At 46.1% G+C, this 71,241-nt stretch overlaps 3 protein-coding genes across 3 annotated transcripts; all 3 read right to left on the minus strand.

Annotated features, from left to right (window-relative positions):
- Positions 1 to 926: 926 nt before the first annotated feature.
- Positions 927 to 17,121, minus strand: LOC308238850 (cathepsin G-like; the record flags this gene model as incomplete). Its single annotated transcript, XM_080651248.1, has 9 exons — positions 927 to 1,162; positions 1,573 to 1,827; positions 1,978 to 2,113; positions 2,575 to 2,722; positions 3,477 to 3,531; positions 14,994 to 15,251; positions 15,425 to 15,554; positions 15,999 to 16,143; positions 17,067 to 17,121. The coding sequence occupies 9 exons, from the start codon at positions 17,119 to 17,121 to the stop codon at positions 983 to 985; spliced, it is 1,362 nt and encodes a 453-aa protein (XP_080507374.1). The 3' UTR covers positions 927 to 982.
- Positions 17,122 to 21,962: 4,841 nt separating this feature from the next.
- On the minus strand, positions 21,963 to 40,146 carry LOC308251109 (granzyme B-like; the record flags this gene model as incomplete). The annotated part of the gene is made up of 6 exons (XM_080674168.1): positions 21,963 to 22,139; positions 22,753 to 23,010; positions 23,193 to 23,328; positions 23,888 to 24,032; positions 25,096 to 25,205; positions 40,064 to 40,146. The coding sequence occupies 6 exons, from the start codon at positions 40,144 to 40,146 to the stop codon at positions 21,963 to 21,965; spliced, it is 909 nt and encodes a 302-aa protein (XP_080530294.1).
- Positions 40,147 to 49,109: 8,963 nt separating this feature from the next.
- Positions 49,110 to 52,417, minus strand: LOC308251160 (granzyme B-like). The gene is made up of 5 exons (XM_080674295.1): positions 52,210 to 52,417; positions 51,033 to 51,177; positions 50,396 to 50,531; positions 49,954 to 50,211; positions 49,110 to 49,352 (listed from the first exon to the last, which is right to left on the minus strand). Exons 1-5 carry the CDS (start codon positions 52,268 to 52,270, stop codon positions 49,176 to 49,178), a joined length of 777 nt encoding a protein of 258 aa, XP_080530421.1. The 5' UTR covers positions 52,271 to 52,417; the 3' UTR covers positions 49,110 to 49,175.
- Between the last annotated feature and the right edge of the window lie 18,824 nt (positions 52,418 to 71,241).

Genomic DNA, 71,241 nt, shown 5'->3' on the forward strand with positions numbered 1-71,241 from the left:
GCTCCTTTGGGCTACACTCTCCCCACCCCCTCCCTCACCCCCCGCACATGGCTCAGGCCCCCATTCTCCCAGGTTTCCCCATGGATCCAGTTAATATTGGCAGACAGTTGCCTCTCTCTGGTCTCCTTCCTCCCCACTTTACCCCCATCTCACCTGACCTCACACCTGCTGATCACAATTCTGTTTCTCTGACCAAGGGCAGAAGGCATCTGTGCCTCAGCTTAGCCATGTGCTGGGACAGAAGCTTGGCTACTTTTGTGAGGTTGTTATTAATGAGTTTATAATTTGTTATTGCTTTTAGTGTCATGCTCACAGGAGGAAAATGCTGGGATGGAGCTACTTCTGGGGTCTGTGATGTTAGCTAGATGTGGTGCCTCTTCTTCTTGACTCAGAAACCCGAGAACTCAGAAGGGAAAAGTAGCTCCAACATTGCTGGTCGTGGCAGAGGAGGTTGCTGCCACTTTTTCCAAACAAGTCTACTTTCATTAGAGATTTGTCCCTTTTGTATCGCAATTTACGTTTTGAATTGTGTTAAAGTATACATAACATAAAAATTTACCTATTAACCATTTTTTTAGGTGTACAGTTCAGTGGCATTAAATACATTCCCATTGTTTTGCAACCATCACCAATGCCCTTATATTTCCACTGCACCCACCATTCTTCTCAGGACAGTGAGTTTTGTAGAAAAGGCAGAGGAGGAAATGTCCAGGCCTCTCTGTCCCATTTGAACACGTTCCCCAAAGCTGTGTGGGGAGGAGAGATGGGGAATGGGTGGCTGGGAAGTAGCTCATCCTGTCCACCAGGATGGATTGTGGGAGGTTCATTTGCCCTGAGGAAAAGACCCCATTTTCCTGAAGGAGCTCAGACCCAGTCCTGGATACATTTGTTTTGTACAGAATGATGCAAAGTCAGTTATTTTTGACTCTAGATATGGTCATTTATTAAGTTATGCCAACCCTGGCTGTCCCAGAGAAGAAAGTCAGTCACAGGGGGTCTTAGTTTGATTTCCCTGCTGTGTGAAGCGTCTCATTGTTCTATTTACCCAGGACAGGAAGCTGGAAACCCTGGTGAAGACTCCTGGAGGAGTCCCATTATTACTTCCATAGGAGACAATGCCCTGGGCCACATTGTTGCACACCATGGGGCCTCCGGAGTCCCCCTGTGGGTGATGAGAGGGAGGGACACTAAGCCAGGCTCCCGCACTTCATACCTCCCATGCTTGGGGCCCTAAGGTCTGGCCCTCAGAGGAGGGGGCTGGTGCAGGTGCAGAACTCAAGCTTCTGGGTCTCTCATTGGTTAGGCTTCAACCCTGGCTGTGGTGACTGTCTCTAGCTCAACCCAAGTTAAGGTACCTTGCCCTTTCCCATGAAAATGCTGCACGTGTATCCATTGTGTGTGCGTGCTCCTCCCCTTCCCTCAGAGACTGGGTTGATGAGAAACCACTCCCCACCCCCCCACTTTACTCTGGTCTGGCCCCCAGACAGGCTGTGGGGATGTAGTCTGTTCCCACGGCCCTGTTCTGCCCAGCCGCCCTGTCTCAGGTAGTGTTGCAGATGCCAGTGGCCTTACCAGGAAGGCAGACTTCCTCTCCCTCCGGTTGCCTACACAAATTTGTGTTTGGCCGTTGAAGGTATCAAAGCGACGGCTGCACTCCTCATCCCTCTGCACTCTCAGCTGCACATCCTGAAGTGTGTCTGTTCTCCTGTGCTGGCTGACCAGGCCCCAGCCAGCCACAGTGCACAAGGACCCAGGATTCAGTCTGATCTGGGACTGAGGCAGAGCCACTGGCCTCACAAATTGATTCCGTCTGGCTCTATTTTGCAGCTGGCGGGAAGAGTGCAGGCATTCAGGGAATGTCTATGCAGCCCTCACCCACCACCCCTGGGACTCTGCCCCTGCTTCCTCCTCCCTGAAGCCCCCATGCTGGGATGGAGCCAGCTCAGGTGGAGGACCAGAGGGTCAGGCAGGTGGTACCTGCAGTAACATGATGTCATTCAGGAGTCTCTGCTCACTATATCCAGGGTGGCGGATGGCTCTGAGCACAGTCATGCGCTGTTGGGTCCTTTCCTGTTTCCTGATGTTGTGGGCCCCCAGGATGACATTTATAGTTCTGCAAAGAAATGGTGGCTTAGGGGTAGGTATGAGCTGCATGTGCTAAAGTCCACCAGCTGTGCGGGGCAGGTGAGAGCCCAGGGCAGCAAAACTGCAGCTGAAGGAAGTGAGGGGACAGGAAGTCTCTGGGGTTGAGATCTCTGTGTCCTCTGCTTTTCCAAAGCCTTAAACTGGGGGTGGCAGGGGACACAGTGACTTCAAGGATAAATTGATAAATAGGATAAATTAATAAATAGCTTGAAGTCATATTTTGAGTTTTAATGCATGCTTTTTGTGTCATTTTCTCCTCCAGAATTTACACTAGCCTGTTACCTGTCCCCCAGGACTTCCCCAACCTCTTTTCACCGTCCCCCCATCCCCCGCCTCCATTGCTAGAACCTTGCTTTCAGCCATGTGTTCTCATGAACACTAATTCCTGGGCCTGCCTAATGGCCGCCGGAGAGCTCCTTAATTGCTCACCTTCCCCAGCAGTGAGCTGCTGTCATCACAAAGTCTTCTCGCACCAGGAACCCCCCACAAGTGCTCTGTCTCCCTGGAGATTGTATCAGGAGGTATGCCATGTAGGGGTGGGAATGGGGCCGGGCCTCTTGGCCTCCGATGATCTCCCCTGGAAGGAAGTATTCAGCACTTATCTCTGTGCTCGCTGAACCAGGGGTGAGGGCACTAGCATGGTGATTTCAGAAAGGCTTGATTTGAGGAGGCTACAGAGATGATGCAGGGAAAGGAAGATTAGGATTAGATATTGAGAATTGGGCTTCGCAGGGTACCACATTATGGGAGAGGCTTCAGGGTTTTACAGGAAACATTGCTGGGTCCCCATCCCAGAACTTAGCTCCCCTCCTTTCCAAAATAAGAACAACCCTTGCTCCAGGCAAGGCCAGTTCAGCCTCTCAGGTGGGGGAGAGCTTGCTGTCTGCAACCAGAGCCCTCTGGAGTGGCTTCTCCCTGAGGTTCCCTGGTATTTTTTCTTCTTGATCCTTATAAGTCCAGCTCATGACCAGCTCATGAGCAGCACGGACTGCTTTTTAGAATCTAGATATGAGCTGAGGGAACTGTTATTGCGTATCCTTGTCTCCTTGGCTTTGGCATATGGGCTGCAGAAAAATTCACAGAGCAGAGTTACAGAGCACATTCTACATGCCAGGGCAATTCCAAGAGTTCCATGTACACTAACTAATGTAACTGTCTTAGCAACTCCATGAGGTGGCATTGCTGTTATTTCCATTTATAGATGAAATACCTGGGAACTGTGAATGCAGATACTGTGCCCAGTGACACACAGTGAGGAAGTGCCTAGGCCAGTGTGGGCCCAGAGTCTATGGCATGGGATTGGGCCTCTGTGGGTTTGCACGGTCACTCACCTGCCCCAGCCCCTGTGGGTAGGAGAAAGGCCACCAGGATCAGGAGTTGCTGCATCTTCCCAGGAAGGCTGACCAGTCAGTTGCTGCTGGTGCTTCCTCCTGCCAGGCTTTTAATCCCCAAGAGAGGAAGGAAGGGTAGGGTGGGGACTTGAGGGTTCTCATTCCCATTTTTCTGTTGGTGTAATAGGTTTCATCACCCTTGGCTGGCCAGGAGGTTCGTCTACAAACCGCCAGTGACCTGGGCGAAGGCAACACTGGATCTCCCACAGCTGCTGAGTCATGTTCAGCAGAAATGGGAACCAGGGCACAAGGAGAGAAGCTTTGGGCATGGTGTCCCAGGACCCTAAACCCATCTAATTCAATAATATCCCAAGAAGGCACAGAAGCTGCTACTGCCTACTACCTCATTTCCTATCCCTCTGGGATGGAAGCCTGCCTGAACTCACCCTTTGAGCCCTGGCCACCTGCTGAAACCCTAGCTGCTCCCACCTCTTTCTAGAAGCTGTCAGGGCAGATTGAGTAGCTCTCTCTGCTGGGTGGGTGGAGGGTGCTGGCAGAGAAGGAAAATGGAAGAACAAGGCTGTGCCACTGATGGCAACTTTCTTAGGTCACTTGAGCCTGAAGGAACTCTCAGTAAAAGTTAGGATAGTTGAGGTCTTCTGTTTGCTACTTCCTCCTCAAGATAAGAACCTTTGTGTCTCAGAGGGTTCTCTGCATGCAGGCAAGGCCTGATGGGTGGATTCTGTTGAGAGCTGTCAGAACCTGGCTTGAAACTTATAAGATCCTATTTCATCCAGGATATGAGACCCATCATCCAAATCCCCATTCTCTATCCAGGGATGAGAATGATTTAGAAGGTACATCCTTGCTGTGCTCCCTATAATACATAAATCCAAAGAACTGAAGCTACTCATTCAACACTAAGAATAAGACCCAGCTGAGTATTGCAGAATAATACAGTGGGTTAAGTCGGGTTGGAGAGCAGAGAGGGCATTTTGACCAGGGGGAGACATATGGGCAATTTCTGGAATGTTACATGGTCTATTTGACATTAATTGTAGTGATTGCCTTATAATTATTCTTTAAACTGTACCTTTATGTTTTTTGCACTTTCATATCTGTATATTTTGCAATATATATATATATATTTTTAAAAGTCCATTTTTCAAAGAATGGAGATAGAGAAAATATTGGATGGAGGAGCAGTATGAGAGTAGATGGGGCAAGCAAGTTTTTAATGTTTCTGTTTTTATTTTAATAAAGTTGTAATATTTGTACTAGTAAGACTGTGATATGCTTCACAACACCCATAGCTGGTTACACCTATTTTGGACTAATTCATTACATTTCTGTCAGTTACAATTTTTTTCTCCTCTGGGATGTTGGGACATTAACATAGGCCGTTTCCCACCTCCTCCCTGGGGCTCACATGCCACCAACAATGCAGCTCTTCTGGGAAAGCAGTTGCCAGTTGATGCTGGGTCACTTCCCCTTTGATGCTGCTCTAGTCAACCACCATGTAGCTGCCCTTGGCTCAGTGGGAGACCGTGTACTTCTGAGGGATCCTGGGCATCCTCAGAGCTGCCTTAATATCATTCTTTGAAGGACATTTTGGAAGCTCTGGATAGTCATATTTTTTGAGTGTGCTCTTTCTACCTTTAAAAAAAGTTTGCTATAAAACTGTATGCATGTTAGGCCCGCAGCCTTATACATCTCACATGTACCACGACTCTTGACTGCATGTTTTTTCTGGTGCTTTATTCAGTCTTGTGTTTTGTGAGGTGTGTGGTGGGCAAGGTTTGTGTAAGTGCATCTATGATCACAAAATCTCAGAATGTATCCCCATCGTTGAGTGACATATGACTGTATACTGATGTCTAACCTGCTTTTGCCTTAAATATACCTGGTGAACATTCTTCCCTATGACAAAATGTAATTTATGTCATAACTTTATAGTTTCCATAGTGTTTGGTCATATGTAATTTAAAAAAGGTTTTTATTGATTTTTAGAGAGAGGAAGGGAGAGGGATAGAGAGAAAGAAACATCAATGATGAAAGGGAATCATCCATTGGCTGCCTCCTGCACACCCCCTACTGGGGATCGAGCCAGCAACCTGGGCATGTGCCCTGACTGGGAATCGAACTGTGGCCTCCTGGTTCATGGGTTGACACTCAACCACTGAGCAACACCAGCTGGGTTCATATGTAACTTTTTAAGCGAATCCCCAAATTAGTGCTAGACATTGGCATTGTTTCTAAGATTCGATTTTTAAACAAATCTATAAGAAATAATCTTGTCCAAATTTCTTGGTGTGGTTGATAGTTAGGTAAAAGACTCCTTTTATACTTTTTTAAAAAAGGAGATTAATGTACAAGGTATGAAAATGCCATTTTCTCAATGTCCAACTGAATTTGAGTGTAATTACTTTTGTAAATTCTTCCTAATTAGAAAAGTAAAAAATTATTACTATTTTAATTTGCTTTGATTAGTTGGTATGCTTTGACTTTTCCAATGTTTATTTAGTTTTTCTTTAGTTAATATTCTTAGCCTAGTTTTATTTCTTTTTAAAATTTCCTTAGCCTAGTTCTCTAGAGCAGTGGATATACAGCTGTGAATGGCTTGCATAATCCTATCTAATAAAGAGGGAATATGCTAATTAACTGCCCCACCCTCAAAGGTGGTGGTGCCCATAGCCAAGAAGGAGAGAATATGCTAATTGACTGCCCCGCCCTCAAAGATGGCAGCACCCACAGCCACAAGATGGCAGCACCCAGTCCCCTCAGACGCTCTGGGCGCCTGCCTCTGGAGTCCCCCAATCCCCTCAGCTCCCCAGCTGCCCAGGGCCAGCCCGAGGCACAGGCAAGCCTTGGATGGCCACTGCCCAGCTGACGCCTGAGGTGCAAGCAAGCCTTGATGGCAGCTGCCCAGCTGCCCAGGGCCAGCCCAAGACTCAGGTAACCAGGGCTGGCTGAGGCTTGCGCTGCTGGCAGTGGCAGCAGCAGAAGTGTGATGGGGCGTTGCCTTCCCCTGATGGCCGGGTTACCTCCCACCCCTGAGGGCTCCAGGACTGTGAGAGGGGGCAGGCCGGGCTGAGGGACCCCCCCCTCCAGTGCATGCATTTTCATGCACCAGGCCTCTAGTACATACATAATATGATGTGCCATATTTTACCAGTTCCCTATATTGATTCCAATTTGGAGTCTATTATTAAATAACTAGAGGCCTGGTGCATGAAATTCATGCATGGGTGGGGTCCTGAGATGGGTGGGGAGGCTGGGACACGATCGGCCCTCTGGGCAGGTGGTGGGATGCCCTTGCAGGCTTGGGATCTGGATCCATCCTGCTGACATTTGCGCGGGTTGTTGGGAGCCACCTGGCAGCCGCTTTTATATCCTTTCTTCCTTGCAGAGCATCTAAGGAGGGGAAGTGGCCATGGTGTCCGAGGCCGACTTCCAGGAGGCTGGTGGCACTGCTGTTGGGATCGTGCTGGTGGCGCTGGTCCATAGGTGCCTGGCCTGTTTTCCGGAGATTGGACCTGCAGGATTACTGAGGGAATGGCTGCCACCAGGCCTGTGGACTGCTGGGATGGGTCTGTCAGCTGAGTGGCACTCCTGCTATGGGAGCGCAGTGACCACCAGGGGGCAGCTCCTGCATTAAGCGTCTGCCCCCTGGGAGTCAGTGCGCATCACAGTGACCGGTCATTCCGGTGGTTCTGGTTGTTCTGGTTGTTTGGTTGCTTAGGCTTTTATATATATATATAGAGATCATGTGGTAAGTACCTTTATGAATAACTCCCTCCATATGCACGCGTGCACACACACACACACACACACACACACACACACTTTAGATCTTCCATAGAATAAGGGTTCTAGAAATAAAAATCATTACATCAAACTGGGAGGAATAAATTGAAACATACTTAGAAATCATTTTAAGGAAACATGTACTGTCAAGAGCAGCCCTGTTCTCATGATGCTCAGTCATTATAATAGTGTTTCTTCCTAATGTACATCATCCTGTGTCAAGTACTCTCATCAGGTGTCAGGGGAAAGCAGACCCACCAGGTGCTGTCCTTCAAGGCACACACCTTGCCCTTGGGGTTGGATACCCATGGACTCTCTGCTGCTGGCTCTGCCTTACACCTGGGGCCCCAGGGAGCTCCTCATGGCTGACTGTCTGGGGGCTCCATTTCTTTTGTGTGATGGTTCCTCCTGGGGGTCATGTTTGACTGAAGAGGCCCCTTAGCTCCTGCACCATCTACCCTTCACCTGCTCATCTCACAGGTGCACTCAGCTCTTCTCTCACCTGTGCTTCTGCCAGGGATGGGAGCCCCAGGGAACACATGGCACATGGATGTAGGGATGGTCTAGTGTAAAAAATGAGCTTTTATTTGCTTTCCAGCTTACACTTAAATGTGCTGGGTTTTGTTCCTCATATCCTTGTGGTTCTTTTGCTATTCTTTTTAAGGAAGTTGTTTTTCCTTTCAGTGTGGGTCCCACTTGACTCCTTGTTTGTGCAGCTGTTGTGAATTTGTTGTGTTCTGCCACACCAGCCATCGGTGGTGCTGTTTGGAGGATACAGGACTCTGAAATAGGGTCATCTGGGTCACAATGAACTGCCTTGCACTTGAAATGTGGCATTTTGTGGGTTTGCGGGCTAAGTCTAATGCCCTCTACATGTTGTGTAAGTAAAGATAAGGCTGCCTGGCTGCCTCCTCCCTCAGCGCCTGACATGGACTCCACTGAGTAGATTGGAAAACTCAGGACACGTAGGTGTCCATTTCACACTGTCATTCTGGAATCAAACACAACCAGGCATGTGAAATAGTATGTGCAATAAAGAAAAAACACTGCGAGTTTAATTATTTTCAAGACAAAATTTCCTGTGGATTTCAAGTACAGACCTATCTCTGCTAAACCTATCTGCCTGGTGGAGGAGAGGAACCAGGAAAATTTAAAGGAAATTTCTCATCATGGCAAGTGTCCCAATGGCAGGGACAGAGCCTGTTTGTTCCTGCCACAAAGATAGAAGGACATTTGATCTATTATTGGATGGCAAAGTGGTCCTTGGCAACCCTGCAGCTTCTCTGGCTCACAAAGGTGCCATAACCCAGGTTGCCAGCAGGGGGAAGCAGGACCTGTGGCCAGGCCAGGCTGAAAGGGCTGAGCTCTTGGGGGATGCTGGGCTGGAAGGCACTGAGCTGGTCCTGCCCAGGTGGGAAGTAGATTCTGGCTCTTCTGATAGGTATCAGGTGGGCTGGCAGTTCAGGTCTGGTGAGGAAGCAATAGAGGAGAATTCACGCTGGATATTCAGAACTGTGTTAGGTAGGTGTGAGAGAGGCTGGCTCAAAATAGGTGGTCTGGGTGGGGGGTGGTGGTGGGGGAAGAATCTGGTGTCCGGGCACTCAGATGGAAAACAGGGCTGGGAAGGTCAGCCAGGGAGGAAGGAGGCTGAATGAGCTCAGTGCTGTCCCAGGGCCGGGCAGGGAAATGGGACCTGAGTAGGCTGAGGGCAATCATAGGAGCATCTGAGCCTCCTGAGAATCCTGCTCCCACTGGAGAGAGAGGCCCCGGAAACAGGAAACAGTGCCCATGGCATGGCCTTCTGGCCTCTAGGTCCTGGAGTTATTCTCCTTCAGCCAACTTGTTGGTGTGTGTGTGTGTGTGTGTGTGTGTGTGTGTGTGTGTTAAAGATAGTATTTGGCTTAAAGAAGATTAAGAAATTTCTGAGGCCCAAAGAGGACCATTTCTTGGGAGAGAACTTTTTTTTTTTTTTTTTAAACAATGGAGCTTAGAATCAAGCCTTCCAGAGGGTTAAGCACCAGAGAGGTGTGCTTGCAAAGTGGATGAGAAACTATACTGCGTGGGGTTTAGGGAGGATGGAGGCTGTGGGGAGAAAGGAGGAAGCAAGCCCAGAATTGCCAGCAGAGGGCGCGTGGAGCAGTGTGTTGCCTATTGAAAGGGGTTCACTGAGTAAGACTTCTGTGGTATTGGCTCTAGAGATGTGTTTATTATGGCCCTGTACTCCACACTGCCCGCCCCATGGGATTCTTGCCTCTGCCCCCAGACGGATGGTCAAGCCAAGAGGAAGGCCAGTCTCACTGCTGTTAGAGGCTCTTCATTGTTCTCTGTATCCAGGGGAGGAAGTCTGAGATGTTCATGAAGACTCCTGGAGGTTTCTTTTCTCCACAGGAGAAAATACCCTGGGCCTGTTGTTACACGTGAGGGGACTCCGGAGTCTCCCTGTGAGCCGAAAGAGTCTCCCTCTGGACTCCTTGGGGTCCTGACCTCCAGCCGTGCAGGGGCGGGTGGTCTGTGTTTGGGGCTGTGGGGGGATCTGGGCCAGGGCAGGCCTTGTTGCCTCCTTTGGTCCTGGGGCTCCAACTTGACTTTGACTGTTCTTTCCAGCTTGACCCATGCCAAGATTTTCTCTCCAATACCAAGGGACACTCTGGGGATAACACTGCTGTGGGGTGACTGAGCCTTCCTCACCTCCACCCCTGATCCACTCAGGGGAAAACACCAAAGACCGGGCTGTCCAAACTCTCAGGATGAGGCGTGAAGAGATGGCTACTCCTTAAGTTCCATCTCCTGGGACCTGTCAAGGTAAATCCTGGAAACCTGATACCGAAGCCAGTCTTTCTCTTCTCTGGATGTCCTTCCCAAATCTGGTGACCCTGCTGTAGTATCTGGGGAAGCATGACATTCATTGCCCATCACTGTGTATGGTCACTTCCACCTTCTGCAGAGTGGTTGGTAGAATGCCATTTCTATGGACGCTCAGCTGGCCACAGTGCCCTTCTGTCCTGGCCTCACCCATCCTCTCCCCTGAGCAGGCTGAAGGGCTTCACAGACAGTGGGCTCTGGGCCGGGACACCGAGGGATACCTGAATCACTGGGACTGGTTTGGTGGCCAGGATGGAAAGGAAGGAAGGGAAGTGCTTCATTTAGTTGAGGGGAAACAATATGGACTCATAAGAGTAAGAGCAGCAGGAGTTTTTGTCCCCTTTAGTAACATGATGTCATTGGAGAAGTTCTTAGGATTATAGTGAGGGTGGAGGATGGCTCTTTTCACCAGGATGACCTGCTGGGTCTTCCCCTGCTCCTTGATGGTGTGGGCCCCTAGGGAGACACTGATTGACCTGCACAGAGAGCAGAGTTGTGAGCGGGGCAGGAGGGAGTCATAGGAGATATAGCCCCAGAGTCATGAAGGCAGGTGACAGCTGAGGGAGGGCTGCGGCTGGGGGAAATGGAGGCCGCAGGAAGACAGTGGCTGAGCATCTCAGCTTCTCAACGACACTGAGGTTAGGGAGCTGGGAGCTCACTCTCATGCACTTAGGAAATATCACAAAATTGCTTGAGTTTGCATTTTGACCTGAATGCATGCATCCCTGGTTCACCGTTGCTTTATTTGCCCAGTGTGGTCCCTCCCTCTCTTCTTAACTATGACACTTTGCTGTCACCTCTGAGCTCAAATCTTACCTGTCTATTTCCCAGCCTCTCATTGTCCCAGTCATGATCTCAGAGGGCTTCTCTGATGAGCTCTCATTGGCTTGAGTTACCAGGAGCCTGGGGGGATGCCCTGGGCTGCAGCCTGTGAGGAAAGGATAGGGTCCCTGTAGTGGTCTCAGGAGTGACCAGCTGTCAGGACCAAGTTCACTCACACAAGGATACACCACATCTGGTCTCCTTCTCATCTTGAATGTGAATGAAGGCCATGTAGGAATGGGAGTGGGGCTTGGCTTCATGTCCCCCAATGATCTCCCCTGAAGGTTAAGGCTTGAAGGTAGGTGACTGGCAGTGTCTGTGGTCAGGAGGGAAGGCTTAGGAAGGAGATGATTGAAGTGGGTGGTCTAGGTACCCTAAAGACAATGGAGGGAAGGTCTCTTAGATCCTCGTTTAGCCCAGGAACTTTCTCTGAACTTCAGGCCTCAGAACCGCCCTCCCCCACTCTAAGAATGGGGGTACAGTGCTTCTCTCCAAGTCCTCCTCAGACACAAGGCCTATCTTGCAGATGGTGGAGCCCCAAGGGGTGGAACAGGATGCAGTTTCCCTGATGCTGTGAGCCTGTGTTGACACCTGATTTGTGCTGTTTCTAACAGTCTACCCATGAGCTCATGGAGTTGTTCTAATGCCACTTCTTCAAAATATACTCGCCCAGGCCGAAAACTGACTTCTGCGTATGGGCCATGAAGTTTCAATTGCACTGTACATGTGCGCCTGCTTGTGGTATTTTGTGGAAGAGCCACACTCAAGGGGCCAAAGAGCCGCATGTGGCTCACGAGCCGTGGTTTGCTGACCACTGCCCTAGCCAGTTTGGCTCAGTGGATAGATAGAGCGTCAGCCCGTGGTCTGAAGGGTCCCGGATTTAATTCCGGTCAAGTGCACTTATCTTGGTTGCAGGCTCCATCCCTGGCCCTGGTCAGGCACATGCAGGAGACAACCAATCGATGTGTCTCTTTCACATCAATGTTTTTCTCTCTCTGCTTCTCCCTCTCCCTTCCACTCTTTCTAAAAAAATCAATGGAAAAATATCCTCAGGTGAGGATTAACAAAAAAGAATCCTCAAAACAAAACAAAAACAAAAAAAGGAAAACTTGTCTTTTGTAGCTTCACATCTTTTGCCAAATGCCTTTCTCTGGAAAACTCATTTTCTAGGTGATAAGAGAGCGGCTAACAACTGCTAGACCTTTTAGTGCACACCTTCCTCATGGCCATCCTTGTTGAGTGTCTATCCAGCATCAGACTTGTTAGTCTGTGGGATGGGACCAGGCATTCAGGAAGTTCCTGGGTGCAAATGGAGGAAAAGTCCCTGCCTGTGCTGGGCAGAAGGGACATAAGGACAGGGGATTTGTTGGGGGTGGGGGTGGGGGTTCAGGCCTCTGGAATGGGGATGATCACTTACCAGTCCTACCTAGGAGGCAGGAGGGGACCAGAAGAAAGACAAACAAGAACAGGAGTGGCTGCATCTTCCCCAAAGGCCTGCCCAGGTCAGAGCTGCTGGTGTTTCTTGTGTCTCTAGACACAAACCCCTGAGGGGAGCAGGGGAGTGTGGCTCAGTGACTTCCCGCACCTCCTGGACCGCACCCCTCTAGTTTTGCTGGGTGTCATCACACCAGGTGTTTGTGGAAGTTCTCAGGTGTGGTTTGGTGACAATGGCACTGCCACCACATTTGCACTCCCACTGCTAAGCCACAAGGTGCAAGAAGGAGTAAGAATGTGAGGGCCTTGGCTGTAGCCAGCAGGGGGCTGGAACCTCAGAAGTCCCTCAGAAGTGACTAGACCAAGCCTGTTTCCATGTCTGGGCTCCTGGCTCTTTTCCATGCTGATGAAATCATGAATAATCATTTAACAGGCCAGGTCCAGGCATATGAGAGACGTGGTTCCTGCCCTTGAGAAGCTGACATCGGCTGAAGTCCACTGAGAATCTGTGGCTGGGGTGTGAGAAGGGAAGGGCTATGGGGAGGGGTTTGCTCGGTGGTGTGAGGTAGATGGTGGACTCGTCTGAGGACCAGGTGGCCTGCACACACCTAAATATCCCAAACGGTAGTTCCCTTTTCTCTTTTACCACCACTCCAAACTTTTATATTAGGAATATTTAGCATCTCCTTTGTAAATGTAAATATTGTATGAAATAAGGGGCTTTTATTACTGCACAGTTTTGAACAGAAGTCCTGGACTTTTGTTCATTGGCTCCAGTGTCCAGAGAACCCTGTCTCTGATGTCCCTGGACTAGCAGTTACATACATTTGCAAACACATTATCCCAACACTCTCACCAGTGTGACCACAGAAGGAAGAGCAATGGAAAGGGAGGCACTAGGAGTTCTCAACAGCCCAAACCCAGTTCTGTGCAAGGAGCAGCACCGAATGAGCACATAGAGGAACTTGCTGAAGGATCAGTGATGATGATTTCTGCGTGGTGGAGGTCTTGATAATTTTCATTTTCTTATCTACATGTTCTACTTTTCTGTGATGAATATGTAATACTTTTTTTTTATACCCAAAAGACATTTTCCCAAAGCTGAAGCACACCTATCGATGGCAGATGTTTAGCAAAGTACTTCTTTTTAGCCTGCCCTTCTGAAGTTGTATGTTTTAACATGAGATTCCTGGTCTTAATCTAGTTATATAATAAAGATTTGGGTTTCCTTTCGATACTGAGAGACCGACAGACAGACACACGCACTAACAATGGGAGGTGGAGAGAGGCTGGCTGAGACCGAGATGAAAGAGCACCCTCAAAGTCAGTGTTGGCTGCAGGTGGATGGGCTGCCAGGACACCAGGGGCTGCACTGGGCTCTGGGCTCAAGACAGGGCTGTGGCAGGCACTCGAGCTGGGCCTGAGAGTAATGAAAGGCCTCCTGACCTTCTCAATCTGCTCTGATTGGTGGGGGGAGGGCTGCATGGGGTGAGCTATACCTTTCCATAATCTTCCCACCAATTGCTTTTTGGGTGGAGAAGTGGCCCCTTACCCTAGAGCTTCTTACAGGACCCTCCATCTAATTTCCAGATTCTTTTATGCTGCATATTGGCATTGGGGCTGCATGGGGTAAGGTGTAAGTGCGGCTTGAAGTAGGAGGGCAATGTGAATGAGATAAGAGGGTCCTCTAGAAGAGGGCCACTTTTGTGGGGGCAAATGTCTCCTCTTTCCTGATGGAGCTTACATTAGGCCTGGCAGGGGAGCTGGCACTGGGAGGAGTATTGGGAAGGAGCTGGGTAGTGGGGCAGCATGAATTTTATTCTAGAGGTGGAAGGTGCAGTTCCATGAAGGGGGAAGCTCTAACTGTTGAACAGATGGGAAATGTGAACAGATGGTTGCCGCACACACAGCAGGTAACCAACACATGTTTTGGTGAATACAGGAGGACTCAGTGACTTCCACTCTAGAGAATGCAAGTTTATTACGTGTCTGGCAGCCTCCCCTCAACCCCTCTGCACAGTGCAGTTCTGGACTGTGCCCCAGAGGAGATGAATAGATCAATTCCGGGGTGCCTCAGTCTCGTCTCTGCAGTTGGAAACGTCTCATTGTTCTTTCTATCCAGGGCAGAAAGCTGGAAATCTTAGTTTCAACACGAGGAGGTTTCCCATTTTTTTTCCCAAAGGCGACAATGCCCTGGGCCATGTTGTCACACACGAGGGGGCCCCCAGAGTCACCCTGTGGGCAGAGAGAGGAAACACTGAGATGGGCCTTCTCCTGGCCCTCTCCTCCTCGCTGCCCAGGAGTGTGTGGTCCCTGTTAGGAGCTGCATGGGATATCAGGGTCAGGGCAGGCCTTGTCCCCTCCCTAGATCTGGGGTTTTCCATTTGACTCTGCAGGTCTTTTTTTCCCCTCTAGGAAGCCTTTCCCACCCATGGCTGTGGGACAGCCTCTCTGCTCCCCAGAGAGACAGGACCAGAGATTGGACGGTGGAAAGGCAGAGGACATAGGGCTATGGCTAGTTCCCACTGCCTCAGGTTGCCTGCAAGCTTGATTGTGCCCAGGACTGGGCATGGACAATGCTGGAGATCTCACCTTAAAAGTAGACTGATTCTTTTCTGGGTCCCCCACACAGATCTCTGTGGCTCTGTTGTAACGGCGTCTGTAGCAAGAGACACACTGCTCGTCCTCTTGGATTTCCAGCTCTACCTCGTGCAGTGTGGCTGTGGTGGTGTTCAGATCGAGTCGCCCCCAGCCGGCCACTCTGCACACCATTCCTGGCTTCACCTGCTCTCCTCTCCTGGGCAGCCTGAGGAGGCTCACAGCGGCAGTCAGGGTGGCCTTCCTCTGCAGCTGAAGGCAGAGGACAGGAATTCTCATTGAGCAAGGGCCCAGGACTCCAGGACAGTCATAGCTCTGGGACAAGGAAAGGGGTCACACTGGGAGGGATGACAGGAAGGAGGTCACAGGAGATGAGAAACCCCAGGCTTAAGGTGTGCAAGAGCCAGTGGGGCAATGAGCCCTACCTGTAGCAACATGATGTCATTGACTTTGGGATGATAGTTTGGGTGGCGGATGGCTGTTTTCACCGGGATGACCTGCTGGGTCCTTTCACGCTTCCTGATGTTGTGGGCGCCCAGGATGACTGTGATGGACCTGCACAGAGACAGCCAGGGACATGGAGGCACAGCGGATACAGCCCAGGGGCCAGGAAGGAAAGAGGGCAGCTGGGGTCAGTGCAGGATTGGAGTGTAGAGGAATTCTAGGGGATGGGGCGGGGGACTGAGCATGCCTGTGCCCTGTGCTTGTTGGCAGCTCAGGCTAGGTGTCATTTCCTGGTGCAGAGCTTGGGTGCTCAGTCAAACCATGAATTTCTCACGTTTGTACCCTGGTCTTCAGGGCACAACCTTGGCCTCCTTCCTAAGCCCCTTTGATCAGTCCCTCCAGTCTTCAACAGGCCACTTGCATTGACCCGTCCCTCTCCCCAAAGCTGACCTGTCCTCTGAAGTGCCCCTCTGTGCCCCTAGGTCTGCAGCCCCTGAGAGGAGGGTTCCCTGTGAAGTATCTGCAGAAGGGTGGGGCCCGGGCTGCGCTCCTCACCTGCCCCAGCAGTGAGCTGCTGTCAGCACAAAGTCCTCACGCACAAGGAAACCCCCACATCTTTTTCTGTCTGAAATCCTGATCCGAAGAAATGCCATGTAGGGACGAGAGTGAGGCTTGACCTCATGACCCCCGATGATTTTCACTGCAAGAAAAATTCTACTCTGCCTGCTGTGCCATGGAGCCAGAGGCTGGAGATGGGGAGACTGGGATAGACAGGGGCTGGCGGGGAGTACTTGGGTGGCAGATAGTGATGTCTGTAGTCATCAGCCATAACCAAGAAGATGTCCTGCAGGTTTCTTGGGCAACATTCCTGGCTTGCTACGTGACCCGACCCACAACTGAGATACTCCCTCTGACAAAGAGAAGAGCAATCCTTCCTTCATTCCTGTTGCAGCTGTGCACGTGGGCAATGGGATTTGTGTCTGGAACAAGCAGTTTAGTGTCTGTAGATCCTGGAAAAATTTTCCTGCCATGCTCCTTGGGCCTCTCTCTCTTCTTTTTCCCAAATTCAGAGCCATTGCTGGTTTGTACTATTCAGAACATTGGGACTGAAAAATTACCAGAGAGAATTTAAGATCAAACCAGCCTCAGGGGACCAGGATGCCACCAACTCTGGGATCAACTGGATCCCCAGCTTCTTTACAAAGCTTGGACAAGGGGGTGAAGATTGAGGATAGATTTTAAGACATTGAGTTAGAATGTTAGTGGGCCTTGCTTCGATTATGGAAGCCTGTCCCTTCGCCAAGCTGTGGTTTATTGTGGAATTAATTCTCATTTCAAGCGTCCAACCTTCTTTCAAATGTCTTTGAAAAGGAGCCCACTTTCCAGATGGCAAGGGACGGGGAGAGCACCCATGGGCCCTCCTCAGGAGCAGCCCTCTGCCCTTCTTTTCCTGCTGAATTTTCATTCAGCATTAGTCTTGCTGGTCTTTGAGGGAGGTGGGATCTAGAGTTGAGAAAGTGCCTGGGGATGGACCAGGGCCAGGATGTGTCTGAGTGTAGCATGTGAGCAGGGTGGTGCCAGTGCCATGTGCCATTGGGCTTCTGGTGGGAGTCAGTCACTTACCTGCCTGCGCCTTGGGGGCCAGAAGAAAGGCCATCAGGAGCAGAAGTGGCTGCATCTCCTCAGGACGCTGCCCAGGTCAGAGCTTCTGGTGCTTCCTCCTGGTCTTCTGAGCCCAGGGTTCTCTGGTGTTGTGGCCTTTATCACACACGGCTCTCTCAGTAACCACATAAGCACTGGCAGCCATTGACTCAGTGGTGACTATGCCAGCTGAAAACAGGAACCACAGGCTATAGTTAGGGCGGTTCTGCATCAGCCAGTAGCAGGTGCCCGAGCCCCAGGAACCCAAATCTCATAACACATGCAAGGACCCCTCCTTTCCTTGGCTCTCTCTTGACAGTTCAGGTGATTGTTTATTGAGGTCCCCTTTTTGTGAGAGTCAGCAGTATTGTAGATGAGATTTCTTGCTTCTGCTGGAGGAGACAAAAGCATCAGTGATCAGATAATGATGGTGAGGGCTGTGGGTGGAGGGATGGACAGAATGGTGTGGCAGCGATGCCGAAGAGGGCTTGTTCTAGTGACAGAAGATCTGATGGTTTAACAAAACTAACAAAAATATTTATTTTGCTCAGGAATCTGCATTTGGGATGGGTTTAGTGTGGATATCTCCCCTCAGTTCCCCTTGATGGCAGAGGAGACTTGAAGCCTGGAGCCCGCCCAGTGGTTGGTGCCAGATGTCTGTGGGCATGCCTATTCCTCTCTGTGAGGGTCTGTCATGTAGTCTCTGCATAGGATTGTTCAGTCTTCTTTGCAGCATGATGGTGGCTTCCTCAGAGTGAGCCTCTCTTCCAAATCGACCCTGGCAGACGTATTCTTTTTCTTTCCTAGGCTTTGTAGTCCTATGGTATCCTTTCTACCTTATTCTACTCCTTGAGGACAATCAAAAGACCTCACCCAGATTTAAAAAGGAAAGACCATTGCAGTCATGTAATAGAGCCTGTGGGATGGGAGATACATGGTGGCAGTCAAAGCAGCACACAATCTGCCCCCTGCTGAGGTACCGGTAGAGTCAGTGAGAGGAGCTGAAACCACGGACCCCTGTAAGCCTCGGTCACAGCCTTTGGAGAGTTGGGTTCTGCTCTGTCCAAACCATGTGTATGAGAATGAAAGAGGGTTGACTCTCCCAACAGTTACTCTTTTCTTAAGTGGGAATGAATACCAGGAAGCCAAATAGTATTTTCCCAGCACTGTCCAGAGGACTATTACATTTCAGATATCTTTATACCAAGCTAATATATGCATTTAATTTGATTCCAATAAAAATACCATTTTTTCTTCCAGTGTTACACAAGTTCTAGACAATTTCTAAAATATATGTGGAAAATAAACATGCTAGAATAGCTCTGAGAATTTTGACAAAAGAAAAAAAGACAGTAAGGGAGAGGGGAAGCCTTATCAGATATTAAAAACATTATGTAAAACTTCTTTCCTGATTCATGAGTAGACAGAGGCCCATTAAACAGAATAGAAAACCTAGAAACATTCCCAAGTACATAAAGATATGTAATTTATAATAAGGTGACATTTCAAATCATTGGGAAAAAGATAGACTTCTAATAAATGATATTGGAAAAACTAGAAAATATTTTTTTTTTGTTTTATTTTCCAATCAGAGTTGACAAAGTCACTTTTAAAAGATATTAAGTTGGAGTCATATTTCATATAAACCACCAGAATGAAATGCAAAGAGATCAGACACTTATATATTCTATATAATGAAGAGCTAATATGCTAATTAGACCGAACAGCAAACAACCATCCGGAGGACATTCTGGATGAAGCTGGGGCTGCGAGGGCTGGCTGAGGCAGCTGAGGCTGTGACGGCTGAGCTCCTTGCATGAATTTTGTGCTTCGGGCCTCTAGTACAAAATAAAACCATATATGCACAACGAATAAACATGGATGAATTTCTTTATAAAAGTAGAAGGGGTAAAGCCTTTCTAGCAATGACTCTAAATACAAAAACTTTAAAAGAAGTGATTGATAAATACATTTTGATATGTAAAAAATAATTTTTACAAGTCTCCACTTTCCTGACCATGTGAACCTCCCTAATTTGAATTGGATTGTGCACAGGCAGGAGCTTTTGGTAACGATAGGGACCATGTAATCATCTGTCCAATTGGAAGGGTGTTCAGAGGCAGATTCTAACTGCCATTAGCAAATACATTGTAGGATTGTCCTACCATTTGATTCTGTACAATTGTTAATTGGTGAAAAGGGGGTGTCCAGTGGTGGAAGTGGGGGATTCCTTTCCCAACTGGGTGCTGGGGATAGGGTTCTTATGATAGCTTTAGAAAAGGAATTTTCTAAGACTTGCATGGGCGAATGAGTGAATTTTATTTGCATGGAGTTATATCCCTCAGTTGCAAAGTTCTCATTTCCTTTAAACTGGACCTGGAAAAGGTGCAGCTGGGGATTCAGCAGAGCTAGAAGCAAAGCCAGTGCCCAGAGGTTGCATTCCACGGTGGAGTTAAGTCCTGCAGAGCATCAGGCTAGTTGTAATCCATGAGTTCACTGTGTGTGGGCCATGCAGGCCATGTAGGGGAGCAGGCCCTCTGCCGCAAGAGAGCCAGGAGCGCACGAGGGCGAGAGAGGAAACTCTGTTTTTCCAGGAGCTTATGTAGGTCAGATTTGGTGCCATTGCAGGGGCCATGTCTATTCTGGCCAATGACCTGCTCCCAGGTGTGACTGACAAGTAACAACCTTTCCTATGGCATTCAGACCTTACTGGGCATGCTTCTATTCTTTCTTTGTCCAGTCCCTTCCCTGAGGATCTGTGGGGAACAGACCTGGAGAGTGTGAAACTGCAGCTTTCTGGCACATGTGGCATGCCTATATTGTCAGGCCTTGCCTTTGCTCCATCCCTGTCAATTAATTAACAACTGGAATAATTATAACAGTATCATAATGACATTCATGCCTGCTACTTTTACTGTAATTTAAATTTTATTTTCCAATTACAGTCCACTTTCAATATTATTTTGTATTAGTTTCAGGTGTACAGCATAGTGATTAGATAAGTTATATACTGTACAAAGTGTTCCTCCCGATATTTCCAGTATCCACCTGGTACCATACATAGTTATGACAATATTATTGACTGTATTCCCTATGCTGTACTTTGCATCCTCATCACTATTTTCTAACTACTTCTTAATCTTTTCACCTTGTTTTTTTTGCCCAGGCCCCCAAGCCCCTTCCCCTCTGGCAACCATCAGTCTGTTCTTTTTATTTATGAGTCTGTTCCAATTTTGTTTGCTCATTAACTTGTTCTTTAGATTCTACATATAAGTGAAATCATATGGTATTGGTCTTTCTCAGTCTGACTTATTTCCCTGAGCATAATACCCCTAGGTCCATCCATGCTGTCACCAATTATATCTGCTACTTTTATGGCTCAGGGAAACGAGGCTGCCATCCTGCCTGCTCCCCACCTGCTGCCCTCTCCCTGAGGTGAAGAGGATGCGCCAGTGAACAGTTTGGGGGCTGCACGTCTAGAAACGAAAGAAATAAAGTCATTTCCAAACCCCACATGCTGCTGTTCTAGAGCCTCAAGTGCTTAAAACAATTACAACAGAGTGTAATGAGCAATAAAAATAAAATACAAATACTCCTGTGGGATCTGGGCTCTGTGGGTTCATGTGAAGGAGGGAGAGGAAATTCCATTCAGATAAAAGTCAACACTGTCAGTTTCACTTGTGTTCAGGTGTCAGAACCTGTATTATGTTCACTGCAAATTCCCAATGCCTGGCACTTAGTAGGTGCACAATCAGCATTTGTTCATTGATTGATGGAAAAACTGTGCTTTCCAGTCCTACTGCAGAGAGCAGCCCTTTCTGACTCAAAAGGCAGGTAGAGCCCATGTGGCCTCCCACCCCACAGCCTGAGCCTTGAGGCCAGCAGTGAGGAACAGGCTGCAGGGAACTAAGGCTCCTGAGTGACCAGCAGTCAGTGGACTCTGAGCACATGGTGGGGACACTGAGCTGGATGTGAGGGTGGAGCTGGCTCTGCCCAGTGAGAGATGGGGCCAGGTGTTCTGCAGACACCCTGCCGCCCTGTCCTCCAGGGCCCTGCATGGGGCCAGCACAGGCCTGGTCCCCCAGTCACCCTGTGCCAGGCATAAGCTGGGTGGCAACTCAGTGACCAGGCCCTGCTGGAACCTGGGCACTCTGGGTGTCCTAGGTGGGAGGGATATGCAGAAGTGGGAGCTCAGACCAGTGTGGTCTGTGGGGCGCAGGGGTTTGTGGACTCTGAGGATGCTCAGTGGTCAGCAGGGATGAGAAAAAGGGGCACCCAGGAGACTGGAGGCCAAGCTGGATCTCAGAGGAGGGCAGAAAAGGGCAGGGAGAGAAATTGAGCCCAGGAGGGAATGAGGAACTTCTCAGGAATTCCCTTCATCCTCCACCCCCGCATCTCTCCTCACCAGCCCCCAGGCCCCGAAAACCTGCCACTCCCTGGTTGCTGGAGAACAATGTCCTGCTCAGGAAGGCCCTCCTCTCCCCAGTGTGGTGGGGCCTCCTGAGCTGCAGCCCAGGCTGTGCCTGCTTGGTGCCCAGCATGCACGGTGCTAGCCCTTCACACTGAGCCCAGGACCTGAGAGATTCATGTTTTCTCCTAATGGTGCTCCTCTCTGCCCTGGCAGAAGGGTGGGCCCTGCAGGTGCAGGTGTGGCCAAGAAGGAGCTGGTAACAGCTCAGCATGGGTTTGGGGATGTGATTGGGAAAGGGGAAGAGGAGGAAGTAGAACAGAGAAGAATTGTGCTATTGGCCTTCTGAGCACAGAGTTGGTGCCTGTGAATGAGGGTCAAAGAATAAACAGAAAACCAGCTCTTCTCATCAGCTGAGAGACATTTATTCAGTTGCTGGCACCGCCTCCCTCCCGCAGTTTGATCCTGGATTAGCTCCAGAGAAGATAGTCTGGGTCCTGCAGTTGGAGGCTTTTCATGGTTTCTCTTATCCAGGGAAGGTAGCTGGCGACTTTGGTGTAGGCTCGTGGTGGTGTCCCATCCTTGCGTCCATAGGAGACAATGCCTTGGATCTCATTTTCACACAGGAGAGGTCCCCCGGAGTCCCCCTGTGGACAGAGAGAGGGAAGGACTGAGCCAGTTCTCCTGGCCCTGCCCTCCTTGCCACCCCAAGCCCCTCTCAGAGAAGGCTGCCTTGCATGGTTTCCACCTTGGAGATAAGCAGGCAGGCAGGTCCCCAGTGGTCCCCTCAGCCTAGACATTGTCACTGCTTCACTTCACCCCAGGTAGTGGCTCCCTCTGCTCTCCCAGGTCCCAGATCCTCTGGCTATGAAGGTGCTTCAGGACTGTGGCTGCAGTCTACTGAGAGCAGGCAGGTGGGGCTGACACCATTAACCAGCTCTGAGGAGCCACCAGGTATAACTTCTGCACACCCAGGGAGTAGTTATCTAATTGCATTGCCCCAGCTTTGCCAGAGTATTGCAAATCCCGCCCCGCACCTCCCCTTAGGGGAGAATCATGTTTGGAGTGACCAGAGGCCCTTGTATGCTCTTGGAGACCCTATTTCTCCCTGCTCTGGTGGCTCCCCTCTTTTCTTTCCAGGGAGAAAGATCACAACCTAGAGGGTGAAGGATTCCACCGCCCTGCCTGGGTCCCCAGGTCCTACTCTCTACCCAAACACCCTTCTCCCCAGAACCAAGCTAGGCAGATGTTCAGTATCACCTTAAAGGAAGTCTTATTTTCTCTTGGGTTCCCCACACACAGTTGAATGTTCTTGTTGTAATGGTTAAAGCGCCTTTTATACTTCAAATCGTCCTGCACGGTCAGCTCTACCTCCTGCAGAGTGCATGAGCAAGGGCCCCTCCTTGTGACCCGCCCCCAGCCGGCCACAGTGCACTTATGTCCTGGACTCGGCAGGTCCTTGCCCCTGGGCAGTCGGAGGGGCTTCACAGCATCACTTTGCTTGATGTTTCTCTCCAGCTGATGGGGAAGAGGCAAGGGAGCCCAGGTCAGCTAGTGGTCTCTGAGCCTGGACACTGAGGGACCCTTGAGTCACTAGGACTAGTCAGGTAGCCAGAATGGGAGGAAAGGAAGGGGCAGTTCACAGTGAGAGGAGATACAATGAGATCCCAGAATTGCAAGAACAGCAGGAGGTTTCCCACCTGCAGTAACATGATGTCATTGGAGATTTCCCTCTTATTATAGTCTGGGTGCGGGATGGCTCTTTTCACCAGGATGACCTGTTGCGTCTTCTCCTGCTTTTTGATGTTGTGGGCCCCCAGGGTGACACTGATTGACCTGTAAATAGAGCAGAGTGGATGAGTGTGTGTGTGTGTGTGTGTCAGGGGGGGGGGGGGTGGTGGTAGGTAAAGTCACAGCAGATACATCCCAGGAGCCATGAAGGGCAAGTGACAGCTGGGGCAGAGCAGGGCTATAGACTAGGGATATCAGTTCATAGGGTCCAGGGGCTGAGTGACTCTGGTTCCCACTGACACGGAGTGCAGGGCTTGTGGGAGCTCTCTCTTGCCTTCAGGAAATATCATGAAATTGCTTGCATTTCCATTTTGACCCTAATGCATGTGTTCATGATCCACGCTGCTTTATTTGCAGAGTGTGGTACTTCTCTTCTCCACGGTGTTACTTGCTGTCACTTCTGACTCTCAGGGCCCAAAGCTTACCTGTTCTATTTCTCAGGCTCTCATTGCTCTGTCATGATCTCTGATGGCTCCTCTGATGAGTTCTTATGGGCTTGAGTTACCAGGAAACTGGGGAGCTGCCCTGAACTGCAGCTCCTGGGATGAAGGTCAGGGTCCCCTGTAGGGGTCTCAGGAGGTGTAGCCTGGCTGCAGCCTCTCACCTTCCATGGCAGTGAGCAGCTGTCAGAACAAAGTTGTCTCCCACAAGGACACCGCCACACGTGGACGACTCCTCATCTTTAATGTGAAGGTAGGCCATGTAGGGTCGGGAGTGGGGCTTGGCTTCCTGTCCCCCGATGATCACCCCTGAAGGAAAATCCTGTTGTGGTTGTGTGCTTCCATGAGTCCATCAGGTAAGCATCGGCTTGATGCTCATGCGGCTGGGCACTTGGGAGCAAGGGCCTCTGGTCACTCCAAACATAAATGCATTGAGCTGGGAGGGAGTCCGGGGAGGGGGGGGGGGACTCAACTTTCTCTTCTGGAAAAGGGAAGAATAACAGGCTGGGTCTGTGACATGGCCTGCCACATAGTTGCAGGTGAGAATATGGTCTTAGTGATAGAGAAGACCTGGAGGTTCCTGAAAATTCCTCTCCTGACTTCGCTTGGTATTGGGTGAGCTTCTGAAGTCCCTGAGGTGCTGTGATGTCCAGGGCAGTGCACTTTGCATGTCCAAGGCTTAGGTTTAGGGATCTAGATGTTGCAGAGCTGTCCCAGGGTCTGACAGGTGGGGAGTTGCCAGTGTTTGTTGACTGCCTGAAAGGATGGCTCCCAATGGGCCTCTAGAGGAGGATTGGTAAGGCCAGTGCTGTGGGTTCTGGAAAACAGAGAAGTTTGGGGCTGCCAACCTCACTAGCTCATCCTTTAAGGAGAGGAACTGCTAAAGGCCTGGGAAGAAAAGCAGAGTTTGACAAAGGGACTGAGGGGCGTTGAGATGGAGCAGAGGAAGCAGCAGTCTTCTGGGGATGGTGACCCCACCAATTGTGGGGTGCTGAGCTCTGGGCTTCTCTCCTAAGCAGACCCTGAGGACAGCACCTGTCTCATCACAGGTGATGAAAAACCAGGACTGCTCTGCCCTCTGCAGTTTCCCAGCCTCTGCCATGCACTTCTAGGACAGTTCCACTATCCACATGGCACAGGTAGGGCCTGGGGAGGGCATTGTGCCCGCTGGCTTTTCTTGAGAATAGGCTTCTGCCCTGTCATTTCTGCCTGTGGCTCATCCAGCATCATGTGTGGGGGTCTGAGATGGGATGGGAGCTGGGGTTCAGAGCATTCCTGGTGGAGAGCTGGATCAGGGATGTGCAGAAGGACCAGCAGGTCTGTGCCCACTGTGGGATGGGTTGGGCCTGTGAGGGTGGGGATGATCACTCACCTGCCTTCGCCCCGGGGAGTAGGAAAAAGGCCAGCAGGAGCACGAGCAGGGGTGGCTGCATCTTCCCAGGAAGGCTGCTCAGGTCAGAGCTGCTGGTGTTTCTCTGTGCTCTCCGTTAGCCCCAGAAGAGGAAGGAGGTGTGGGTGGGCTCTGTGACCTGAGTCCCCCTCTGGTTTTGCAGTGCTTCATCCCAGAAGGCTTTCTATGAAGCATCCCCACTCCCCACACCTCCTGCCTGATGACGGTCTCTGTCTGGGTGGTTGTGTGAGAAGTATGCAGTGACCACATCAGCACCCACAGCTGATGACTCAGAGCAGATATTAGAGCAGACTCCAGCCCTAAGCAGGAGCCCAAGGATACAAGGTGGGGCCTGTGGCATGTGGTATTGATCAGTGGAGGTACTGGAGCCCAGAAAACTGAGTATCCAATGAGAGAACCCCCAGTGCCTCATCTCCATGCAACTAAGTCCATCAGGATAATTTCTTTTGCTTGTGTCTGTGTAGGTCCTTCTCTGTCCTATGGACAAACACAGTGGAGATGTGTCTCCTGTTTTTAGAGCAGTGATTTTCAAGCTTTTTCTTCTCATGGCACACAAACTACTAAAATTCTGTGGCACACTAAAAAATATATATTTTGTATATCTTACAAAAAATAGGTATACTTTTGATTATTTTGCAAAAAAAAAAAAGTGATTAACTACCCTTTTTGCTCCAAAGTGACTTAAAAAAAATCAGGTGCCTCTACTTGTATATAAGAACTTCTGGTACCAAAAATTAAACAATCAGACACAACTATATTACACACTGTGACCAATAAAATGCAATTCTATTATATGACCTATATATTTATGGTTCCACAAAGGGCATTCACACCAGATGACTATAGTTGTGTTGGCTGTTGTAATTTTTCAAAATATAATTTTTATTGATTTCAGAGAGGAAAGAAGACACAGCGAGAAATGAAACATTAATGATGAGAAAGAATCCTTGATTGGCTGCCTCCTGCATGCTCCACACTGGGGATCGAGCCTGATACTTAGGTATGTGCCCTGACCAGGAATTGAACTGTGGTCTCTTGGTTCATAGGTCTATGCTCAGTCACTGAGCCACACCAGCTGGGCTGTTGTCATTTTTAATTTGATGATCTAAGGGAAAATAGGTTAGTGCTCCTGACTAAATAGTCTGGTATTGCATGTTTTAAAAGTTCTTGCGGGACATTAGTTGAATATTGTTGCTTTAGAGAGAGCTGACCATCTGGCGGGGGCGGGGGGTAGGGGGGGATAGAAACATCAGGGAGCAGAGTACTGAGTGGGAAGGGCTATGGTAGAGTGATGCACAGGGGAGGAACAGAGCATCACCACCATCTACTAAACCGACATAGCAACCCATTCATCATCACAGTGTCCTCCCGAGGGGTTTTATTTACAAACTAGAGGCCTGGTGCATGAAATTCGTGCATGGGGGGGGGGCGGATTTCCCTCAGCCCAGCCTGCGCCCTCTCCAATCCGGGACCCCTTGGGGGATGTCCGACTGCCAGTTTAGGCCCAATCCCAGGGATCGGGCCTAAACCAGCAGCCGGACATCCCTTTCACAATCCTGGACCGCTGGCTCTTAATCACTCTCCTTGCTGGCCTGGTCATTCCTAAATGCCCCCCCACAGGTCTGGTCACCCCTTACTGCCCCCCCCTGCTGGCCTGGTCACTCCCAACTGCCCCCCTCTGCAGGCCTGGTCACCCCTAACTGTCCCCCACTGCCAGACTGAGTGCCCCCAACTGCCCCCTCCCCAGCCTAGTTGCCCCTCACTACCACCCCTGCCAGCCTAATTGCCCCAACTGTCTCCCCTGCTGGCCTGGTCGCCCCCAACTGCACCTCCCCCCACCATCCTGGTCACCCCTAACTGCACCCCCTGCCGGCCTGGTTGCCCCCAACTGCCCCCCCACCCCTGCTGGCCTGGTCGCCCCATGCAACCTGTGAGTTCAGTTGTTTGGTTGTCCCTCACTAACCCCCCTGCCAGCCTGGTCGCCCCACGCAGCCTGCTTGTTCAGTCGTTTTGTTGTCCCTCACTAACCTCCCCTGCCAGCCTGGTAGCCCCATGCAGCCTGCTTGTTCAGTCATTTGGTCATCCCTCACTAATCCCCCTGCTGGCCTGGTCACCCCTAACTGCCCTCCCCTGCTGGCCTGGTCACCCCTAACTGCCCTCCCCTGCTGGCCTGGTCACCCCCAACTACCCTCCCCTGCTGGCCATCTTGTGGTGGCCATCTTTGACCACATGGGGGTGGCCATCTTGTGCAAGGGTAATTTGCATATTACCTCTTTATTACATAGGACTAGAGGCCCGATGCACAAAATTTGTGCAAGAGGCTCAGCCCTTGCAGCCGTGGTGGCTGCCTTGGCCTTCGCAGCCCTGGCTTCATCCAGAAGGTCCTCCAGGTCATTGGGCTGTCTGGTCTAATTAGAATATTATGCTTTTATTATTATAGATTGATGTTCATATAATATAAAATTACTAATTTTATAAAGCAGTACTTTGATTTAAAAAACAAGGAAAATTTGGAAAGTAAAAAAGAAAAATGTCACTCATTTGCCCAACCCCATCTCCCTCATAGAGTGTTACCATAGGATGTGCATTTTAAGTACTTGGGATCATGTTATATATAAACTGTTATATTTATGTTATATATACAATACCACTTTCTTTTATCTTAACTTAACCCTATGATGTAAGAATTTTCCCCATGTTTTTAAAAATCTATTATTCAATTCCACTGTAGCTTCTGCTTCCCAGTTATTAAAAATTTTAACATGCAGTTAACTTTTGAATTTATTGGAAAAATTTAAAAACAATTTAATCATAGGGAAAACAATCAAAATGATCTGATTTCAGATTCTTCATTGATAATCATCTTTACTGTATTGAGTTATGAACTAACATACTAGTATTTTACTCTCATGTATATCTGCATTTTTAAAAACTAAAAGAGGATTATGTTAAACATAATATTATGTTTATTAAATATTGAGGTGAACTTCACATAACATAAAATTAACTATTTGAAAGTGTACAATTCAGTGGCATTTAAACGTGCAACCACCACCTCTCTCTAGTGTCAAAGCTTTCTCATGACCCCAGCAGAACATTTTATTTATACCCATTAAGTTGTATGTACCCACAAATTAATTGGTACTTAATCACTTTCCATTCTCCCTCTACCAGCAACACCCCACCCTGACCTCTGGCAACTACTAGTCTCATTCCTATCTCTGATGGATTTGCACATTCTGGATATTTCATATGAAAGGAATCATGTAATATGTGAGCTGTTGTTTTTGGCTTCTTTCACTTAGCATGATGGTTTTGAGGTTCATCCAAGTTGTAGCACATATTAGTATTATTTTATGGCTAAATAATATTCCTTGTGTTTGTGAGTATATATCCCAATTTATCCCTTTATCTTCAATAGATATTTGGTTGTTACCACCTTTTGGCTGTAGTGACTAATGCTGCTATAAATATTTGTGTAAAAACTTCAGTGTTGAGGATGTTTTCATTTCTCTTGGCTATATACCTAGGAGTGGAATTGCTGAGTCATATGGTAATCCTAGGTTTAAGTATTCGAGGAATCACTAAACTGTTTATTGCAGTGGTTGCACCATTTTACATTCCCACCAGCAACATATAAATATTTTCAGTTCTTTACTTCCCACCAACACTGGTTATTATTATTATTATTATTATTTATTATAGCCATCTTAGTGGGTATGGAATGGTATCTCATTCCATAGTTTCGGTTTACATATTTTTAATAACTAATGAGGTTTAGCATCTTCCCTGTGTTTGCTGAGCATCTATGTATCTCCTTTGCATCTTTCTCACCATTCTCATTCCTGCCTCCCTAACTATTTGGCTTGGTTTTTCAAGAGTTGGTCTGGGATCTTGAACATAGCCACCTTGACATGCTATGCTGATTAGGCTGAAAATGAAAGGGCAGCCTTTTCTTTTAACTGCAATGGCTAGCAAATGACCAAGGCCAAGTAGGAAAGTTCTCTCAAGTCCAGAAATAGAAATATGAATTAAGGGAGGGGAACGCTTACTGAGGTGGCAGACATGTGGAAAAGAGTGTGAAACAGGTACCTTCCTAAGAAAGAACCCCACCTGGGGAAAGCCTCACTGGAGATACTAAACTTATTTCTAGATATGATCAAAGTTGAATTAAACTAAGAGATAGTGAAATTCATCTGTGACTTGTAATTTTAAGAATGTGTGTCTAAGTATAAATTAATAATAAACATATCTGGAAAATAAGATATGATTAGTCAGATAAAATGATATGATTACTGTAAATGAGAAGATAATATCTAACATCTTAATGCTGGCTAGTATTTATTGATCTCTGACCATAGATCCTAACTGCACTCTTTGAGTTAGCTATTGATATTTCTTACATTTCACAAATGAGAAATTTAAGGCCCTGAGGAGGTAGGGGGCCTGCTCTATATCACTCAGCTTATAAGAGGGGAAAAGGGGAGATAGTGCAGAGATGTGGTTTCATAGTCTGTGGTCTTATCCACAGCTCTACAAACACCACCATTTATTATATTGTCCCAAGAATCTGGGGGGAAATTAAAGAGGTGTTGAAGAATACAAGTTTCTGTCTATATGTTTAATCTGGGACTCTTGTTCTCTTAGAAGAGGAAGGTATCTCAGAGACTACCATATTATGATGGAAAAGTTCATTTGGATCATGTATTCCCTTTCCTCTCATCCTTTATTCCCTGATGTTCTTCCCCAACATGCAGCAGAATGTCATGCCTAGCCCATGATGGGCAATCGATCCCCTTGGGCCTTTGCCTCTCACCTAATTACATCTAGTGCTCATTGCAAGTGGGCAGGGCCATTCCTTGTAGGCAATGACAATGGCACAATGATATGACATTCCCATACTCACACATGGCATTTGAGGCTCCTGCTATAAACCAGTTTCTCTGAGCCTGATCATTCTCAAGTTATGCCACAATTAGAACCTACAGGTATAATGGGCCAGAACGTGGCTGATCTGATCTGTCCATGAGACTCCTCTGTGTTGTTGAGAAGAGATTCCTCCCTCAGTTAGGAGTTACCTCTACATTCCTATTAGGAGAGTGGAGTGTCATTCAGAATTTCTTGAGTGTTTACATGACATCAAAAACAGTTTTGAGGGAGAGACCAGTCAGTGAAGGAGAACCTGGGTTATGTGTTAGTGTGGGGAAGATTGTGCTTCCATCTGGTCTCTGTAGTAGTAAGGATGGGGAGAGAGGGCAGGGATGGGGAGAGAAAAATGTCTACAGGACAGATGCACATCTATGAGATTTCCAGACTTTTGGCATCCACTAGAACACTCTTTAATCTTTCCTATGGCCCAGCCAGCAACAAAGAGCAAGGCTTGGATGTTGGGTTGGGGATAATTCAGTAAAACTCTGGAGTGAGCAAATGTCTGGGGTGATGAGTAGAGAGGTCTACAGAGAAAATGGGAGGAGCAGTGAGCTTGGGTGAAGACAGTGTGCTCATCCTCACCAAACTGGAGTGAGTATAACAATAGAGAGCCCTCCCCCCAAATCAATTGTTGCTGACTGTTTTTCTGGGCGGGAGAGAGTTGGAATGGAGCCATGTTCTGAGTTGTGATGTTGCCTTTGATGTGACCTTGGATGGTAACACCTACCCCCTCCAACCCCATGCCCCACCTGAGGACCTTTATGTCCCCAGGAACTTTGCCCACCAAGGCCATTTCTTTTCCCCAAAGCATTTAGTTCCCTCAAGGCTTGAAGGTCATACCTCACCCTTCTGGAGTGAATGGGTTCTTTGTCTTCCCACCTCACTCAGGGTGTGCACTTTCTTACCATGTCTATATGTGATGTGGCCAATGGTTTGGTTCAGGATAGGGAAGAGGGATGCTACTGAGTCATTTACCAGAACCTCTAATATATGACTAAAAACCTGGTGGGTCTTTCTTTCTCTCTGTTTCTCAGTTCAGGGCAGATGTAACAAAGTGTCGTGTTTGGAAAATCTAATTCACACCTAAGGATGCTTGTGTCACATCCCCATCTGTCCCCGAGTCTTGGTATGACATCTCCTAGTTGTAGATATTCCGCTGCTGTTAAGTTCCTCTGTTTCTGACCAAATACCAGGAAGCAACACTGGAGCCATATGTGAACAAAGCAGAAGATCTGGAGCATCTCAGCCAGCCCTTCAGAGTCCGCCCAGAACTCAGGTATTGCAGTAACCCGCTGGGCCTCTGAGAGCCGTTTACCAGTAGAACTGTAGCAGGAGGATTTACTGTGCTAGCAATGAAGTAGGAGGAAGAAATAATAAGAGGCAGAAGAAGTTAATGAAACAAGTAAACATACAACAGAGAGTTTTAATAAAGCAAAGATTATTTGAAAAGGCTAATAAAATTGACAAACATCTGGAGAATGTAATCAAGAAAAAAAGAGAGAAGGTGCAAATATTTATTATGAGGAACTAATAAGGGAATATTTTAAAAAAAATACTGTAGGCCATAAAAAACGTATACAAATACATTTAAATTTAGTAAAAACAGAAACATCACTGACTAACACCTACACAGGAAAAATTTGCAAACTTAGGTAACACTAAAACCATCAATGAAATTGCATCAGCAATCCATAATTTTCCACATAAAGAACTGACCTTGAAGGCTTTACTGTTAATTTCTACTGAAATTCAAGAAAGGAAAACTTTTCAGCTACAACATCTTGCAGAAAAGAGAAAAAGAAGGAACACTATCTCATTTTATAATGGTATAACCTTGATTCAAACAACAGAATAAGAAAGGAAAATTACAGCCCAATCTCATCACAATTTATAATCACAAACAGCCTACACAAAGTATCAATTGTCAAAATTAGCCCATCCTATATAATAAAGAGCTAATATGCAAATGGTCATCACACCCTCCCGTCATCATACCCTCACACCATCACGCCTTAACTACGAAGACACTCAACACTGGGGAGAGAGGAATAGGGACCAGCCAGGCACAAATGAGCTCTGGAGAAAGGAATGGGGACCAGCCAGGCTGCAGCCCGGGAGAGGGACAAGCTGCCCGCCCTGTGGTCCCGGGCGCCAGCGGCTGGGGCTGCGGCCCGGGAGAGGGACAAGCCACACGCCCGCAGTCCCTGCGGTCCTGGGTGCCAGCGGCTGCACCTGAAGCCCAGGAGAGGGACAAGCCACATTCCCCATGGTCCCGGATGCCAGCAGCTAGGGCTGTGGCCCGGGAGAGGGACAAACTGCCCACCCCACGGTCCCGGGCACCAGCAGCTGGGGCTGCGGCCCAGGAGAGGGACAAGCCGCCCGCCCTGCGGGCTGTGACACCTGCAGCTGCGGCCCAGGCAAAGCTGCCCACCCATGGTCCCCTGTGGCTGTGGAAGGCCCAAGGGAAGCTGGCCTGGGTCCTGAGTGTCTGTGGTCAGCCAGAGGGAGGGAAGATCGGGTCCCAGATGCCTGCAACTGGCCGGAGGAGGGAATCCTCAGTCCCGGGTGCGGGGTGAGGCAGAGGTGGTTAGGGGCGATCAGGCCAGCAGGGGAGCAGTTAGGGGCAATCAGGCTGGTAGGGGAACAGTTAGGGGCGATCAGGCAGGCTGGCAGAGGTGGTTGGGGCGATCAGGCAGTCGGACATCCCCCAAGGGGTCCCAGATTGGAGAGGGTGCAGGCAGGCTGAGGGACACCCCCCACCCATGCACAGTTTTCGTGCACCAGGCCTCTAGTCAACATATAAAAAGTTAATACAATATGAACAAGTTAGGTTTATGCTAAGGATGTAGATATCATTTGACCTTAGAAGGGTCAAGTAACATTATTTGCTACACAAATTGGAGAAAAGTCTTATTATCTAAATAAGAGGAATATAAGAGAGAAAATTTATCTCAATAAACATTTGATTAAATTCAACATTCACTGGAGGGATAGGGACACATATGTAATACCTTAATCAATAAAGAAAAAAAATTCAACATTCACACATGATAACCAACATAACCTTTTGGCAGATCAAAAGGGGAAGAAATGTCCTTAATATAATAAACATTATCTATATAACCCTGGCAGGGTTGCTCAGTTGGTTAGAGCGTTGACTCATACATCAAAGGGTGGTGGGTTCCATTCCCGGTCAGGACCCAAACTTAGGTTGGGGGTTCCATCTTCCCGACACATCACAGAGGGAACTGATAGGTGTTTCTCTCTCTCTCTCCCCTCACCCCATTCATCTCTCTCTAAAACCATTAACATACTAGTGGCCCGGTGCACGAAATTCATGCACAGAGCGGGCGTGTCCCTCAGCCTGGTCTACACCCTCTCCAATCTAGGACCACTTGGACATCCCTCTCACAATCCGGGACTGCTGGCTCCTAACCGCTTGCCTGCCTGCCTGATTGCCCCCTAACTGCTTCCTTGCCAGCCTGACTGACACCTAACTGCTCCTCTGCCAGCCTGATTGCCCCCAACTACCCTCCCCTGCTGGCCTGATCACCCCCAAGGCTTTTATTAGTATAGATATGACCCTTCACAGAAAACTTCACTAACCCTGCTTTACAATAAGGGCTTGAAGATTGAATCATTGGGGCCAGACACCAAGATTTCCTTTCTTTGAATAGCGGAGGGAATAATGATCTTGTCTTTAAGTTGCCCTGAAATACAAATGAGATGATGACTTAGAAAAGTATAAAAACAGCATATAAAGACAACTGTCTTTTTCATGTACTGAAAAGACAATACAGTGGTAAAATGAAAAACACTATTTTTATTCTCCCCCTTCCTTCCTTTATAGCCTTTATTTAAACTTTGAAATTTATAAAAATTTCACTGCAATTTTCATTTCTTTATATTCAATATTATTTTGTATTGGTTTCAGGTTTTATACTAGTTACAGAATAGTGGTTAGACAATCATATACTTTACAAAGTGTTCCCCGATATTTCCAGTACCCACCTGGCATCATACCGTCATTACAACACTATTGGCTATATTCCCTATTTAAGTGCAATGGGTTTACAGGTTCCTTCCAATCTTTCTTTTGTGTTGCTCGCCCTTCCTTTTCTTTCTCACTTCTTCACTTATTTTCTTTATATAGTATTTCAATTGGTCCTCAAAGCTTAGCAAAGGCACTGGGACACACTTAATCCATTTTACAGACCAGGAAACTGCGGCCAGTTCCAGTTGGCTGAGGAACTTGACTCAGCGCACAGGGAGCCCTCAGAGCCATGCTCTCTGCCCTTCCTAAGGGGCAGCAGCTGGGCAAACAGAACAAACCTTCCCGTCAGGCTTCCGAGCCTCTTTCTCAAGCACCTCTTCATCGTGGACGCTCCACATTCTTTCCTCTCCCTGGTCCCCCGCCCCCATTCTTTACTGCCCCCCCTTCTCCGGAGCAGGTGGTAGGTGTGCACTTGCTTTTGGGCCCAGGCGGGAGCAGGAGTCGCAGCCTCTGAAGTGCAAAGGCCGCCTGGGCGAGGCCGGTTAGCGGGTTAGCGCCAGGAACTTCTCTGAATCACGTCAGTCAGTCAGGTACCCTGCAGTTGCGGCACCCCTCCACTGAGGTGGCGTCACCCCTCAACCCCCGCCTCAGGGCTGCGGGTCCTTGCCCCTCTGCCTGGGTGTCCTTGCATGCCCCTTGATCCTCCGCATGTTGGGGCCACTGCAGAACCTCTCTCTCTGCAGGCGAGACAGATCCCTGCCCGCCGGCTCCCTGCCTCGGCCAGAGCCCCCTCCTGTGCACCCTGCCTCGCCAGGTTTTTGCCTTTGATCTATGGCAGTGGTAGGCAAACTGAGGCTCGCGAGCCGCGGTTTGCCGCTCTGTTGAATAATGAGTTTGCCGACCACTGCGTAAGGCATTACCCTTACCCAGAAGTTTTGACTTCAGGTTAAAGACATTAGTACATTATTAAAATGTTTTTTAAGTGTTTTTCCCTAAGGCAGTGGTCGGCAAACTCATTAGTCAACAGAGCGGCAAACCGCGGCTCGCGAGCCGCAGTTTGCCGACCACTGATCTATGGCATTGGTGACAGCACACTCCTAGCAAGCGTGGTACCCAGAGGGGCACAGGGTCAGTTCTTTGCCCAGAATGTTGGAGGTTGCAGTAGCATTTGCAGATGTCGCCCAGAGCCTGCTGGTGAAGGCAGCACCTGTGTGGGGTGTCCTGAGACCTGTGTGGGGCTGCTCTGCGACCCTTGGAACTCCCGCCTCCTGGCCGGCCACTTCGCCAAAGCCTTGGTGCTGGCCCTGGCGCTGCCCCTCAGTCGGGCCTCGTGCCTCTGCTAGGTCTCCACCCTCACCTGGGTCATCTCCTTTCTTCCACGTTTGGCCTTCATCCATCCCTCTCTCCTGCAGTGCTTGCGCTCCAGGCCCGAAAGAAAGGGACCAAGACCAAGAAGGACAAAGCCCAAAGGAAGTGAGTCTTGAACCCCACATCCCATTCTCTGGATTTCCTCCTGCACCTCCTCTCTATGTCACATCTTGAACTGGCACCCTGAGGCCCAGCCACATGGCCTCCAGGCAGCCTGGTAGAGTCGGTCTCTGTGAAGCTGTGGATCTGTGTCCAGAGGCCCAGCCTGGGTCTCAGAAACCCCATAGCCTGTGATGGTCCTGGGACCCTGTGGGCAGCGCTTGGCACCACCGCCTTCGCCTCCCCGGGCAGCGATGGTCCTGGGAGGCTGCGGGCTTGGCGCCCATCCCCTGGCCGCTTGGCACCTGCGTATACAAATTAACCTGCCATCTTCGTTGGGTTAATTTGCATACTCACTCCTGATTGGCTGGTGGGCATCGTGGAGGTATGGTCAATTTGTATCTTTCTCTTTTATTAGTGTAGATTCTCAGGTGAGGATTAAAAAAAAAAAAAAGACTGCATTAGCTACAAAAATGATTTAATGAAGCCCTCATCTAGAAAGAAAACCAACCAAGGTTTCCATGTTTTCCAGGATAATGTTAGAAATCCCTTCTCTCTAGGTGCCTTACCCACGAAGTGTGTGATACAGATAGTCTTCTCCCAGCCCTTCTCCTTGGGAGGCTTCTGTTTAGAAATAATCCGAGATGGGATCCTTTCAGGGACGTCTACACAGATAAAAGGGGGAGGTGATGAGGAGTAGATCCAAGGGGAAACCCAGGGCTGGGCAGAGATGGAGAGGGTGGGGAGGTCTATGGGCACTTTTCTACCTTTAATCCCAGGTCCCTGGACAAGGTACTCTAACTCTGATGTCTGCCCTGTGTTTGGGGCCCTAGGGTTCTCTGGTCCAGGGGAGATCATCAGGGCACAGAGGCCAAGCTGCAGTTTTGCTCTGATAGGCACTCCTGCAAATTGCTGTTCTGTGGTGGGTCCAGGTGTGAGAGAAGTTGTTGTGAGGACCCCTCACTGAGCTGGACAGTGAAAAAGATTCATTTTCTTCCCATGTTTTGGACAACCAGAATCAGAAATTTATGGGGCCAGCATGGGGATAGCTGTTTGGGCTCAAAGGATCTATTTATTTTTTAAGAAAAACTGAAAAGGAAGATGCTATTCTGGGATGTTACCTGTAGATAATTTCTTCTTGGTTCTCTCACTAGGAAAAGTTTGTGCCGTATCCTTACTGTGCATAGCCAGGTTCTCCAGGTCACCCCTCCAATGCCCCCCCCCCTTTTTTTTGGTTAATCCTCATCCGAGGATATTTTTGTATTGATTTTCAGAGAGAGTGGAAGGGAAGGAGGGAGGAAGTGAGAGAGAGAGAGAGAGAGAGAGAGAGAGAGAGAGAGAGAGAGAGAGAGAGAGAGAGAGAAAGGAGCGAGGAGAGAAATATTGATGTGAAAGAGACACATTGATTGGTTACCTCTTGCACCCATGCTGACAAGAAATGGGGATTGAACCTGCAACTCAAATACTGTCCTTACCTGCTCTTGATTGGGAATTGAACCCATGACCCTTTGGTGCAGTGCGGACTCACTAACCACTCAGCACACAGGTCAGAGCTACATGTCCCTTTTGAAAGTCCTCAAGGATATATTTAGTGATTTGAGAGAGAAAGAGGAATAAGGAGGGAAGGAGGGAGGGAAGAAGGGAGAGAGGGAGAGAGAGAGAGAGAAAGAGAGAGAGAGAGAGAGAGAGAGAGAGAGAGAGAGTTAGAGAGAGAGAGAGAGAAACATCGATCGATTGCCTCCCTTACATGCCCCTACTGGGGATTGAACCAACAACTTACATATGTCCCCTGACCAGGAATCTAACCCACAAACATTTTGGTGTACCAGGCGACACTCCAACCAACTGAGCCACCTGCCGGGGCTCCAAATCCCTTTTTTATGAATAAAACAAGTTGGGCTACTTCTCTCTCTCTCTCTCTCTCTCTCTCTCTCTCTCTCTCTCTCTCTCTCCCTCTCTCTCTCTCTTCTCTCTCCCCCCCCCCCCTCTTCCCCAGCTATTCTAGTTGCCCCTTCATTGGCGGATAAGATGACAGCAGCCAAACAGCTATGATTTCCCATAATCCCACAGCTAAAATTCAGCCAATCCCCAAATATTCCCACTTCTAAAACTCCATGAAATTCTGGATTTCCCATTTCCCAGATCCTATATAAGACTAGCTTTTGCTGGGTTCAGAGACACTCTTCTTCACAAGTACAACTCTCTCCTACTTAGCAAGCAATACATTCAGATTTTTGTCTCAGACACCGAATGCTCTCCCCTTCCTGTGACACTCCTCACAATGGCTCTGGAGAAGTTGCATATGCTGAGTGACCAAGCTTGCTGAGCCACTTGCCTTGTCTCTTAGCAACTTGCTATGAAGTAGTGGCCAGCTGGGGTAATATCACTATCTTATCCACCGCATCTGACCTTGACCCATTCTCTGTTCTCCCTGTCACTGCCTGGGCTTGCACCTCCTAAATAAATCATTGCCACTGCAATCCTTGCTTCAGGCTCTGTTTCTATAGGGGTAAGAACAGGTCAGAGCAGGGAAGTAGGATTTTGGATATTTTTCTCCTTGTATCTCAGGCTAGAAGTTATGCTCAGAGAGTCTTCTCAGAAATTACAAACAAGATAACCTTCCTGGATATCTGTCCATTGAAATATTTTCTTCTCATATTATTCCCTCCTGGCCACCTTTAGATATTTCTCTCCTTGGTTTAATCAAGGTTTATGATGTCTTTCCTTCTTGCTCTTTACAATGACTTTCTGGGGGACTGACCAGGAATTTCACCTAAATACTTTCTGTTGGTAAAGCTGGCATGGCAGCCTTATAAAGAGCACTCTGAGATTCTCAGCCCCACTGAGGGTAGGAGGCTTATCCTGTGCTTCTAAAGGCAAAGCATCTCATGGGGAAAATGAGATGTGCACAGGGCAAATACTTTAGTAACAAAGGAAGAGCTGGGGCTCAGTTCTACAAAGTCCCCAGGAAAAACTGCTGGCCTCACTCTTCCACATACATCATTCTTCCTGTTTTACAGTTGTGTGGTGATCTAACCAGACAGTGACACAGCCAAAGAAGAATTGAATGTGCACTATCGTGTGCTCAATGACAGCTTTGGGGACAATGTGCACACAAACCTTCATTTAATACTGTTAGGGAGTGATGGGGATGATAAGACATGGTGCAAAATAGAGAAAGTTTGGCCTTTAGGGCAAGAACGAACATGGAGGTATAAGGAGAGCCGTGAGATATGATAGCTCATAAATCCTTTAGTAGATTGGAGACTGTTGAAGAATCAAGGATAGAAAAGAGAATGGCTTTTCAGGAGCTTCTTGGGATCCCCAGGGAATGGGGTTTGGAGGAATTTTTTAGAACTGATCAGTTTTCACCAAGTACATTTTTGTCAATCCAATGAAAAGCTTTATCTCTTCCTTTTTCTGTCTCTGTATTTAATTTCTGGCCTTTGATCTCATCCCCTTTGCCATTTAAAAATCACTTTTAAGTGCTGTTATGTGCAGCCCTCTTCCTGCATATCACTACCTTCCCCCTATTAAGTAAACTTTCTAGGAACATGACATTCTAAAAGTGGACAACAAATGAATATTTCCAGTGTTGCCTTTTCATACGAAGAATGAATTTTATCTTTAGGAATCTCATTAGAGGGGGGTGTCCCTCAGCCCGGCCTGCATCCTCTCCAATCTGGGACCCCTTGGGGGATGTCTGACTGCTGGTTTAGGCCCAACAGGAGGGAATACTAAAGCTTCTATTTAACCCTGTGGGATCGGGCCTAAACTGGCAGTCGGATATCCCTCTCGCAATCTGGGACCGCTGGCTCCTAACCGCTCACCTGCCTGCTTGTCTGATCACCCCTAACCACTCTGCCTGCCAGCTTGCTTGCCCCCAACTGCCCCCCCCCCCGCCAGCCTGATTATCCCCAACTACCCCCCCACCGGCCTGATCGCCACCAACTGCACCCCCCTGCTGGCCTGCCTACTGCCCCCCCTGCTGGCCTGCTGCCCCCTACTGCCCCCCTGCCAGCCTACTCAGTCCCAACTGCCCCCACTACTGGCTTGTTCCCCCCCAATGGCCCCTTCTGAATGCCTGCTTGCCCCCTAATGCCCCCCTGCCAGCCTGCTTGGCCCCAACTGCCCCCCCTGCCGGCCTGCTCACCCCCTACTCCCCCCCCCCCCCGCTGGCCTACTTGGCCCCATGCTTGGCCCAAACTGACACCCCCTGCTGGCCTGCTCACCCCCAACTTCCCCTACCACCAGCCTAATCACCCCCAACTGCCTTCCCCTCCTGGCCTGATTGCCCCTAACCTTCTCTGCCTCATCCCTGCCACTATGGCTTTGTCTGGGTGGTGGCTACAGAGCTGGTTGGGGTGACCAAGGAAGCCAAGTCTCCTGCCCGCTCTGGCTGGCTCCATGGCTCCGGCCAGCGCTTCCATCTTTGTCGTGCCCATTTACATGGCTGTGGGCGCCTCCATCTTTATTGTGAAGTGATAGTTAATTTGCATATTACTCTTTTATTAGATAGGATGATAGTGAATCACATACCTGATGCTGCACACCAATATTATCATCTGACATCTCACCTCCAACCTAAACAGCAGCCAGACTGAGAGGAGGAGGGTACACATGATGTACTCAGGGAAAACTGGGACAGGCGAACAATGGGAGCACTAGGGGTGGATCCAATGTGATAACCCTGTGCCATGGCTTCCTGATGGAAAGTAGACATTCCAACTTGACTTAGTCACAGTATAACCTTGACAGTCCTTTGATTGCCCTAAATTGAATAAAAATGAAATAGCCTGTCATAGAAAAAGGAAGCAAAATGCTTGGGGGATGAGTTAAGGCTGAGAACTCATTTTGATTAGTCAATAACTGCAGCCTTGCAATTAACTGCTGTCACCACAAACCAACTTTCCATGGTTCACTGTTTCTCAAGAACAGTTGACTCCTTAGTCATTTTAGCAACGTGAGAACCTCATTGAGAGATGACTGTGCAAATGAGATCAAAGTCATAAATGTTATTTTCTGCAAACTCTGAAACTCTTCATTGTTTGAACTGACATGAGGAGCCAAATCATAGGAACACTAGAGAAAGAGCCCCCAAGGGAAGGATTTTTACATAATACAGATGGAGATGGAATGTCCATGCCTGGGCAATTGTTTCATTCAGAAAGTATGTATTAAGTACTTTCTCTGTGTGTGGCATTCTACCAAATAAGTGGTGAGCAATAACAGATTTAGTTTCTGATCTTGAGGTGTGAGACATACATTAGCCAAATAAGCACACGTACATGATTATGAATGGTATCACGTATGCTGTAGGAAAAAAAATTATGAGAGGATGTGACCAGTTAACCTGACCTTTTATAGGGTTTGGGGAAGACTTTTCTGAGGAGGCAACACTTGCCAGTCATGCAAACATACAGGTGAAGATGGAAATGTTCCCTGATATGTTCTTAAGGTAATCACATACCTGGAGGTTCTGGAGTTCCTGAGCATTATGAGAAATAATGAGAAATTTTGCCTACAATTAGTTTCTTCTACTTTTCAGAAAATATGTAGAATTCCAAGACAATAGGCAGAAATTAGTAATTAGGAGTCTTTGAAAATTTAAAGCTTCTATTTAACCAAAGGCCTCATAACAGTAATGCAAAAAATGTGGATTAGTAGATGCTATTTACAATAACCTGCTGAAAAATTGGCATCTAAAATATATAAAGAAGTCTTTGAAAATCTTAAGGAAAATAAATCAAATGTAAATGTACAAGGAATGTGGCACATATTCTCAGAAGAGCAATCTCAAATGGTTAATAAGTATCTGAAAAGATAAAGGACCTCACCAGTAGTTAGGGAAATGGTAATAAAAAGCACTATGATTTATCACTTCACACCAAGTAGACTGACAAAAATTATTAAGCTTTACAATACTAAGTATTGTTGGGAGTATGTTGGAAGCTGCTCATTGTCCTCATTAGCAGAGAGGTGTGGACAAGGAACCCGGAAGGCTGGTTAACCTTGAAGCTCTGAAAGGTCAGAGCCAACCACCCACTGTCTAGTTGAGACAAAAGGAGCTAAAGCAACTTCCATTTTTAGTTCTATGTAAATCTTTGCTGATTGGCTATTATTGGAATTGCCTGCCTAAAGGGTATGGGTATATCCCATAGTCTTAATAAAAGGGATAGTAAGGCCAGAGCAGGGTAGAGTCCTTCCCCTTGAGTTGGGCTCCCACCCCAATATTTTCAAATTAATATTTTCTAGTCTCTTTCATTTGTGTGCGGTCTCCTCCAGAGCCCGAAGCCTGAACCTGAACCCTGAAGCACGTGGGTCATCGGGGGGCCACTCGCAACTGGAAGCCCAATGTGGGGCACTCGCAATTGGCAGCCCAAGGTAGCGTACTCACAACTGGCAGCCCAACGTGGGGCACTTGCAATTGGCAGCCCAATGTAGGGTATTCACAACTGGCGCCTTTGATGTGGGACCTCTGGAGGGATAATATTTCGCCTAGAATGAAGAAAGGAAGATTTCACCGAAATGGTGGGGGAAGATTACACCGAAAAGGTGGGGAAAAGATCACCATATAGGTGAGGGAAATTCACCGCATGCAAAGCCCACGATCAGCTACAGAAGTTGTGATCTGTAAGTAGGGTAAGAACATCTTTTTCAGCCAGGCTAATGGGGCAGAATTAGGTTATAAAGTAAATTTATTATAGACTTTTGGTTTGCATGCTTACGTAATGTGGTTCCTTTTTCAAATTAAAATCTTAACTTGTATTTGGAATCTAAAATCTGTAATACAAAATGAAACTCCGCTGCTGAAACTGCCTCTGGTGCAGAGAAATTCAAAGGTGGCAGGAGAAGGCAGGGCTATTTGCTCTCCCACAATGAGATTACTTAAAGTTTTGTTTAAAAATTATAGAAGAACTTGCAGGGAAATGCAAAATTTGGCCAAATTGGGTGCTAGTAATTACTTTGGAAAGCAAAAAAGAAAGAAAAAATTTAAGATCTGTCTTTATCTATTAAGCATGAAAAGGTACACAGCCAGATCTGTTACTGAAAACTTCCCCTAGAGCAAACAGGATGTGGGGGAAGGGAGACACGTGGCAATCCAATATGGAAGGCCACTCTCCCAGTATGCTAATTTAAAGTCTCCTTTCTTGCCATGAAAAAGTCTCCTCACCTTAAAAAATTTTAGAAATGTGTCTGGGATTTCTGTACTCATGGGGAGAGAAGCCTGGCTTGAAACAAATGTGCGCAGCTGTCCAATTTTTGGACATATTAGATAGAGTTTTAAGCTGGAATCTCTTTACAGGGGCTACAGAAATGAAAACCCAAGACTGGTATTTTCCCTGACAAAAATGGCGGATTTGACCAAAAGGAAAGAACACGGGCTAGTTCCAGCAGCAGATTGGCATTTCCATAATGAAGGGTGGTTTTAAAAATGCTAACGAAGGGTGTTAAAAAGCTAACTTTAAGGCCTTCAAGAAAATCAGTGAATTGTGTTACAAAAGAATTTATCCAAAGTAAATGCCTCAAAATAATTAGAATTGGATTTGAATCTCAAAAATTGTGGAAAAATATATTATAAAAATCTAAATAGCCCAGGTAAAGGTTGGCTACACCCTTTGAAAATGGAGGAAGGGGTAGACGCCCTTCCCCCAACAGACAGGTAAATCAGCTTCCCGTGGCGGCAAACTCTTAAAGAAAAAAAAATGTGACTCCTTTGAAATCAGTTTCCCACCAGCAGCCATCTTTAAAGAATGTGACAATTTTTGCATTTGAATACCTGCAGGCTTGCTACTCAATTTCCCCGGGCAGAGAAAAAACATGGTCAGTTTAAAGTCAATTGATTAAGCCCTTGTGGAACCTATTTTGCCATCCAGAAATGTGGGTTATGGCAGCTTAAAATTTTAGAAGTTTGCTTCCTTATGAAAAAAACCTAGAGGACAGAATTGAATCTATTAATTGATTATGTCTTGTGTTTTTGAAATTTATTCTTAAAAATATAAGTGTTATTAATCTAAAGAAATGCTAAATATTTGACTTGCCAGCTCTAAAAGTTTAAAGTTCAAATTAAATTGGGAGAAATTATATAGTTGTGGTAATTAAATGCCTAAAGTATAGAAATTTAAAATGTGTTTTCTCTAATAATTAGGAATTCAAAATATGTTGCTTACTGGTCTAATTAAATAAGAAGGATTAATTCTCTGATCCCAACCAAATTTTGAATATAATAACCAATTTAAATTTAATTTATATCTTAAGATAATTATAAAAAGTAATATAATCTTTAAATTATATATAGATATTTTTTTGGTGGTTTTTTCCATGTTAAATTTCAAGGCTTTAACCGAGAGATGATTCTTGGAGAGCTCCAAGGGCTGGAGTAATTCAAGAAATTTGTACTCTCTTCTTAAAGGAAATATTTTGAATTTAACTGATCTAATATACTTGAAATTTCATGGAAAGCTTTATCAAATAAAAATTAATAACTATATTTTACTTATAAATGTTAGGAAAGTTTTGGCCTCTAAGGAGGGCAAAATCTTTCTTAAAATCCAACAGTGGAAAGTTAAAATGACAAAAAGCCCATAGCTGCCTGCATTTTTAATTAGGCTAGCGGTGGGTCAATGTTTGTGCCTTGTGAATCAGATGTAAACATTTACTAAATTTGCTTTGCTTTGCTTTTTAATTAAAGATACCTACTTAAATTACTTAAATAAATTAGCTTTTTAAAATATAATTAAGGTTTCATATAATTTCAGCTAAATGAAAAGCCAATATTTTTTATAAATTATTAAATTCTAATAAACAGCTAGTGAGGTTTCTGTTTGTCTGCAGTGTAGTTTTGGCTTTAACAGTTTAGACAGTCACCATTTTTGGACTGCCTGACTTGGCAGCCGCCATGTTGGCCTCATGGCTTGCAGCTCCCCTGGGGGCCGCCATCTTGAAACAGCAAAGGCCACCCCCTCTCTTTGAATAAAGTTACTGAGACCTCCCATGATCCCTCTGTATATACAAATTAGCCAAAGGGGATACTCTTTACAAATAAAATTCTAGCTTAATAAAAAGGAGAAATTTGAAAAGTTTGAAATCTCTTTCACTGATATTTACAGGGTAAACTAAGATTGTTGTTAGAGTATTAAATCTGACAGTAAAATAGTAGTCAAGTTTACTGTAATGAGATTTCTTATGACATGGCTATTCGAATGCATGAGTAAATATTAGGCAGCAGCCTTGTAGGTTGCATGTTGTAAAAAGAAAGACAAAGATTCTTAAGTGAAACTCTCTGTAGCCTGAAAGTTATTTTGGAAGGAAATAAAGAGGTTTTCTTCAAACATCTGAAGAACTGTAATTAAAAGTCAATAAATTTGGCCTCATAAACTGAAGTAAATAACTTGTGTCTTTATTTCCCTGACAAAGTTTATATTAAGTTACTTAAAGATTAATTGCAGAAGTCCAATTAATGTCATTTATTGTCCATAACCTAGGACAAGCTAAGTTAAAAAATAAACCTTATTTCAGATTAATTTAAATTGGCTAATTGAAATAAGTGAATATTAATAAAAACTTAATTGTACTGGACAAAAAACCTGTTCCTGAAGTATTAACTAAAATTTTTTATTGATAGTTCATCTCATAGTAAAATTGCCTAACATGCAATGAATCTGAAGCAGTCATATTTTTATGCAAAAAATTAAATTTATAGCTATTAAGACTGCATTATAAAATTTCCAAAAGCCTCCTAATATTTAAATAAAAAAAGGGGGATAGTGGAAAAATATGATATGTGGAGAAATATCCTGTAAGTAAATTACATCAAAAATTTTTTTACTTTGGAAAATTAATTTTCATTTGTAATGCTAATAGCAGGACACCCATGAAAAATCACATGGTGTCAAAATAAGCAAAAGGAAAATTGTTTGGGCAAAAAATGAAAAAGGATCTCAAGTCAAAATTATAGAAAAAAATTCTTTATTAACCTTTGGTTGAGAATATGTTTGTATATTTCCAGAAAACAACTCCAAGACCATGTGGATTCCTGCAACAATGGAACCCAGAGAGTAACTGACAGGACTGCTCCAGCCCCCAAGAACAGAGGAGAAACAGTCCAGAAAAGAAGACGCTGAAGACGCTTTGCCATACTAGCAGTCAGCAGCTGTGCATCGCTGCAGGTTGCCCAGCACCAAGCCAGAGAAGGTTGGACCTGCATTGCCACCGTTCGCCCACCATCCAGAACTAGCATATCATTGCTGACATGTACACATAAGGAATTGTTGGACATTGAAATTGGGACTCAAAACTGTTGGACATTGAAATTGGGACTCAAAAACTGTTGGACATTGAAATTGGGACTCAAAAACTGTTGGCCCGAAAAGAAACTTACTACAGACTGATTCATTTGCCTCTCAGCATAACCATTATTACTTGTCCCACTTTTGTTCTTTTATGTTTATTTCTAGTCTGCAGATGCAAGATTTTTTAAGAAAAAAAAAAACAACAAAAAACGGGGGAGATGTTGGAAGCTGCCCATTGTCCTCACTAGCAGAGAGGTGTGGACAAGGAACCCGGAAGGCTGGTCAACCTTGAAGCTCTGAAAGGTCAGAGCCAACCACCCACTGTCTAGTTGAGACAAAGGGAGCTAAAGCAACTTCTACTTTTAGTTTTTTGTTGTTTTTTTTTTTTTTTCCACTTTTAGTTTTATGTAAATCTTTGCTGATTGGCTATTATTGGAATTGCCTGCCTAAAGGGTATGGGTGTATCCCATAGTCTTAATAAAAGGGATAGCAAGGCCAGAGCAGGGTAGAGTCCTTCCCCTTGAGTTGGGCTCCTGCCTGGCCCCCAATATTTCCAAATTAATATTTTCTAGTCTCTTTCATTTGTGTGCGGCCTCCTCCAGAGCCCGAACCCTGAACCTAAACCCTGAAGTACGCGGGTCATGGGGGGGGGGGCACTTGCAACTGGCAGCCCAATGTAGGGTACTCGCAGGAGTATTAATTGGAACAATAACTTTCTGAAGCAATTAGACAATACCAAAGACAACTGAAGGCACGTATATTCTATAACCTGGCCATTCCACTTTAAGGATATACCAACCAACATTCCTGTACAAGTAAACATAGAAGCATGATAAAGAATGCTCACTAGAATTGTTTTTTATTATAAAAAATGGGGAACAGCCTAAATTTCCTGAGAATGGATAAATTGTATTATTTGCGTACATTGGGATATTGTGTACCCATTAAAATGCATGAACTACCACTGTACTTACATGTATTAACATAGATAAATTTCAAAAGTATATCATTGATTTGTTTCTTCCAGGGAGGGAAACAGGATGATTAGGAGTCAGAATTGAAAGGAGTATTTTTGTTTTTTTATGCTTTTGGAACCTAAATTTTGCATCAAGTAAACATATTAAAAAACACAATTTTTAAAATGGTGAATAATAAATGGTGAATAATAAAAATGTCGCAGAGGGCTGGTATAGAATTTTTTATAAGTTTTAATGCAGACCAGATAAAAAGCTACTACATCACTACTGCTCCCATCATCGTTTATACCACCAGACTCTCCTAGTTTAACTCAGAGTCCAGACTCCTCCCATGGCTTCTCAGCCTGGCCACTGCACTGCCTGGGAAACAAAGCTCTTGGTTTCTCCCATTATTTGCTTCTGACAACAAAGACCACAGGGGAAGAATAATATAGAAACGAACAGTGAGATAACAGAACTTACACAGCTGGGAGAGCTGTGGGCACTGAGGTCTCACTCTCCTTCCACCTCTGGGGCTAAACCCGCATGTGCAGAGCAGCTCCTGCCCTGGGCAGCCTTCTTGGGAAGACCAGCTTCTCTCGCTGATCTTGTCAGCTGTTCTTCCTTCATCAAAATAGTTTTCTTCCTTCTGTCAGAAAATTATCACACTGTGTGGGTTAAGTTAGATCAAGGTACTTTGCTGAGATCTGTTGTGTACATTGTCAGAATAAAAACTTGGCTGATGTCTACAGTGTGACCCGCTCAGATCTTTAAGTCCTGGTGACTCTGAGTGCAGCTCTCTGATGTGGGAGAGCTGACCCTTCCCTTGTTCCCCTTCAGCTGGATGCTAAGGACTAAGCTTTAACGCTCAGTTGACAGAGTCTCAGATCACAAGCTCAATCTCTTCTCTATTTAGTAAGTCCCTCTACTTTGCCTCCTACTAGCCTAGATTTTCCCTTTCTTTGGAGACTGAAGCAACCTTCAAACTTCTTAGAGAAGCTGACAGAGAAGAAAATTGTTCTTTTCTTAACTCACTGAAAGCCTGTTGGATGTCTTGACCTTCTGCTGGTATTTGTTGATACGTAAGGCCTCCCAGGTCAGACAGGTGAATATTGTTCTTAGGTTCCCCTCGCCTACTCATAGTTCTTCCTGCTCAGGAACTTGTTCTTGCTTCTATAAAGGTCTATGGGCTGATGTTTATGTTTTCTGAGAGTCTGAGTGATTTTGATGCCAATACAGAGAAGGACTAATGTCTGAGGAAGGAGATATCCCAAACTCAACTCTTCAGGTGACTTTTTAACTCAAAAGGCAGGTAGAGCCCATGTGGCCTCCCTCCCCGCAGCCTGAGCCTTGAGGCCAGCAGTGAGGAACAGGCTGCAGGGGACTAAGGCTCCTGAGTGACCAGCAGTCAGTGAACTCTGAGCACATGGTGGGGACACTGGGCTGGATGTGAGGGTGGAGCTGGTTCTGCCCAGTGAGAGATGGGGCCAGGTGTTCTGCAGACACCCTGCCGCCCTGTCCTCCAGGGCCCTGCATGGGGCCAGCACAGTTCTGGTCCCCCGGTCACCCTGTGCCAGGCATAAGCTGGGTGGCAACTCAGTGACCAGGCCCTGCTGGAACCTGGGCACTCTGGGTGTCCTAGGTGGGAGGGATATGCAGAAGTGGGAGCTCAGACCAGTGTGGTCTGTGGGGCGCAGGGGTTTGTGGACTCTGAGGATGCTCAGTGGTCAGCAGGGATGAGAAAAAGGGGCACCCAGGAGACTGGAGGCCAAGCTGGATCTCAGAGGAGGGCAGAAAAGGGCAGGGAGAGAAATTCAGCCCAGGAGGGAATGAGGAGCTTCTCAGGAATTCCCTCCATCCTCCACCCCTGTCTCTCCTCACCAGCCTCCAGGCCCCCCAAAACCTGTCACTCCCTGGTTTCTGGAGAACAATGTCCTGCTCAGGAAGGCCCTCCTCTCCCCAGTGTGGTGGGGCCTCCTGAGCTGCAGCCCAGGCTGTGCCTGCTTGGTGCCCAGCACCCACGGTACTAGTCCTTTCCTCTCAGCACGTAATCGAGGAAGAAGTAAGACCTTCACACTGAGCCCAGGACCTGAGAGATTCATGTTTTCTCCTAATGGTGCTCCTCTCTACCCTGGCAGAAGGGCAGGCCCTGCAGTTGCAGAGGTGGCCAAGAAGGAGCTGGTAACAGCTTTGCATGGGGTTTGGTGGGGGTGGGAGGAAGGTGGGGGTTGGGGAAGAGGAGGAAGAAGAACAGAGAAGAATTGTGATATTGGTCTTCTGAGCACAGAGCTGCTGCCTGTGAATGAGGGTCAAAGAATAAACAAAAAACCAGCTCTTCCCATCAGCTAAGAGACATTTATTCAGTTGCTGGCACCACCACCCGTCCTGCAGTTTTATCTTGGATTAGCTCCAGAGAAGATAGTCTGGGTCCTGCAGTTGGAGGTTTTTCATGGTTTTCTTTATCCAGGGAAGGAAACTGGCGACTTTGGTGTAGACTCGTGGTGGTTTCCCACAAGGGCTTCCATAGGAGACAATGCCCTGGATCTCATTTTTACACAGAAGTGGTCCCCCGGAGTCCCCCTGTGGACAGAGAGAGGGAAGAACTGAGTCACTTCTCCTGGCCCTGTCCTTGACCCCTCATCCCCAATCCCCTCTCAGAGAAGGCTGCCTTGCATGGTTTCCACCTTGGAGATAAGGACACAGGCAGGTCACTGTGGTCCCCTGATCCTGACATTGTCACTGCTTCACTTCACCTCAGGTGGCAGCTCCCTCTGCTCCCCCAGATCCCTGAGTTTTTGGCTATGAAGGTGCTGCGGGGCTGTGACTGCAGTCTACTGTGTAAGGACCTAAGAGCAGGCAGTTGGGCTGACACTTAGCATGGAGAAGGAGCCACCAGGTATAACTACTGCACACCCAGGGAATAGTTATCTAACTGCTGTGTCCCTGCGTGGGCCAGCATTGCAAATTCACTGTCTGGAGAAGCACCATGTTTAGAGTGACCATAGGCCCTTGTAGCCTTTCAGAGGGCCTATTCCTCCCAGCTCTGGTGGCTCCCCTCTTTTCCTCTTGGGGAGAAAGATCATAGCCTAGAGGGTGAAGGATTTCCCTCCTTCCTCAGGTCCCAGTCTGTATCCAAACATCCCTCTTCCCATAGCCAAGCTAGGCAGATGTTCAGTATCACCTTAAAGGAAGCCTTATTTTCTCTTGGGTTCCCCACACACAGTTGAATGTTCTTGTTGTAATGGTTGAAGAGATATTCACATTCCAAATCATCCTGCACGGTCAGCTCTACCTCCTGCAGAGTGCGTGAGCAAGGGCCCCTCCTTGTGACCCGCCCCCAGCCGGCCACGGTGCACTTATGTCCTGGACTTGGCAGGTCCTTGCCCCTGGGCAGTCGGAGGGGCTTCACAGCATCAGTTTGCTTGATGTTTCTCTCCAGCTGATGGGGAAAAGGCAAGGGAGCCCAGGTCAGCCAGTGCATCTGGGCCTGGAGACCATGATGGGACACCTGAGTTACTGGGACTAGTCAGGTGACTGGAATGGGAGGAATGGAAAGGACAGGTCACAGTCAGAAGAGAAATAATGAGATCTCAGAACTGCAGGAGCAGCAGGAGGTTTCCTACCTGTAGTAACATGATGTCATTGGAGATTTCTCTCTCATTATAGTCTGGGTGTGGGATGGCTCTTTTCACTGGGATGTTCTGCTGGGTCTTCTCCTGATTTTTGATGTCGTGGGCCCCCAGAGTGACATTGATTGACCTTCACAGAGAACAGACTGGGTGAGTTTGGGGGGAGGTAGAGTCACAGGAGATACATCCCAGGGACTATGAATGGCAGGTGACAGCTGGTGCAGGGCATAGTGGCTAGGGACTCAGTGATTCTGCTTCTCAACCACACTGAGGTCAGGGATCTGGGAGCTCTCTATTGCCCTCAGGAAATGTCATGAAATTACTTGCATTTGCATTTTGACCCTAATGCATGTGTTCATAGACCACAGCTGCTTTTTTTTGGCCAGTGTGGTTGTTCTCTTCTCAGTTGTGTTCCTTGCTTTCATCTCTGACCCTCTGAGCCCAAAGCTTACCTGTCCTATTTCTCAGGCTCTCATTGCTCTGTCATGATCTCTGATGGCTCCTCTGATGAGGTCTCATGGGCTTAAGTTACCAGGAGCCTGAGGATCTGCCCTGAACTGCAGCTCCTGGGATGAAGGACGGGGTCCCCTGTAGGGGTCTCAGGAGGTGTAGCCTGGCTGCAGCCTCTCACCTTCCATTGCAGTGAGCAGCTGTCAGAACAAAGTTGTCTCCCACAAGGACACCGCCACACCTGGATTCCTTCTCATTTTTAATGTGAAGGTAGGCCATGTAGGGTCGGGAGTGGGGCTTGGCTTCATGTCCCCCGATGATCTCATCTATAGGAAAATCCTGTTGTACTTTTGTGGCTCCCCTCCCCCACCTCACCACCCCGAGAGTGCACCAGGCTGGCATCGGCTTGACAACTCATGTGGCTGGGCACTTGGGAGCCTAGGGTGGCGTAGAGCTGGGAGTAGGTAGTGAGGGGCCTCAACTTTCTCTTTTGGAAAAGGGAACAGCAACAAGCTGAGTCTGTGACTTTGCCTGCCACATAGTTGCAGGTGAGAATACAGGTCTTAGGAACAGGGAAGGCCTGGAGGCTCCTGAAAATTCCTTTCCTGACTTTGCTTGGTGTTGGATGAGCTTCTGAGGCCCCTGTGGTGCTGTGATGTCCAGGGCAGTGCACTTTGCAGTGTCCAGGACTTAATTTTAGGGATCTAGATGCTGACACGTGGGGACGTGCCATGTAAGTGTTTGTTGGCTGCTTGAAGGGATGGCTCCCAATGGGCCTCTGGAGGAGAGTTGGTAAGGCCAGTGCTATGGGATTCTGGAAAGCAGAGAAGTTTGGGGTTTCCAATCTCACTGGCTCATCCTTTAAGGAATGGACCTGCTAAAGGCCTGGGAATAAAAGCCAAGCTGGAGAAAGAGACTGAGATGGAGCAGAGGAAGCAGCAGTCTTCTGGGGATGGTGACTCCACCAACTGTGGGGACTGCTGAGCTCTGGGCTTCTCTCCTAAGCAGTCTCTGAGGACACCACCTGTCTCATCACAGGCATGGAAGCCAGGACTGCTCTGCCCTCTGCAGTTTCCCAGCCTCTGCCATGCACTTCTAGGAAGTTCCACTCTCCACATGGCACAGGTAGGGCCTGGGGAGGGCATTGTGCACACTGGCTTTTCTTGAGAATAGGCTTCTGTCCTGTCTTTTCTGCCTGTGGCTCATCCAGCATCATGTGTGGGGGTCTGAGATGGGATGGGAGCTGGGGTTCAGAGCATTCCTGGTGGAGAGCTGGATTAGGGATGTGCAGAAGGGACAGGAGGTCTGTGCCCACTGTGGGATGGGTTGGGCCTGTGAGGATGGGGATGATCACTCACCTGCCTCCGCCCAGGGGAGTAGGAAAAAGGCCAGCAGGAGCACGAGCAGGGGTGGCTGCATCTTCCCAGGAAGGCTGCTCAGGTCGGAGCTGCTGGTGTTTCTCTGTGCTCTCCGTTAGCCCCAGAAGAAGAAGGAAGTGTGGGTGGGCTCTGTGACCTGAGTCCCCCTCTGGTTTTGCAGTGCTTCATCCCAGAAGGCTTTTTATTAAGCATCTCCGCCCCCACACCTCCTGCCTGATGACGGTCTCTGTCTGGGTGGTTGTGTGAGAAGTATGCAGTGACCACATCAGCACCCACAGCTGATGACTCAGAGCAGATATTAGAGCAGACTCCAGCCCTGAGCAGGAACCCAAGGGTACAAGGTGGGGCCTGTGGCATGTGGTATGGACTAACAGAGGTACTGGAGCCCAGAAAACTGAGTCCCTAGTGAGAGGACTCCCAGTGCCTCATCTCCATGCAACTAAGTCCATCAGGGTAATTTCTTTTGCTTGTGTCTGTTTAGGTCCTTCTCTGTCCAATGGCCAGATGTGTCTCCTTCCTTTATAGCAGCGATTTTCAACTTTTTTCATCTCATAGCACATGAACTAATTACTAAAATCCTGTGGCTCACTAAATATATATTTTTCGCTGATCTCACACAAAATAGTTATACTTTTGATTGATTTATAAAAAGTAATTAAGTACCCTTTTTGCTCCAAAGTGACTTAAAAAATATCAGGTGCCTATCCTTGTATATAAGAATTTCTGGTACCAAAAATTAACTAATCACACACAACCATATTATGCAATGTGACCAATAAAATGCAACTCTATTATATGACCCATATGTTTATAGAGCAAGACATGGCATTCATACCAGATAACTTTTGTGTTGGCTGTTGTCATTTTAAAAAATATATATTTTTTATTGATTTCGGAGAGGAAGGAAAAGGGAGAGAGAAATGAAACATCAACGAAGAGAGAGAATCACTGATCAGCTACCTCTTGCAGGCCCCACTCTAGGGATTGAGCTTGCAACCTGGGCATGTGCCCTGACCAGGAATTGAGCCATGACCACCTGGTTCATAGGTGGGCACTCAACCACTGAGCCACGCCAGCTAGGCTGTTGGCATCTTTTTATTTGCAGACCTAAGGGAAAATAGGTTAGTGACCCTGACTAAATAGTCTGGTATTGATGTTTTAAAAGTTCTTGGGGGCACTGGTTGAAAATTGCTGCTTTAGAAAGAGCTGACCATCTGATGGGGGAGACAGAAACATCAGGGAGCAGAGTACTGAGTGGGAAGGGCTATGGTAGAGTGATGCACAGGGGAGGAACAGAGCATCACCACCATCTACTAAACTGACATAGCAACCCATTCATCATCACAGTTTCTATCACTGAGCATTTGTTTTTATTTACAAATGCTCAGTGATAGAATCCATCTGTCTTGTCAACATTTTTAACCAAAGTACTGTCCTTGACATGCATTGGCCTAGAGCAGTGGTCGGCAAACCGCAGCTCGTGAGCCACATGCGGCTCTTTGGTCCCTTGAGTGTGGCTCTTCCACAAAATACCACGGCCAGGGTGTCTATTTTGAAGAAGTGGCATTAGAAGAAGTTTAAGTTTAAAAAATTTGGCTCTCAAAAGAAATTTCAATCATTGTAGTGTTGATATTTGGCTCTGTTGACTCATGAGTTTGCCGACCACTGGCCTACAGTGAGGAATCATTGTGGCCCTTGTAGTTGAACCCACTGATTGGCTTAGCCTAGGTCATCCTTATTTTGGGTTGGCTGGGTTCAGTCCCACCCAAACCACATGAACTAGGACTGGAAAGAGCAGTTTCCCCAAAGGAAGTTCAGGTTACTAAATTGTTGATATCGAGCAAAGTGAGAAAGCATGCTCACTTCAACCAAAGACCAATAATTGTCCTTTCATATTCTCTGTGCTCTGTGCAGAGCCACACTTCTGCTAGAGCAGGCTTGGCACATAATAGGCTCACACCTGCTAAGCAAATTATGCTGATAAGCTCACTACACTGTGAAGGACTGTTGCTTCTAAATGGCCTTTGCCCAATTCTGTTCAAAGATTGACTAAGCTTCTCTGAGTGGTTAGAGTCTGGTAATTTAAAACCTTCACGTTTTCTGTTTTTTACAATTTTTTATGAGGAATATTATGTATCAAAATACATAATTTCAGTGTAAACATCTTCCTTGTCATACCACCTTACACTCCAAACCTCTCCTTGTTTAAGTCAGCCTGGCTTGTAGTAGGCATTTACAAAATAAAGAACCTTTCTGATGGCAGTGGTAATATGCTCATTAAGAAAGTTGGCCTTTCGTCCTGCAGAGAGCGCAGGTGTCTATTAAGGCAGCTTTGGCAGCAGCCTCTGGTCATGTCCTTGTTTCTTCTTTTGTCCAGCTCCCGTTTTGGCATTTTTCTGCTGAGCCTGAATCATCTGCTTCTACTGCCTCAGACCTTAGGTGAAAACCTGAAGCTGCTTTTCTAAAAAACCGTTAATCAGCAAACATACAGGGGCTGCAGGATCACTCATTTTATGCTGTGATCTTTTGGGCTTCATGCAAAGACAGTTCTGTGTAAATGTACAGTTGACTCTAATTTGAAAATCTGAAAATCAGTCCATTCTTGTTATAATTTTTTTTACAATTATAATTATATTATGGGCCTGGTGCACAAAATTCATGCACTGGGAGAGGGGGGCGGGTTCCCTCAGCCCAGCCTGCCTCCTCTCACAGACTGGGATCCCTCAGGGGATGTTCCACTGACGGCTTAGGCCCGCTCCCCCGGAGCTGCAGTCTGGCCTCCCTCTGCAGGAAGCGACTGGGCTGATCAGGGGAAGGCGCTAGCCCCATCACCCTGCTGCTGCAGCCACTGTGAGCCACTGCAGCCACCAAGGTGTTTTCATCAACACGAACTCCAGTCCCTTCACCATGAAAAAATGACAACTTTCTTTAGGCATTTTCAAGATATGTCTTTCATAGGATATGACCTCTCTCTCTCTCTCTCTCTCTCTCTCTCTCTCTCTCTCTCTCTCTCTCTTCTTTTCCTCACCTGAGGATATGTTTCCATTGATTTTTAGAGAGTGTAGAAGAGAGAGGGAGAGACAGAGAGAAACATCAATGTGAGAGGGACACTTTGATTGGTTGCCTCCTGCATGAGCCCTGACCTGGGCCCCGGCCAGGGAGGAGCCTGTAACCTAGGTTCATGCCCTTGATCAGAATCGAACTTGGACCCTGCGTTCAGCAGGTTGAGGCTCTATCCACTGAGCCAAACTGACTAGGGCAGGATATGACATTTCTTAGCCCCTCTAGCAGCGGACCTTTGTTTTTTCCTCCAGGAGTGTGGTGGAAAAACCCTAGATCACCTTCTTGGATTCTTATAACCCAAGTTACCAAGAATACTGCAAGTGGTGGTGTACAGGGAGCTTAGCCAATGAGCTGTCAGAAAAGGTGTTTATGCTTGAACTGGTTTGGCTCAGTGGATAGAGTGTTGGCCTGCAGGCTGAAGGGTCCCAGGTTTGATTCCTGTTAAGGGCATATACCTTGGTTGGGGGCACATCCCCAGTGGGGAGTGTGCAGGAGGCAGCTGATCAATGTTTCTCTCTCATCGATGTTTCTGACTGTCTATCTCTCTCCCCTCTTCACTGTAAAAAAATAAATGAAATATATTTTAAAAAAAGAAAAGTGTTTCCTCTGCAGCTCATGTGCAGAGGACCCCATGCGTTGTGTCCACTGGGCTAGGGGCGTGTCCCCGCCTTCTGGGGGGGCATGCCTCCAAGGCCGGCAGCCAGCCCCACGTTGTGGGTGCCGGGCTGGGGTGTGTGTGGACCCAGCCGCATGGCAGCCGCCACACCTGGGGGCACACCTCCCAGACTGGCAGCCCCGTGTTGTGGGCGCTGGGCTGGGGGGCATGGAACCGGGCCACTGCTTGGTGCCGGCGCATGAGCAAGCAGCCACAGGGTGGGAATATCTGCTTGGTGCCTGCACCCATAGGCCCAGAGTGGCTGGGGGCATTCTGGGACCCCGGCTGCTCAAGGCCTATGCACGGGCCTACAGGCTAGGAGCGGCCTGGGTCCCAAGGATGTTCCCGGGACCCAGGCTGCTTGGCGCCAGCGTATTCAAATTAACTCACCATCTTTGTCAGGTTAATTTGCATACTAACTCCTGATTGGCTGATGAGTGTAGTAGAGGTATGGTCAATTTACATGTTTCTCTTTTATTATATAGGATTGATGTTCATATTGTATAAAATGACTCATTTAATAAAGCGATACTTTGATTTAAAAAAAGGGAAGATTTGGAAAATAGAAAAATGTCCAATTTGCCCAAACCCCCAACACAATGTTACCATAAGAAGTGCATTTTAAGTACTTGGGATCATGCTATATATACAACATGTATATATACAATGTTATATATATTTTATATACAATACCACTTTTTTTTTAAATCTTCACTTAACACTATGATGTAAGAATTTCCCTGTGTTCTTAAAAATCTTATTCAATGCAGCTGTAGCCTCTGTTCCTAGTTATTAAAACTTTTAACATGCAGTTATGTTTTGAAATTAATGGAAAATTTTAAAAACAATTTAATCATAGAGGAAACAATTAAAATGACCTGATTTCAGATTGTTCATTGATAATCATCTTTACTGTATTGAGGTATGAACTAACATATTTTACTCTCATGTATATTAGCATTTTTAAAAAATAAAAAGAATTATATTAAATATACGATTATGTTATAACATTTATTAAATATTGAGGTGAAATTCACATAACATAACATTATTTTAAAATGTACAATTCAGTGGCATTTAGTGTATTCAAAATGTTGTGTAATCACCTCCTTTCTGTAATTTCAAAGCTTTCTCATGACCCCAGCAGAACATTTTATTTATACCCATTAAGTTGTGTGTAACCACAATTAATGGGTACTTAATCACTTTCCATTCTCCCTCTCCCACCAATACCCGACCCTGGCTTTTGGCAACTACTAGTCTCATTCCTGTCTCTGATAGATTTGCATATTCTGGATATTTCATATGAAAGGAATCATGGAATATGTGAGCTGTTGTGTTTGGCTTCTTTTGCTTAGCATAATGATTTTGAAGTTCATCCAAGTTGTAGCACATATCAATATTTTTTTGTGGCTAAATACTATTGTGTGTGTGTGTGTGTGTGTGTGTGTGTGTGTGTGTGTGTGGTGTGTGCCTGTCCTAATTTATTTCTATATCTTTTTTTAAAAATAAATCTTTATTGTTCAGATTATTACATATGTTCCTCTTTCCCTCCCCCCATAGCTCCCCTCCACCTGATTCCCCACCCCACCCTATGCCCTTACCCCCCACCACTGTCTTCATCCATAGGTGTAAGATTTTTGTTCAATCTCTTCCCGCACCCCTCACACCCCTTTTCCCCCAAGAATTGTCAGTCCACTCCCTTTCTATGCCCCTGATTTTATTATATTCATCAGTTTATTCTGTTCATCAGATTTTTTATTCACTTGTTTTTTAGATTCACTTGTTGATAGGTATGTATTTGTTGTCATTTTGTTGTTCATAATTTTTATCTTTACCTTTTTCTTCTTCTTCCTCTTCTTCTTAAAGAATACCCTTCAGCATTTCATATAATCCTGGTTTGGTGGTGTGAACTTCTTTAGCTTTTTCTTGTCTGTGAAGCTCTTTATCTGACCTTCAATTCTAAATGATAGCTTTGCTGGGTAGAGTAATCTTGGTTGTAGGTTCTTGCTGTTCATCACTTTGAATATTTCTTGCCACTCCCTTCTAGCCTGCATAGTTTCTGTTGAGAAATCAGCTGACAGTCATATGGGTACTCCCTTGTAGGTAACTTACTGTTTTTCTCTTGCTGCTTTCAAGATTCTCTCTTTGTCTTTTGTTCTTGGCATTTTAATTATGATGTGTCTTGGTGTGCTCCTCTTCGGATTCCTCTTCTTTGGGGTTCTCTGTGCTTCCTGGACTTGTAAGTCTATTTCTTTCACCAGGTAGGAAAAGTTTTCTGTCATTATTTCTTCTAATAGGTTTTCAATATTTTGCTCTCTCTCTTCTTCTGGCACCCCTATAATTTGGATGTTGGTACGCTTAAAGTTGTCCCAGAGGTTCTTTTTTCTTTTTGTTTTTCTGGTTGGGTGTTTTTTGTTTCCTCATATTTCAAATCTTTGGTTTGATTCTTGGGGTCCTTTGATCTACTGTTGAATTTCTGTATATTCTTTATTTCAGACAGTGTATGCTTAATTTCTGACTGGTCCTTTTCCATTTTTTTTGGTATTCTCATTAAGATCTTTAAAGGTCTCACTAAGTTCCTCAGAGGTTTTTAGCAGATTCTTGAGTAACCTTATAAATGTGGTTTTGAACTCTATGTCCAGTAGTTTGCTTTCCTTCATTTCTTTCATTTGTGACATGTTTCTTTGTCTCTGCATTTTGGCTGCTTCCCTGTGTTGATGGAGTGGCTTTATGTGGTAGGTGACCTATAGAGCCCAGTGGTTCAGCCTCCCTGAGGTGGATACTCTTGGTGCACCCCTTTGTAGGCTGAGTGCACAGTCTTGTAGTTAAGCCTTGATTGCTGTTGGTATACTGGAGGAATTTACCTCCAGGCCAATTGGCTGTGAGGACCCGCTGTGTCTATAATGGAAGAACTGCTGTGCTGGAGACACCCTTATGGGGCAGGACTTGTTTCAGTGGGGCTTTGGTGCTCACTGAGTCTGCCTCTTGAATGTGTCACTTATGGATGTGAGAAGTTGAAATCTGGTGTCATCTCACATTGACCTCTAGGTACACTGGCTTCTGGATCTCCAATGGCGTGCAGGTCAGCTATTGTCTGAGGCTACCCAGCAGGAGCTACAGCGAGGTCTGCAGATTTCTCCTGGTCTGACCAGAGCTGCAGTTTGTTAGGTTAAGCTGCTATAGGGCAGGCCATTTATATGCAAAAACCACTGCGCACAGTTTGGGTGGGCTTGTAAATTGGACGGGGCGGGGTCTCAGGGAGTCACTAGGGCGTGGCAAACAGCAATGGCTGCCAGTCAGCCATCTCTGTGTCTCTGCGTTTCCAAGTCCCCGCATCCCATGCCCCAGTGCAGTAAACAATGATTCCTGCGCGCAGCTCTGCAAGCAAGCCACCCTCACTTTCCGACCCGATGGCAGACAGTCCAGCTTCTTCCCGTAGTGGTCTGGGTCCCCAGAGTCTTGCAGGAAACTGGAGTTCAGAGTAATGGGGAGCTGTGTCTCCCTTTGGGTTGAAAGAAACAGCGCATCCAGTAGCCAACCTCCAGCCTGATTTGCGCGCCTGCATACCTCAGCTTTTCCGCGCTTGTGCATGTCTCAATGCTCTTTTCTCTTTCCTTCTAGTTGTAGAACTTCAACTCAGCCAGCTTTGCCATGGTTCTGGGTGATAGATGTTTTGTCTTTTAGTTGTAGTTTTGGTGTGGTTGTGAGAGGAAGCACGTACAGGTGTATACCTTATGCCGCCATCTTGGTTTCTCCATCTCTATATCTTAAATAGACATTTGGGTTGTCTCCACCTTTTGCCTATAGTGATTAATGCTGCCATAAATATTTGTGTAAAAACTTCAGTTTTGAGGATATGTTTTCATTTCTCTTGGCTATATACCTAGAAATGGAATTATTGGGTCTTATGGTAATCTTAGGTTTAAGTTTTTGAGGAATCACTAAACTGTTTGTTGTACCATATTACATTCCCACCACCAATGTACAAATACTTCCATTTCTTTACATCTTGCCAACATAGTTATTATTGTTGTTATTATTATTTACTAGTGGCCCAGTGCACAGAATTCGTGCACATTAATAGGGGATTAATTAGAGGAAATAATTTAATATTGCTATTTGCCCTTTCTCTGTAATAGAAGTGTCAGAGATGAAAGAAAATTAGTAAAATGTATATGAAAACCTTCCTCCTGTCAGAGTCTGGGGCACACCACGGGACCCAGAGTCAAGTCCCCGCCCATTGGGCTAGATCCAGACCCGGCCAGTCCCACCTTTGTTAAGCCCTGCCAGGCAGGGGGCACAGCCTCAGGTGCCCCGGCTCGGCGCCAGGACTGGGGCATGGCCTGAGGTCCCCCAGCCCAGACCAGGGCATGGGGCATGCCTTGAGGTCCCCTGTCAAGCCCCACCTGGTAGGGGACACAGCCTGAGATCCGGTGTCAAGCCCTGCTGGGTGGTGGGCATGGTCTGAGGTCCTCTGTCAAGCCCTGCCAGGTGGGGGGGGGGGGCGGGGTGCAGCCTCAGGTCCCCCAGCCCAGCACCAGGAGGGGGGATTAGCCTCAGGTCCCCCGTCAAGCCCCACTGGTAGGAGGGCGCAGCCTGAGTTCCCCCAACACAGCACTGGGGGTGCACCTTGAGGTCCTCTGTCAAGCCCCACTGGGTGGGGGGCATGGCCTGAGGTCTCCTGTCAAGCCCTGCCAGGCAGGGGGTGCAGCCTCAGGTCCCCTGGCCCAGTGCTGGGGCAGGGGGTGCGGCCTGAGGTCCCCTGGCCTGGTGCCAGGGTGGGGGGCATGGCCTGAAGTCCCTTGTCAAGCCCCACCTGGTGGGGGGCATGGCCTCAGGTCCCCTGGCCTGACGCCAGGGCAGGGGGCATGGCCTGAGGTCCCCTGTCAAGCCCTACAGGGGTTGGGGAGGGTGTAGCCCAGCCGTGGGCAAACTACGGCCCATGGGCCGGATCCCGCCCGTCCGGCTGTTCTATCCGGCCTGCAGAGCCAAAAGAGTGGAGGGTTCTCTTGCTCTCCCCTCTGCTCCTTTACTTTGAATTTATATTAGTTTACACAAACACTCCATCCATGCTTTTGTTCCGGCCCTCCAGTCCAGTTTAAGAACCCATTGTGGCCCTCGAGTCAAAAAGTTTGCCCATCCCTGAAGCCTCAGGTCCCTGCTGATTGCTTGTTAAGGCTCCTTATGGGAACTTGGCTTCAGCGGTGGGTGCAGCCATCTTTGTGATGGAGTGATGGTCAATTAGCATATTCCCTATTTATTAGATAGGATTATATCCATCTTAGTGGGTATGGAATGGTATCTCATTGTGGTTTTGGTTTACATATTATTAATAACTTTTGTGTATCTTCTTTGGAGAAATGTTGACCTTTCTCACCATCCTCATTCCTGTATCCCTCAATACTTTCATTGGGTTTTCAAGAATTCGATCTTGAACATAGCCACCTTGACATGCTATGCTGACTAGGCTGAAAATGAAAGGGTGGGGAGTTTAGGGAAACTTTTCTTTTAACTTCAATGGCTAGTCAAATGGCCAAGGCCATGTGGTAAAGTTCTCCAAAATCCAGAATTAGAAATATGAATTAACAGGGGAAAGCTTACTGAGGTGGCAGACATGTGGAAAAGAGTGTGAAACAGGTACCTTCCTAAGAAAGAACCCCACCTGGGAAAAGCCTCACTGCAGAGACTAAATTTCTTTCTAGATGTGATCAAAGTTGAATCAAACTAAGAAATGGTAAAATTCATCTGGACTTGTAATTTTAAGAATCTGTGTCTCAGTATAAATTATTATTAAACTTAAATCTGGAAAATAAAATATGAGTAATCAGATAAAATAAGACGTTTAGTACAAATGAACAAATGAGAAAATAATATCTAATATCTTAATGCTGGCTAATATTGATCTCTGACTGTAGATTCTCTCTTAACCCTTTGAGTTAGTTATTAGTATTTCTTTCATGTCACAAATGAGAAATCTAAGACCCCTAGAAGGTAGGGGGCTTGCTCTATATCACTCAGCTCATAAGAGGGGAGGGGAACAGTGATTAGAATGCAAAGATGTGGTTCCATAGTCTGTGATCTTATCCACAGCTCTACAAACATCATAATTTAAAAAAATATTTATTGTTCAGATTAGTACAGTTGTTCCTTTCCCCCTCCCCCATAGCTCCCCTCCACTTGCTTCCCACCCCACCCTCTACCCTTACCCCTCCGCACTGTCCTCATCCATAGGTGTACGATTTTTGTCCAGTCTCTTCCCACACCCCCACACCCCATTCCCCCTGAGAATTGTCAGTCCACTCCCTTTCTATGCCCACGTTTCTATTATATTCACCAGTTTATTCTGTTCATCAGATTTTTTTATTCACTTGATTTTTAGATTCACTTGTTGATAGATATGTATTTGTTGTCACTTTGTTGTTCATACTTTTTATCTTTACCTTTTTCTTCTTCTTCCTCTTCTTAAAGAATACCCTTTAGCATTCATATAATACTGGTTTGGCAGTGATGAACTCCTTTAGCTTTTTTTAAAAATATTTTTTTATTGTTTAAAGTATTACATATATTAGTACATATATCTCACTTTTTTTCCCCATTGACCTTCCCCCAGCCTCCCCTACCCCCTGTCGCATGCCCTCATCCCACTGCCCCAGTGTCTTGTGTCCATTGGTGTGCTTATATGCATACATACAAGTCCTTTGGTTGATCTATTTCACTCCCTCCCCAACACTTCACAGCCTTCCCGCTATAATTTGACAGTCTGTTTGGTGCTTTACTGCCTCTGTATCTATATTTTTATTCATCAGGTTATAATGTTTTTTATTTTCCATAAATGAGTGAGATCATGTGGTATTTTTCTTTCATTGCCTGGCTTATTTCACTTAACATAATGCTCTCCAGGTCCATGCATGCTGTTGCAAATGGTAAGAATTTCTTCTTTTTTATAGCAGCGTAGTATTCCATTGTGTAGATGTACCATGGTTTTCTAATCCACTCATCTGCTGATGGGCATTTAGGCTGTTTCCAAATCTTAGCTATGGTGAATTGTGCTGCTATGAACATAGGGGTGCTTACATCCTTTCTGATTGGTGTTTCTAGTTTCTTGGGATATATTCCTAGAAGTGGGATTACTGGGTCAAATGGGAGCTCCATTTTTAGTTTTTTGAGGAAACTCCATACTGTTCTCCACAGTGGCTGCACCAGGCTGCATTCCCACCAGCAGTGCACGAGGGTTCCTTTTTCTCCACATCCTCGCCAGCACTTGTCGTTTGTTGATGGTTTCCATTCTGACAGGTGTGAGATGGTACCGCATTGTCGTTTTGATCTGCATCTCTTGGATAATTCGTGACTTTGAGCATGTTTTCATATGTCTCTTGGCCTTCCTTCTGTCTTCTTTTGAAAAGATTCTATTTAGGTCCGTTGCCCATTTTTTTATTGGATCATTTATCTTCCTTTTATTAAGTTGTATAGGTTCCCTGTAGATGTTGGAGATTGAACCTTTATCAGTGATAACATTTGCAAATATGTTCTCCCATACAGTGGGCTTTCTTGTTGTTTTGTTGATGGTTTCTTTTGCTGTGAAAAAGCTTTTTATATTGTTATAGTCCCATTTGATTATTTTCTCTTTAGCTTCCATTGCCCTAGGAGCAGTATCAGTGAAGAAATTGCTTCGGGATGGAGGGAAAAATGGCGGCGGAATAGACATACGTGTTCCGAGCCTTGTCCTGGAGCAGAAAGAAAGAACAGCTGAGGGTCGCACGAGGAGTGTTTGTTGGCAAGTTGGGGGACAGCTGAACTCCAGAAGAAGGTGGGGGACTGCTATATGGGGTTCCCCTGACCTGGCAGCCCCCACTGCAGCTGGGTCTCCTCCCGGAGCTGCGGGCTTGGACGCGGAGTCTGCGCCATCTTGAACCGGAAAGTGGAGCTTATCGGAAGCCTGAGAATCCACAACTGCGGCACCCATGGAACAGCTGCGAGCCCCAGAACAACGCTCCCCAATTGGCGCAAACACACGGGTTCAGAGGAGCTCTACACTCCACCATGGAAAGGTCAGATTTCGCCTGGGATAAGGTGAGGTCTCTGGTCCCGGCGGGAGAGAGGAACGCACGTTTTGCGGGAGCTGGAGGACCAGGGAAGTCTGTGCCTAGAAAAATCCGTGGCTGTTGGGGCTGGCGTGATCTGTGAATGTGGAAGGGGGTCCTCAGAGCTGCTAACAGAAGGGCTCTCTAAAAAGCAACCCATTTTGATCTGACGTGCAGGGACAGCCTAAGAATTTCAGGGGTGTGCCGGCTGCCTAGACTTACGCGCAGCCCCGGGGTTCACACACTTGGGCTTTTTCTTCTTCAAATCCTTGCTTCTGATTACTAAGCCCAATACATAGGATCATCCAGTTGGGGACACCCTGGGAGACTACAGGGGAATGTTGTTTTTCTGGAACCTGGGGATCGGAGCGGGGGGTGACCATCGGAGAGCCAGCTCTGAGGCAGCCTACTCCCACAAACCCGTAGTGAGTGCCACAGGGAAAGAAGGCTCTAACACTGCCTAGAGAGGCCATAGATAGACCCGGAAGTCAATCCAGAAACAGTGCCACCCAGGGGATGAATCACAAATTGACTCTTGTGTAATCAAAAATAAAGGAATACGAGAAATTAAGACACACCGCCTGCTTAAAATCAGGACTGGCTTACAACACTGAAGAGCAGTGGAACACAGGGAACTGCAATACTGTCCGGACTGAGAAACAGGCGTGCCAAACAGAACAACAGAGTAAGTGAATGACCTTCACTACTCCACATTTTATTTTTATTTTTTATTTTTTTATTTTCATTTTTTGCATCTTTTACTCAAGAAACTAATTTTTTTCTTTTTTCCTCACTTGATTTTACCTTTTTAATTATTACATTTATATTTTCAATCCGTATTATTACTACTGCTATTTTATCTTTTTTTTTAAAGTGTCATTTTATTTTCTCTTCATTTTATTTTGGGTTTAGTGTTCTACATTCTATTTTTATCTTTCCTTTAGCATCGTTTTACTCTATTTCAACTCTACCTTTATGCCATCACTCTCTTTCTAACCTTCCCCTTTTCGGTGTCCTGTTTATCTTACCCCTTTCCTGCTTTAGATTTTCCCTATTCTTTCTGTTTTCCCCCATTAAAATTTCACGCTACTTATATATCTAATCTCCAATCCCCTGCTCCAAGTCCATACACACCTCTCTCTTTGTCTTCACTATCCAAAAAATTGTTTTTCTCTCTGTCCTTTTGTTGTTGTTTGCTTGAATGTAGATTATATCGAATTTTTATGCTTTTTTGTGAGATTGATTTGCTTATTCTTCTTTTGTTTATTTTTTTGTTTGTTTTGTTCTTCTGTTTTCCCTTGCCTCACTCAATATTAGTTGGTGTTGTAGTTTGTATTAATCCCCAGGTACTTGTTGCTGGCATTTGCTGGGATTAGTGATTGTTCTATTGGAGTTTTATCCCCAATATATATAGTCTGTTCCCCTTTCTCTCTTAGTCTCTTTCTTGTCTCTCTTTCTTTGTTTTTTTTTTCCCTTTTCCCAATTTCATTTTTGACACTCCTTTTTTTTCTTCTTTCCTTTTCCTCTTCTTCTTTCTCTCCTATCCCCTAATTTGCCTTTCTCTGGTGGTCACCTTTATTGGAGGTTATTAATATCGTGAATATATTTCTATTCAGTGCCTTGTGTGTTGTACCTGGTAGTGCTGTATTTTGTGCCTTTAAATCAATGCAGGATAGAGAGAACTACATAACCAGACACCCAGAGAAGAGAGACCATGGGGAGACAAAGAAACAGCCCGCATATGAAAGAAAAGCAGGCATCACCAGAAAAGGAAGTAAACGAAATGGAAGCAAGCAACCTTCCAGAAAAAGAATTCAGAGAAATGGTCATAAGGTGGATGAAAAGAATGGAAGACAAATTCAACAATATGAGCAAGAACCAAGAGTAAATAAGGAAGAACCAAGAAGAAATGAAAAATGACATCGCTGCTGTAAAGAACTCAATAGAAAGCATCAAGAGTAGACTAGAAGAAGCAGAGGACTGCATCAGTGAGCTAGAAGACAAGATGGGAAAAAATACCCAAGTAGAGCAACTTCTAGAAAAAAAAAATTAAAAGGCAGGAGGAGAGCCAAAGGGAACTTTGGGACAACATGAAACAAAACAACATCCGCATAATAGGGGTTCCAGAAGGAAAGGAAGCTGAGCAAGGAATAGAAAACCTCTTTGAAGAAATAATGACAGAAAATTTCCCTGATATAGGGAAGAAAAAACCCACACAAATCCAAGAAGCTCACAGAGTCCCAAGCAAAATGAACCCCAAAAGACCGATGCCAAGACACATTATAATTAAATTGGCAAACACCAACGACAAAGTAAGAATCTTAAAAGCGGCAAGAAAGAGACAGAAAGTTACCTACAAAGGAACCCCCATCAGAATAGCAACTGATTTCTCAACAGAAACTCATCAGGCCAGAAGGGAATGAAATGAAATATACAAAGTCATGCAAAGGAAGGGTCTGAATCCAAGAATACTGTACCCAGCAAGGCTGTCAATCAAAATAGAAGGTGAAATCAGGAGCTTCACAGACAAAAAAGGACTAAGGGAATTTATTACCACCAAACCAGCAATGCAAGAAATGCTAAAGCGTCTGCTGTAAAAAAAAAAAAAGAAATCAGAAGCGAAGAAGGAACACAGGGGTAAAGAATAGGAATGGCGACAAATAAGTACCTATCAATAATAACTTTAAATGTAAATGGATTAAATGCCCCAATCAAAAGACATAGGGTAATGGATTGGATAAGAAAACACAACCCATATATCTGCTGTCTACAAGAAACTCACCTCAGAAAAAAAGACACACACAGACTGAGGGTGAAGGGATGGAAAAAGGTTTTTCAGGCGAATGGAAATGAAAAAAAAAGCTGGGGTAGCAATACTTATATCTGACAAATTAGATCTCAAAGTGAAGGACATGACAAGAGATAAGGAAGGCCACTTCATAATACTAAAGGGAGCAATCCAACAAGAAGAAATAACTCTGGTAAACATATATGCACCCAATACAGGAGCACCCAAATACATAAAAAAAACTCCTGGAGGATATCAAGGGAGAGATTGACAGCAATACAATCATAGTAGGAGATTTTAAAACCCCATTATCACCATTGGACAAATCCTCTAAACAAAAAAATCAGCAAAGAAACATCAATCCTAAATGACTCACTAGACCAGATGGAATTAATTGACATCTTCAGAACATTTCACCCCAAAGCCACAGAATATACATTCTTCTCAAGTGCACATGGGTCCTTTTCAAAGATAGACCATATGTTGTGTCACAGGCAAAGTCTTTTCAAATTCAAGAAGATAGAAATCATATCAAGCATCTTCTCAGATCACAGTGGAATAAAACTGGAAATCAACTACAATGAAACAATCCAAAGAAATCAAACACATGGAGACTAAACAGCATGCTATTAAACAATGACTGGGTTACCAGAGAGATCAAGGAAGAAATAAAAACATCAGAGCAACAAATGACAATGATAACACAACAATCCAAAATCTATGGGACACAGTGAAAGCAGTCTTGAGAGGGAAGTTCATAGCTCTACAAGCCTACTGCAAAAAACAAGAAACAATGGTAATAAATTACCTAACCCTACAACTCAAAGAGTTAGATAGAGAGCAACAAGAAAAGGCCAGTGTAAGCAGAAGGAAGGAAATAATAAAGATCAGAGTGGAGATAAACGACATTGAGACCAAAAAAAACAAAAAAAACAAAAGATCAACAAAACCAACAGCTGGTTCTTTGTAAGGATAAACAAGATTGATGAACCTCTAGCAGGCTCACCAAGAAGCAAAGAGAGAGGACCCAATTTAACAAAATCAGAAATGAAAGAGGTGAAATAACAACAGACCCCACCGAAATACAAAGGATTGTTAAAAAATACTATGAACAACTCTATTCCAACAAACTGGATAACCTGGAGGAAATGGATATATCCCTAGAAAAATATAACCTTCCAAAACTCAATCAGGAAGAATCTAAACATCTCAATAGGCCAATAACTATGGAAGAAATTGAAGCAGCCATCAAAAAGCTTCCAGTAAACAAAAGCCCGGGGCCAGGCGGCTTCACAGGGGAGTTTTACCAAACATTCAAGGAAGAACTAAAACCTATCCTCCTCAGACTATTCCAAAAAATTCAAGAGGAAGGAACGCTTCCAAGGTCATTCTATGAAGCCAGTTTCACCCTAATAATAAAACCAGATAAAGACAACACAATGAAAGAGAATTACAGGCCAATATCGCTCATGAACATAGATGCTAAAATCCTCAACAAAAATTCTAGCAAATCAGATCTAGCACTACATCAGAAAGTTCATACACCATGACTATGTCGGATTTATACCAGGGATGCAAGGATAGTACAATATCTGCAATTCAATAAACGTGATACATCACATAAGCAAATTGAGAGATAAAAATCACATAGTCATATCAATTGATGCAGAAAAAGCATTTGACAAAATCCAACACCCTTCGTGATAAAAACTCTCAACAAGGTGGGAATAGAAGGATCATACCTCAACATAATAAAAGCCATATATGATAAACCCACAGCCAACATCATACTCAATGGGCAAAAACTAAAACCATTTCCCCTAAGAACAGGAACAAGACAGGGATGCCCACTCTGACCACTCCTGTTCGACATAGCACTGGAAGTATTAGCCATTGCAATTAGACAAGAAGAAGAAATAAAAGGCAGCCAAATTGGAAATGAAGAAGTAAAGCTGTCCTTATTTGCAGATGACATGATATTGTACATAAAGAACCCGAAAGACTCCATCAAAAAATGAATAGACTTAATAAATGAATTTGGCAATGTAGCAGGATACAAAATTAATGCCAAGAAATCTCTGGCATTTCTATACACCAATAGTGAACTTACAGAAAGAGAGACTAAAAAAAGCAATCCCATTTACCATTGTACCAAAAAAATTAAGATACCTAGGAATAAACTTAACTAAGGAGGTAAAAGACCTATAAGCGGAAAACTACACAACACTGAAAAAAGAGATAGAGGAAGTCGTAAACAGATGGAAGAACATACCATGCTCATGGATTGGGAGAATTAACATCATTAAAATTTCCATACTACCCAATCAATCTATAGATCCAATGCACTTCCCATTGAAATACCAATGGCATATTTCACAGACCTAGAAAGAACTCTCCAAAAATTCATCTGGAATAAAAAAAAGACTCCAAATAGCCACAGCAATCCTGAGAAATAAGAACAAAATAGGTGGGATCTCAATAGCAGATTTCAAGCTATATTACAAAGCCACTGTTCTCAAAACTGCTTGGTACTGGTATAAGAACAGACATATAGACCAATGGAATAGAATAGAGAACCCAGAAATTGACCCAAATCACTATGCTCAATTAATATTTGACAAAGGAGGCATGAACATACAATGGAGTCAAGACAGTCTCTTCAATAAATGGTGTTGGGAAAATTGAACAGATACATGCAAAAAAATGAAACTAGACCACCAACTTACACCATACACAAAAACAAACTCAAAATGGATACAGGACTTAAACATAAGACGGGAAACCATGAAAATACTAGAGGAATCCACAGCCAGAAAAATCTCTGACATATGCCGAAGCAATTTCTTCACTGATACTGCTCCTAGGGCAATGGAAACTAAAGAGAAAATAAACAAATGGGACTACATCAAAAGAAAAAGCTTTTGCACAGCAAAGGAGACCATCAGTAAAACAACAAGAAAGCCCAGTTCATGGGAGAACATATTTGTTAATGATATCAATAATAAGGGTTTAATCTCCAACATTTATAGGGAAGTCATGCAGCTTAACAAAAAGTTGAACAACCCAATCAACAAATGGGCAACTGATCTAAATAGACACTTTTCGAAAGAAGCCAGAAGCAAGGCCAAGAGACATAAGAAAATCTGCTCAAAGTCACTAATCATCAGAGAGATGCAAATCAAAACAACAATGTGGTACCATCTCACACCTATCAGAATGGCTATTATCAACAAATCAACAAATGACAAGTACTGGTGAGGATGCAGAGAAAAAGGAACCCTCGTGTACTGCTGGTGGGAATGCAGACTGTTGCAGCCACTGTGGAGAACAGTATGGAGTTTCCTCAAAAAACTAAAAATGGAACTCCCATTTGACCCAGTGATCCCACTTCTAGGAATATATCCCAAGAAACTAGAAACATGAATCAGAAAGGATATATGCACCCCTATGTTCATAGTAGCACAATTCAGCATAGCTAAGATTTGGAAACAGCCTAAGTGCCCATCAGCAGATGAGTGGATTAAAGAACTGTGGTACATCTACACAATGGAATACTACGCTGCGGTAAAAAAGAAGGAGTTCTTACCATTTGCAACAACATGGATGGAGATGGAGAGCATTATGCTAAGTGAAATAAGCCAGGCAGAGAAAGATAAATATCACATGATCTCACTCACTTGTGGAATATAATGAACAACAAACTGATGAACAAAAATAGATGCAGAGACAGAGAAACATCAATCAGAATGTCAAAGCTCAGGGAAGATAGGGGAGGGTGGGGGTAAGGGGGAGAGATCAACCAAAGGATTTATATGCATGCATATAAGCCTACTCAATGAACACAGACAACAGGGGTTGGGGTCATGAATGGGAGGTGGGGGGTAATGGAGGAATAAGGACACATATGGAATACCTTAATCAATAAAGAAAAAAAAAGTGGGCAGGGCCATTCCTTGTAGGAAATGACAATCACACAATGAAATGACATTCCCACCCTCACACATGGCATTTGAGGCTCCTGCTATAAACCAATTTCTCTGAGCCTGATCATTATCAAGTTATGCCACAATTAGAACCTACAGGTATAATGGGCCAGAACTTGACTGATCTGATCTGCCCATGAGACTCTACTGTGTTGTTAAGAAGAGATTCCTCCCTCAGTTAGGGTTAGCTGTACATTCCTATTAGGAACTCAGAATTTCTGGAGTGTTTACATGACATCAAAAACAGCTTTGAGGGAGAGACCTGTCAGTGAAGGAGAACCTGGGTTATGTGTGGGCGTGGAGAAGATTATGCTTCCATTTGGACCCTGTAGCAGTAAGGATGGAGGAGAGAGAGCAGGGATGAGGAGAGAAAAAGGTCTATAGGACAGATGCACATCTATGAGATTTCCACACTTTTGGCATCCACTAGAATAACAT

The sequence above is a fragment of the Plecotus auritus genome (assembly GCF_963455305.1).
Source record: "Plecotus auritus genome assembly, chromosome: 1".
NCBI classification, from domain to species: domain Eukaryota; kingdom Metazoa; phylum Chordata; class Mammalia; order Chiroptera; family Vespertilionidae; genus Plecotus; species Plecotus auritus.

What these genes read in the sequence shown, in the direction of transcription:
- LOC308251160 (XM_080674295.1), bottom strand. Translation starts at nt 52,270, where the DNA reads ATGCAGCCACCCCTGCTCGTGCTCCTGCTGGCCTTTTTCCTACTCCCC. An exon ending in ATGACATCATGTTACTACAG is followed by an intron (nt 50,212 to 50,395) that starts GTAGGAAACCTC and finishes TTTCCCCATCAG; the next exon opens with CTGGAGAGAAACATCAAGCA. An exon ending in AAAATAAGGCTTCCTTTAAG is followed by an intron (nt 49,353 to 49,953) that starts GTGATACTGAAC and finishes CTCTGTCCACAG; the next exon opens with GGGGACTCCGGGGGACCACT.